Here is a 72,089-nt window from a genome sequence, read left to right on the forward strand (position 1 = left end):
TTCAGTCTATTCTCTTCTACATGCTGCAAGACGGAGGCTGCCAGAAGCGTCGCCTTCGAAAGGACTAGCTATCCCCCTCTTATTCCGGCATTCTGCAGTTCAGTCCACATATGATAGCCTTATTCCAGTTGTTACCGATGCATACATATGTAGTGTAGCTCCTTGCTTGCGAGCACTTTGGATGAGTACTCACGGTTGCTTTCTCCCTCTTTTCCCCCTATCCCTTCTACCTGGTTGTCGCAACCATATGTTGGAGCCCAGGAGCCAGACGCCACCTTCGACAACGACTCCTACTACACCGGAGGTGCCTACTACTACGTGCTGCCCGCTGACGACGACCAGGAATAGTTTAGGAGGATCCTAGGCAGGAGGCCTGCGCCTCTTTCGATCTGTATCCCAGTTTGTGTTAGCCTTCTTAAGGCAAACTTGTTTAACTTATGTCTGTACTCAGATATTGTTGCTTCCGCTGACTCATCTTTGATCGAGTTCTTGTATTCGAGCGTTTGAGGCCCCTGGCTTGTAATATAATGCTTGTATTATTTTAATTTGTGTCCCGAGTTGTGTTGTGATATCTTCCCGTGACTCCTTGATCTTGATCGTACACATTTGCGTGTATGATTAGTGTACGGTCAAATCGGGGGCGTCACAGGGACGCCAAGCTCGATGACCGCCACGGCGAACTGGAGACACTGGAGCGGTCGCTGCAGGCGGAGAGGGTTGAGCTGTATGCCAGGGCGAAGGTCCTGGCGGAGGATCGGGTGGCCTTCGCGAAGATGGAGAAGAGTGCTCGTGCCGTGCTGAAGACGCTTTACGAGAGCGGCTTGGAGGAGCCGCTGGCCGGCGCGGAGGATGGCCCCACCAAGCTGCTCCCCTTCCTGGTCCGTGCGCTTGAAGATGTCGTAGACGGCCTTGGCCCCATGGCCGAGGCCGAGGCGCATGCCCTGTCTTCGGCGGCGCTGACGCGTGTCCTCAGCCACGTCTACCTACGCGACCCCAATGTCGACCTCGACAGCCTGCTGGAGCCCGTGAGCGGTGACCTTGCCGCCGCTGCCGCCGAGGCCGTGAAAGGCCGAGCCAAAGCTTTGCTGGGGAGGTTCCGCGCCTTCAGCATCTTGCCCGGGTGCGGTGCCGCCAGCTCCGCGGCCCCAGGAGGCGGCGCCACTGGAGTGTGATCCCTTTGCGGCTTCTGTCCTGTTTTTATTCCTGCAGCATGCACCATGCCTCGCGGAGGCATTTAAACTTGTGTTTGGCATCGTAAAACAATCTATAGCTTGTAATATTTGCTTTGAATTTCCTGGAGTTTGCATTTTTCTCCCCTACTTGCTCGCGCTCTACGTCGGCTGGGCCCGGCCCCGCGCATACCTCACCCAGCGTTAGCCTTGACCGGAAACCAGGACGGGACTAAGGAGTGAGGGGCTACGTGGCAAGTTAGGCTCCTGAGTCGCGATGTTCAGGAGTCCCCCTTGACGCACAAGCAACAAGTAGGAAAGGGGGAAACGAGGAGTGGATTGATCGTTCTGCGTCGGTAGGGCCCGGCCCGCGCGTACCTCACCCAGCGTTAGCCCCGACCGGAAACCAGGACGGTACTAAGGAGTGAGGGGCTACGGGGCAAGTTAGGCTCCTGAGTCGCGATGCTCAGGAGTCCCCCTTGACATTCAAACGGGTTTCCATACCTTGGCTCCACTCGGGGAGGGGCGCGTGACGACCAGGTCCGGGGGACCTGGCTGGGTGGTGTGCGCTCGGGCGAGGTCCAGGCATAGCTCCCGTGTCCAGCCCCCTCGCGCGGCGCTCCCGAGGGGAGGCGTTGCGATGGTGCCAGGCACTGAGCTCTGGGCTCCCTGAGATTGGCACGGCTGGAGGCCACCCTTAGTTGTTTATCACCAGCGCGGAGCATAGCGCTTCCATATGTGTACGGGCATAGCCGCTCCTCGGATGTGTCGTGAGCCAGCGTGGAGCATGGTGCTTCCACTGGTATGGGGGAGGGGGCTCCCCTCCGGGAGGAGCCCCGGGGCGTGTACAGCCCCGCCCTGACACGTGGCCGGCACGGTAGGGCTAGGAGAGGTGTATCTGGGCACTCGTGAGCCAGCACGGGACTCATGAGGCCCTACCTCGAGGCGGGTTGCGCTTGGCTCTAGGCCTTTATCAATGGTGTGTTCTGCAGGGTGGTTAGAATGCAAATTCTCTACGTCCTCAGGTCCCGGCCCTCGAGCGAGCTCAGCCGCCGCTGGTATGACAGGTCGCGATGCCGTGGGTCAAGGCCAGGGGGTGAGGGCTGGAGAGCCAGTAGGAGTCCATGAGTCGCGATGCTCAGGTACCCCCCCCCATTTAACATGCAAGCGCTTTGCATGAAAGCGAAGAAGTCCGCGATAAGAAGCAGGTGATAATTGAGCGAGAAAGAGAAAATTCATTTTAAGTAGACGCAGGAAAAGCAAATGCTGTAGGGCCAGGCCCGAGCAGCTCGGGGATGATGCAGCCCGAGGGGCGCCCCGACAAGGTAAGCAAAGAGCATAAGCAAAACGGATACATGCCGTAGGGACGGACCCACGCAACCTGGGAATGATGCGGCCCTATGGGCGCTCCCAGCTAAAAACGGAACTTAGAAAGATGTCACCTGGTGCCGTTGAAGATGGAATGATGTTGAAGAAGTGGACGATGCGCGATGAAGACGTCGACCCTCACGAGCCCCCAGGCCCAGGAGCCTCGGGAGGCTCCGGGGGCACAGGTGGGTCTCCGAGAGCCATCTCCATCTCCGCCAGGACCGTACCATGCCTGACCTCCTGAGCCTCTAGAATGCTCCTCAGCAGGCGCCGATGAGCGGCGACCGCGTTCGGTAGGCCGAAAGGCATGCGAACGTAGCCGTGAGGTGGACCCTCGCAACGCCCCGCGCACGAAGGCCAGAGGCGCTCCTGAGACGCGGCTCGGTGGAGCCCCGGAACGTCGATGCAGACGCGCAGCCCACCATCCTTGTCTGGATGTGGGGCCATGGCGGGCAAGCGGCGGCTGCTGTGCATGACTCTCGACTCCTGTAGCTCCTGAGTGTTGCTTGCGATGAACTCCTGAGGGTCTGGTCTTCCTTGCATTGTACCTTCCTGAGAGAAACGTGCCTGGAAGCACCCCTCCAAGTGGTGCCCGACCGCCTCCCTCGCGACCTTGGCAAAGACGGTGGCTCTCCAAGAAAGAGCCCCCGAGCCCTGCCTGAGGAGGGCGCCGGGCGCTGCTACGTCTTGAGCTTGCGTTGGTTTTCCCCGAAGAGGAAGGGATGATGCAGTAGAGTAGCGTAAGTATTTCCCTTAGTTTTTGAGAACCAAGATATCAATCTACTAGGAGGCCACGCTCAAGTCCCTCGTACCTGCACAAAACGATAACTACTCGCAACCAACGCGATTAGGGGTTGTCAATCCCTTCACGGTCACTTACGAGAGTGAGATCTGATAGATATAATATTTTTGGTATTTTTGGTATAAAGATGCAAAGTAAAAAGTAAAGGAAAAGTAAAAAAGCAAAGCAAGATTAAAGTGATGGAGATTGATATGATGAGAATAGACCCGGGGGCCATAGGTTTCACTAGTGGCTTCTCCCAAGAGCATAAGTATTCTACGGTGGGTGAACAAATTACTGTTGAGCAATTGCCAGAATTGAGCATAGTTATGAGAATATCTAGGCATGATCATGTATATAGGCATCACGTCCGTGATAAGTAGACCGAAATGATTCTGCATCTACTACTATTACTCCACTCATCGACCGCTATCCAGGATGCATCTAGAGTATTAAGTTAAAAAAAGAGTAACGCCTTAAGCAAGATGACATGATGTAGAGAGATAAATTCATGCAATATGAAATAAACCCCATCTTGTTATCCTCGATGGCAACGATGCAATACATGCCTTGCTGCCCCTTCTGTCACTGGGAAAGGACACCGCAAGATCGAACCCAAAGCTAAGCACTTCTCCCATGGCAAGAACTACCAATCTAGTTGGCCAAACCAAACGGATAATTCGAAGAGACTTGCAAAGATAACCAATCATACATAAAAGAATTCAGAGAAGATTCAAATATTATTCATAGATAGACTTGATCATAAACCCACTATTCATCGGTCTCAACAAACACACCGCAAAAAGAAGATTACATCGAATAGATCTCCACAAGAGAGGGGGAGAACTTTGTATTGAGATTCAAAGGGAGAGAAGAAGCCATCTAGCTACTAACTATGGACCCGAAGGTCTGAGGTAAACTACTCACACTTCATCGGAGGGGATAGGATGATGTAGAAGCCCTCCGTGATGATGGCCCTCTTCCGGCAGAGCTCCGGAACAGGCCCCAAGATGGGATCTCGTGGATACAGAAAGTTGTGGCGGTGGAATTAGGTCTTTGGCTCCTGTTCTGATCGTTTGGGGGTACGTAGGTATATATAGGAGGAAGGAGTACGTCGGTGGAGCACCGAGGGGCCCACGAGGCAGGGGGCGCGCCCTAGGGGGGGCGCCCCCACCCTCGTGACCTCCTCTTTGACTCCTTGGAGTAGGGTCCAAGTCTCCTGGATCACGTTCGGTGAGAAAATCACGTTCTCGAAGATTTTATTACATTTGGACTCCGTTTGATATTCTCTTTCTCCGAAACACTAAAATAGGCAAAAAACAGCAATTCTGGGCTGGGCCTCCGGTTAATAGGTTAGTCCCAAAAATAATATAAAAGTGGAAAATAAAGCCTATTATAGTCCAAAACAGTAGATAATATAGCATGGAGCAATCAAAAATTATAGGTACGTTGGAGACGTATCAGGCATCCCCAAGCATAATTCCTGCTCGTCCTTGAGTAGGTAAATGATAAAAAGAGAATTTTTGATGCGGACTGCTACTTGGCATAATTTCAATGCAAATCTTCTTAATTGTGATATGAATATTCAGATTAGAAAGATTCAAGACAAAAGTTTATATTGACATAAAAATAATAATACTTCAAGCATATTAACAAAGCAATTATGTCTTCTCAAAATAACATGGCCAAAGAAAGTTATCCCTACAAAATCATATAGTCTGGCTATGCTCCATCTTCACCACACAAAGTATTTAAATCATGCACAACCCCGATGACAAGCCAAGCAATTGTTTCATACTCTAACTTTTTCAAAACTTTTTCAATCTTCACGCAATACATGAGCGTGAGCCATGGATATAGCACTATAGGTGGAATAGAATGGTGGTTGTGGAGAAGACAAAAAGGAGGGGAAGGTAGTCTCCCATCAACTAGGCGTATCAAAGGGCTATGGAGATGCTCATCAATAGATATCAATGTGAGTGAGTAGGGATTGCCATGCAACGGATGCACTTGAGCTATAAATGTATGAAAGCTCAAAATGAAACTAAGTGCGTGTGCATCCAACTTGCTTGCTCATGAAGACCTCGGGTAATTTAAGGAAGCCCATCGTTGGAATATACAAGCCAAGTTCTATAATGTAAAATTCTCACTAGTATATGAAATTGATAACATGAGAGACTCTCTACTACGAAGATCATGATGTAACTTTGAAGCACAAGTGTGGTAAAAGGATAGTAGCATTGCCCCTTTTTATTTATTTTCTTTTTTTTGGGCCTTTCTTCTTTTTTTATTTTTTTTATTTTTTATTGGGACAATGCTCTATTAAATGATGATCATCACAATTTTATTTATTTACAACTCAATGATTACAACTCGATTCTAAAACAAAGTATGACTCTATATGGATGCCTCCAGCGGTGTACTGGGATATGCAATGAATCAAGAGTGACAAGTATGAAAAAATTACGAATGGTGGCTTTGCCACAAATACTATGTCAACTACATGATCATGCTAAGCAATATGACAATGATGAATGTGTCATGATGAACTAGATGGTGGAAAGTTGCATGGCAATATATCTCGGAATGGCTATGGAAATGCCATAATAGGTAGGTATGGTGGCTGTTTTGAGGAAGGTATATGGTAGGTGTATGATACCGGCAAAAGGTGCGCGGTATTAGAGAGGCTAGAAAAGGTGGAAGGGTGAGAGGCGTATGATCCATGGACTCAACATAAGTCATAAAGAACTCATATACTTATTTCAAAAATCTAGAAGTTATCAAAGCAAAGTATTACGCACATGCTCCTAGGGGGATAGATTCGTAGGAAAAAGACCATCGCTCGTCCCTGACCGCCACTCATAAGGAAGACAATCAATAAATAAATCATGCTCCGACTTCATCACATAACGGTTCACCATACGTGCATGCTACGGGAATCACAATCTTTAACACAAGTATTCTTTAAATTCACAACTACTCAACTAGCATGACTTTAATATTATCACCTCCATATCTCAAAACGATTATCATGCTTCAATCTTTTCTTAGTATTCAACACACTCAAAAGAAAGTTTCACAAATCTTGAATACCAAGCTTATTATTATTAAGCAAATTACCATGCTATTAAGAGACTCTCAAAATAATTTAAGTGAAGCATGAGAGATCTATAGTTTCTGTAAAACAAATCCACCACCGTGCTCTAAAAGATCTAAGTGAAGCACATAGGGAAAAATTATAACGCTCAAAAGATATAAGTGAAGCACATAGAGCAAAACTACATAGCTCAAAAGATATAAGTGAAGCACATAGAGCAAAACTACTTACCTCAAAAGATATAAGTGAAGCACATAGAGCAAAACTACTTAGCTCAAAAGATATAAGTGAAGCACATAGAGTATTCTATCAAATTTTAATTCATGTATGGCTCTCTCAAAAGGTGTGTACAGCAAGGATGATTGTGGCATACTAAGACACAAAGACACAAAGAATACAAGACGCTCCAAGCAAAACACATATTATGTTGGTGAATAAAAATATAGCTCCAAGTAAATTACCGATGGAAGTGGACGAAAGAGGGGATGCCTCCCAGGCATCCCCAAGCTTTGACTTCTTGATTATCTTGGGGGTGCCATGGGCATACCCAAGCTTAGGCTCTTACCACTCCTTATTCCATAATCCATCAAAATAATTTACCCAAAACTTGAAAACTTCACAACACAAAACTCAAAATAGAAAACTCGTGAGCTCCGTTAGCGAAAGAAAACAAAAGACCACTTCAAGGTACTGTAATGAACTAAATCTTTATTTATATTGATGTTAAACCTACTGTATTCCAACTTCTCTATGGATTATAAAATATTTTACTAACCATAGATTCATCAAAATAAGCAAACAACACACGAAAAACAGAATCTGTCAAAAACAGAACAGTCTGTAGTAATCTGTAGCTAGCGCAAGATCTGGAACCCCAAAAATTCTAAAATAAATTTCTGGACGTGAGGAATTTATCTATTAATCATATCCAAAAAGAATTAACTAAATAACACTCTTGAAATAAAAATGACAGCAGTTCTCGTGAGCGCTAAAGTTTCTGTTTTTTACAGCAAGTTCAACAAGACTTTCCCCAAGTCTTCCCAACAGTTCTACATGGCACAAACACTAATTAAACACAAAAAACACAAACAAAACAGAGGCTAAATAATTTATTTATTACTAAGCAGGAGCAAAAATCAAGGAATAGAAATAAAATTGGGTTGCCTCCCAACAAGCGCTATCGTTTAACGCCCCTAGCTAGGCATAAAAGCGAGGATAGATCTAGGTATTGCCATCTTTGGTAGGCAATTCTTCGATGAGGCATCTATTTCCCTTAGGAATTTCTTTCTTTCTAGGGATTATTAAACTTTTAGGCACAAGATCGAAAAATTCATTTGAAGCAATTGGTTCCTTAATGATAGCAAAAAGATTGGGATGAATACTTATAGATTTAAGATCCGCAGTTTCCTTACTAGATGATTCACCCTTATTTTTAGGAACATACATAAGCTTGGAAATTTTAGTAGGAGGACTTGGAGTATTCTTTACGGAAGAAAAAGTGGTTCCCAAGTTTGTAATGATACCCTCAAGTTTATCAATTCTAGTAGAATCTAAGTTTATCTTCTCATTAACTATGGGTTCCTTTTCCTTAATTTTTTTCAAAGTCATTCCTACCTTAGATCCATATTGAGTAATTTGATTATGGATCTTTTTATCTATATTTTCAATTAATTCGATAGTAGCAACTTTATTTTCAATAATTTCAAGTCTTTGCATAACATGCTCCAAAGTTAACATGGTTCCATTAACCAAAAGAGGTGGTGAGCCAAATAAATCTAACATAGCATTATAAGAATCAAAAGTATGGCTACCCAAGAAGTTCCCTCCGGTAATGGTATCGAGGATATATCTATACCAAGGATTAACACCTACATAAAAATTGCGGAGAAGAACTAAGGTAGATTGCTTCTTGGTAGATCTATTTTGAGGATTGCAAATTCTATACCAAGCATCTTTTAGATTTTCTCCCTCCCTTTGTTTAAAATTTAGAACTTCACTCTCGGGAGACAACGGAGAAGATATGAGACTAGCCATGACGACAAGCAAACAAACTAGCACACGAGCAAACAAGAGGCAAGCGGAAAGGAGAGGAAGGATAGAGAGAGAGGGTGAATAAAATGGCAAGGGTGAAGTGGGGGGAGAGGAAAACGAGAGGCAAATGGCAAATAATGTAATGCGAGAGATAGGGATTGTGATGGGTACTTGGTATGTTGACTTTTTGTGTAGACTCCCTGGCAACGGCGCCAGAAATCCTTCTTGCTATGTCTTGAGCTTGCGTTGGTTTTCCCCGAAGAGGAAGGGATGATGCAGCAGAGTAGCGTAAGTATTTCCCTCATTTTTTGAGAACCAAGGTATCAATCCAGTAGGAGGCCACTCTCAAGTCCCTCGTACATGCACAAAATGATAGCTACTCGCGACCAACGCGATTAGGGGTTTTCAATCCCTTCACGGTCACTTACGAGAGAGAGATCTGATAGATATAATATTTTTGCTATTTTTGGTATAAAGATGCAAAGTAAAAAGTAAAGGCAAAGTAAAAAAGCAAAGCAAGATTAAAGTGATGGAGATTGATATGATGAGAATAGACCCGGGGGCCATAGGTTTCACTAGTGGCTTCTCTCAAGAGCATAAGTATTCTACGGTGAAATTACTGTTGAGCAATTGACAAAATTGAGCATAGTTATGAGAATATCTAGGCATGATCATGTATATAGGCATCACGTCTGTGACAAGTAGACCAAAACGATTCTGCATCTACTACTATTACTCCAATCATCGACCACTATCCAGCGTGCATCTAGAGTATTAAGTTAAAAACAGAGTAACGCCTTAAGCAAGATGACATGATGTAGAAAGATAAATTCATGCAATATGAAATAAACCCGATCTTGTTATCCTCGATGGCAACGATGCAATACATGCCTTGCTGCCCCTTCTGTCACTGGGAAAGGACACCGCAAGATCGAACCCAAAGCTAAGCACTTCTCCCATGGCAAGAACTACCAATCTAGTTGGCCAAACCAAACAGATAATTCGAAGAGACTTGCAAAGATAACCAATCATACATAAAAGAATTCAGAGAAGATTCAAATATTATTCATAGATAGACTTGATCATAAACCCACAATTCATCGGTCTCAACAAACACACCGCAAAAAGAAGATTACATCGAATAGATCTCCACAAGAGAGGGGGAGAACTTTGTATTGAGATTCAAAGAGAGAGAAGAAGCCATCTAGCTACTAACTATGGACCCGAAGGTCTGAGGTAAACTACTCACACTTCATCGGAGGGGCTAGGATGATGTAGAAGCCCTCCGTGATGATGGCCCTCTTCCGCGGAGCTCCGGAACAGGCCGCAAGATGGGATCTCGTGGATACAGAAAGTTGCGGCAGTGGAATTAGATTTTTGGCTCCTGTTCTGATCATTTGGGGGTACGTAGGTATATATAGGAGGAAGGAGTACGTCAGTGGAGCACCGAGGGGCCCACAAGGCAGGGGGAGCGCCCTGGGGGGCGCCCCCCCACCCTTGTGACCTCCTCTTTGACTCCTTGGAGTAGGGTCCAAGTCTCCTTGATCACGTTCGGTGAGAAAATCACGTTCCCGAAGATTTTATTCCGTTTGGACTCCGTTTGATATTCCGTTTCTCCGAAGCACTGAAATAGGCAAAAAACAGCAATTCTGGGTTGGGCCTTCGGTTAATAGGTTAGTCCCAAAAATAATATAAAAGTGGAAAATAAAGCACAATATAGTCCAAAACAGTAGATAATATAGCATGGAGCAATCAAAAATTATAGATATGTTGGAGACATATCAGGCGCGCCTTCCTATGCGAGAGAGGTTGGCGCTCCCTGATTCGGCGCAGATCCTGACCCAATACCTCCGGAGGTGCCTGCCTCCTGATGGCTTGGGCCAGGCGAAGCCTTCTTCTTCTTTGGGGTCGCCTCGGGAACTCTTCCGTTTCCGCGGTTCGGGTCTTCGATTGCTGCGGCTTGGAACTCCGCTCAAGTGAACACACTGCGTCCCTTTCTTCACAGGGTACGGTGATGACTCCACCGCTTCCTAGCATCTTGAGGACATTGTATCCATGGTGAGTCACTGCCATGAACATGGCCAGGGCTGGGTACCCGAGGATGGCGTTGTATGGCAGACAGATGTGGGCAACGTCGAAGTTGATGAGCTCGTTGCAGTAGTTGTTGCGCTGCCCGAAGGTGACTGGAAGGCGAACCTGACCTATTGGAACAGTGGAACCATCAGTGACCCCTAAGAAGGGCTTGGTTGGCTGAAGCTGATCGTATGGCACTTGGAGATTGTTGAACGTCTCGACGGATAGGACGTTGAGTCCTGCTCCGCCGTCAATGAGGGTCCTGGTGACCTGCACGTTGCTGATGACTGGGGAGCAAAGCATAGGGAGGACCCCGGCCGTTGCCGCGCACTTGAGCTGATCCGCTGAGCTGAACATGATAGCGCACGTGGACCACCTGAGAGGGCGCGTGGCCTCAAGCTTGGGGTGACTGCATTCACCTCACGAGCAAACTGCTTGAAGATGCGCTGTGAGGCTGGGTCCTGTGCGCCACCCAAGATGCAAGCGATTGTGCGCGGCTCCTGGAAGCCCCCAGCCCCCTCATCCTGATGTTGGTCTTCGTTCCTCCTCGGCGGCGGTGGCAGAGGAGGAAGGCTACGTTGCCGCACGGGTGATCCTCACAAGGCTGATCTCTCCAGCCTCCCTCGCGAGGCTGGTCCTGCCAGTGATCCTCGCGAGGTCGGTCACGCCACCCTTGCTGAGGGCCACGGTCCTCCCATCGTCCGCCACCTCTTCCTCCTCCTCGGCCATAGCCCCTATCGTTGCACTCGGGGCGTCGGCCGACACGTCCATCTCTCACGGCCCTGAGCTCTTGACATTCATTGGTGTTGTGGGTGTGGAGGTCGTGGTACACGCAGTACCGGCTGCCCTTGGATGACTCGGGTTGATCCCTGCCTCGCTTGGTGTCTGGCTCCACCGCAAGCACGGCAGCCTCCTTGCGCTTCACGTCCTTGGCCTTGGGCTTCTTCTCTTCTGGGTCGGCAGCAGGGAGTTCGAGGAGTGAAAGGCGCCATTCCTCAGCCCTGGCGCACTTGGTGGCCAAGTTGAACAGCTCCAGGGATGTGCACAGGTCTTCATGGATTGCTAGCTCCTCCTTCATCTTAACGTCGCGTACGCCATTGGAGAAGGCCGAGATGATGGCTTCTTCAGTCACCTTGGGGATCTTGGGGCGAGCATTGTTGAAGCACTGGATGTATTTCTGCAGGGTTTCCCCTTGCTGCTGCTTGATGCGGCGCAGATCGCTCACGGCCGGGGGCTGGTCGCGAGTGCCCTAGAAGTTGGCGATGAAGCGAGTGCGCATCTCGTCCCAGGAGGAGATTGCGCCAGGAGCCAGGTTCAGGAGCCAGGTGCGGGCCCCGTCCTTGAGCGCCATGGGAAACCAGTTCGCCATGACCCTTTCGTCTCCGTTGGCGGCTTTGATGCATAGCTCGTAGAGCTGCAGGAACTCCGCCGGGTCCGCTGTGCCATCGTAGCGAGGGGGCAGGTCAGGCTTGAACTTGCCTCGTCATGCGACGCCGCGTAGCTCGGGGGTGAGGGCACAGCAGCCTGCTGTGGCCACCGGTGCATTTTGCTGGTACTGGGCTTGCTCATGGGGATTACCGCGCGCCGCCGCTTGGAGCAGAGCGGGGTCTTGACGTGGAGGTGCAGGGACGCGATCTTGGCGCGCCGGCGCTGGGAGCGCGCGAGCACCTTCTTGGGGACGACGGATCTCTTGGCAGCTCCTTTCTTGCTACGCTGGCGCCAGACGCGGAGGGTCTCGCCCCAGGGCTGCGTGCCTTGGAGCCAGGGCGCCTCCTTGGAGAGGAGGTGGTGGAGGCACCTCTTGATCCTCGCCTCCTGCGCGGAATGGAGGGCGAGGCAGCGATAGGGACAGCAAGGGGGGCCCCCTGCGGCGCTGACGAGCTCGGTGATGCGGGCGAGCCAGTCTTCATAGAGTTCGTCGACGGGGCGGTAGTGCAAGAGTTCTCTTGCCAGGAGCAGCGCGGCATGCGCGTCCGTGGGGGCGCGACGGGCGTGGGACGACGAAGCTGCTAGAGTCAGCGATGGTGTGGCGGTGCGGCCCTCCCGCCGCACCGAAGGATGCTGGGAGGAGGCCTGCTGCTCGTTCCCCGCCGGGCCGGTGGCGGCAGGCGACGGGGAATGACGAGGACGTCCGCCGACGGGCGCCATCTGGGCGACGCGGTTGGCAAGAGCAGCCCGGCGCTTGGCGCGAGCCCGATGAGCGTCAGCCATGGACACGACGGAAGATCACATGCGAACGGCGGAAGAAAGATTCCGGTGCACGCCTACCTGGCGCGCCAAATGTCGGATTTCGGGTTCCGGCAGACCCTTGAGGTTCGAACACTGGGGTGCGCGCGGAGATCTCTCCCCTACCGATCTACGTCCAATCTTCTAGCGTGATCTAAGCTGGAAACAACGAACAACACAAGGGACACAAGGTTTATACTGGTTCGGGCCACCGTTGTGGTGTAATACCCTACTCTAGTGTGTGGTGTGGTAGATTGCCTCAGGGGATAATGATGAATAGTACAAGGGAAGAACAGCCTCGCGAGAGGTGTTCTTGAGCTGGTGCGATGAACTGCTAGGGTGAGTTCAGTCGCCTCTCTCTTTCTCTCTGCTAGGGTTCTACCAGATCTCTCGATGTCTCATCTCCCCTTTTTTCTACTCTGTGGTGGCTAGCTCTATTTATAGAGGCCCTGGGCCTTTCCCCAAATAATGAGCGGGAAGGGCGCCAACAATTGGCCATTTTGAAGGGGAACATATAGTACAAATTATCCTGACCAAAGGTGGTCTTCGGTTGCCAAAAGCACTGGTGATGACGCAATCTTGGGCTCCACGGTGACCTCCGTCCTGCCGCTCTGCTGGTCTTGGTCTCGTTGCACCGGAATGGCAACCTTTGCCTGATGCCTTGGCCTGTTCTTGCCCCCTTTGCACCAAAAGGGAAACAAGGACACTGCGCAGGCCGGCGCCCGCCTGGCACCCGCCTGGTCTCAATCATCATGGCTTGCGTCACGGGAACTTCGCGAGGTACCCCTGCCTTGTTCTCTCCGCCTCCTCGCGAGCCTGCCTGATGAGGCTGCCTCTGAGGAAGCTTCTTGTCATCCGCCCCACGAGGCTTGGCCCATCGTGAGGGTCTTGAGCTTGAGCTAATGAAGATGGGCCGTGCTGGGCCCCCACTTGAGCCACGTCGCAGGTCGCAGGCAGGAAAGTCTGGGGACCCCCGTTCCCAGAATGCCGACATATATATATATATATATTGTTCATTAGATCATCACAGAATATGTATATATAATATCATCACATATACGTGATGATACTTAACTACTAGGTACAATCCAGAAAATTGAAAACGATCAATAATAAAACTAATAGTCACTCCTGGGCTAGTTTCGGAAGCCCCTCGCCAGCAGCTCCCTGGTGCGCGGCGTCATCCCAGTGCTTTGGTAGTAATTTGACTCCTCCGCCTCGCAGTGCTTGACATACCGATCTGCCTCTTGCTGGCGAACGTGCGCGACCGATCTTGCCATTTCGTTGGGCGCCCATCGGAGCTCCTCGTCGGTGGCATGCTGGAGCTTATCGGCCCACCTCCACGCAGCGACGAGGCGCCCAATGCCTATGACCTTCCTCGCGAAGTACCCATCTTCATACACCTCCTCGGCACGACGATGCGCCTGCACCCAAAGCTCCGCCGCCTCCTTTTTCCAGGAGGCATCACGGGCTTCATAGGCCGCCTGGTACCTGGCTTCCTCCTCCGCCATCTCCTTCTTGAACGGCACTTGCCTGGCTTTCTCAGCCGGTGGTAGCGACTTCCACAGACAAAGATTGTACTGGCCCCAAAACCAATCCAGAGTTGGGAGGGGGGGGGGGTCTGGCGCAACCTCATCAGGCGGCGCGTAGGGGTCCTCGTTGCTGCTAATCGAGTGAGCGTCCTTGGGGGGCGGCGACTCCTCGTCGGCGCATGGGCAGATCGGCACTGCCATGGTAGAGATTTGAGAGGGAGACAGAGAGAGAGGGCGAGCGAGGGAAGGATATAGATGAGAGTGCATGGGGGACGACGTGAGCAAAGTAGTATTTATTGGCGGCCGGAATCTAGATCGACGGGGACAGTACACACACCGGTCGCAGGAATTTACGAGTACTGTAGTTTGGATTACACACAATTCCTGCAGCAAATCCGTGTGTGAACATAATAGCTGACGGTTTCCAATATAGAATAGTGTGTGATTAATGATCCCTGCCAATCACCTACCAAACCTCGAGCCGCGAGATAGAGTGCCAATCGTGTGGGGGACGGTTGTCCTGCCAGATCTTTACATTTTCTTTTTTGAACACCAGGTATTTACATCGTATGATGATTTTTTAACTCGCACACAAGTACACAAAAAAATGATTTTTCAAACCATTTTGGTTAGGCGTTGCATGTAGATGTACTTAAAATTTGAATTACGGTCATTAAATGGTTAGAAAAGCACTTAAATGTCTTTAAAAGGTCAAATGACCCCTAAAAATTTCCAAATTTTCACATGACAGTTGTATTAGTGCATGTTAAACATAGCAAAAAATTTGAAGGCCGTAAGAGGAAGCTATCTCTCGTCCGTCAACAAACATGCATTTTTCCCTCTCGGAACCACGAACCATCTAGTGAGTTGCTCCGGTTTGTGAGGGGTGTGTGTCCAAACTTTCGTCGAACAGGCCAATTTTTTACCACATCATCTTGGTACATTAAATCCAGCAAGGTTTCATGTTTTCTGATCATTTTTTAATTTTTTGGAATTAAAATGCCATGGCCTGCACTCCATGCATGTGCTCATGCCTTGCACCAATATGTTTGAAATTTCCTTATAATTTACTGCACATGGAATTAATTCGCACACAAGTACACAAAAATATGATTTTTGAGACCATTTTGGTTAGGTGTTGCATGTAGATGTAGTTCAAATTTGAATTATGGTCATTAAATGGTTAGAAAATCACTTAAATGTCTTTAGAAGGTCAAATGACCCCTGAAATTTACCAAATTTTCACATGACAATTGCACGTTACACGTAGGGAAAAATTTGAAGGCTGTAAGAGGAAGCTATCTCACGTTCGTCATCAAATATGCATTGTTCCCTCTCGGAACCACGAACCTTCTAGCGAGTTGCTTTGGTTTGTGAGGGGCGTGTCTCCAAACGTTCATCAAACATGCCAATTTCTTCACCACATCTCTTGGTGGCATGACATTACATCAACCAAGGTTTCATGTGTTTCTGATCATTTTTCTATTTTTTTGAATTAAAATGCCATGTCACTCCATGCATACGTATGCATGTGTCCGTGTCGTGAGACCAATATGTTTGAAAATTCTTTCTAGTTTAGTGCACATGGAATTAATTCGCACACAAGTACAAATATATGATTTTTCAAACCGTTTTGGTTAGGCGTTGCATGTAGATGTACTTCAAATTTGAATTGCGGTCATTAAATGGTTACAAAATCACGTAAATGTGTTTAAAAGGTCAAATGACCCCTAGAATTTTCCAAAATATCACATTACAGTTGTAGTAGTGCAAGTTAGACGTAGAAAAAATTTGAAGGCCGTAAGAGGAAGCTATCCCCCGTTCGTCATCAAACATGCATTGTTCCCTCTCGGAACCACGAACCTTCTAGCGAGTTGCCCCGGTTTTGTGAGGGGTGTGTGTCCAAACTTTCATCAAACATGCCAATTTCTTTACCACATCATCTTGGTGGATGACATTAAATCAAGCAAGGTTTCATGTTTTTCTAATCATTTTTCAATTTTTTGGAATTAAAATGCCATGGCATGCACTCCATGCATGTGCCCATGCCTTGACACCAATATGTTTGACAATTCCTTCTAATTTACTACACATGGAATTAACTCGCGCACAAGTACACAAAAATTTGATTTTTCAAACCGTTATGGTTAGGCGTTGCATGCAGATGTAGTTCAAATTTGAATTACAGTCATTAAATGGTTAGAAAATCACTTAAATGTCTTTAAAAGGTCAAATGACCCCTGAAATTTACCAAATTTTCACATGGCAGTTGTATTAGTGCATGTTAAACGTAGGAAAAAATTTGAAGGCCGTAAGAGGAAGCTATCTCCCATTCGTCATCAAACATGCATTGTTCCCTCTCGGAACCATGAACCTTCTAGCGAGTTGCTCCGGTTTGTGAGGGGTGTGTGTCCAAACGTTCGTCAAACATGCCAATTTCTCTACCACATCATCTTGGTGGCATGACATTACATCAACCAAGGTTTCATGTGTTTCTGACCATTTTTCTATTTTTTTGAATTAAAATGCCATGTCACTCCATGCATACGTATGCATGTGTCCATGTCGTGAGACCAATATGTTTGAAAATTCTTTATAATTTACTACACATGGAATTAACTCGCACACAAGTACATATATATGATTTTTCAAACCGTTTTGGTTAGGCGTTGCCTATAGATGTAGTTCAAATTTGAATTACGGTCATTAAATGGTTAGAAAATCACTTAAATGTCTTTAAAAGGTCAAATGCCCCCTAGAATTTTCCAAAATTTCACATTATAGTTGTAGTAGTGCATGTTAGACGTAGAAAAAATTTGAAGGCCGTAAGAGGAATCTATCTCCTGTTCGTCATCAAACATTCATTGTTCCCTCTTGGAACCACGAACCTTCTAGAGAGTTGCTCTGGTTTGTGAGGGGTGTGTGTCCAAACTTTCGTCAAACATGCTAATTTCTTTACCACATCATCTTGGTGGCATGACATTACATCAACCAACGTTTCTTGTGCTTCTGATTTTTTTTTTGGAATTAAAATGCCATGCCACTCCATGCATACGTATTCATGCATATGTGTCCATGTCATGATACAAATATGTTTGAAAAAAATTCCATCTAGTTTAGCTGCACATGGAATTAACTCGCACACAAGTACACAAATATGATTTTTCAAACTGTTTTGGTTAGGCGTTGCATGTAGATGTAGTTCAAATTTGAATACGGTCATTAAATGGCTAGAACATCACTTAAATATCTTTAAAAGGTCAAATGACCCCTAGAATTTTCAAAAATTTCACATTATAGTCATAGTAGTGCACGTTAAACGTAGAAAAATTTTGAAAGCCGTAAGAGGAAGCTATCTCCCATTCATCATCAAACATGCATTGTTCCTTCTCGGAACCACAAGCCTTCTAGTGAGTTGCTCCGGTTTGTGAGGGGTGTGTCCAAACTTTGGTCAAACATGCCAATTTTTTTACCACATCATCTTGGTGGCATGACATTACGTCAACCAAGGATTCATGTGTTTCTGATTTTTTTTATTTTTTGGAACTAAAATGCCATGTCACTCCATGCTTAATTGTGTCATAGCCATTAGACCAATATGTTTGAAAATTCCTTCCAATTTACTGCACATGGAATTAAATCGCACACAAGTACACGAAATATGAGTTTTCAAACCGTTATGGATAGCTGTTGCATGTACATGTAGTTCAAATTTCAATTACGGTCATTAAATTGCTAGAAAATCACTTAAAGCAAAAGAATCGTTTGCGATGCACACAATCGTTCAAAGTGAATGGTACAGTGGCACCGCGCGCAAAGTTTCCCTCCACATTTCCAAAATTTTGGCCTACCGCCAAAATATCTACCCTGCCCCCCTTCCCTGTTCCCCACCCCCTTTTCTCCCCGACCACAAATCACATTTCCCCTGTTTCCTCCTTCCTTCCTTCCTCGCTAAGCTATAGCCTCTTCCTCGCTCTCGCCGTCTCGCATCCTACCACCGGGGTCGCCATGGTCTTCTTCAAAGACATCTCCAGTGGTTCCTCCTCTGGTGACTACTCCTTCACCACCCGGGTATGCCTCTCTTCTCTCTCTCGGGCTATGACTTGGAATGAAGGATTTTTACCCGGAGGTCGATTTGAGTCGTCTCTTCCTCTTGTAGCTCCCTAAGACCATCAGTGGCAACGAATGGAGCAGGGTGGCTGAAGATCTATCTACTCATTGTCACCATCAATCTCCATGTGTGAAGCTAGTTTCGTTTGATTCTATGGACAGTGGGAGGAAGTTTCTGGCATGTGCAGAGAAGGTTAGACCCTATTTCGTTGTTACAAATCATTTTTTAGATGTGATTCAGACACTGTCACGGTCCCAACCCATTCATACCACACCTTCAACCAAACGCATCCTAAGACAGTGTCATAGTTTGTACCTAGTATCCTAAATTGTTGCCATCTCAACAGCGCTATCATTAGAAAATTATTTGGCACCGCTTCAGCAGTTTGTGCAGCCAACTTTGGTCCATACATCCTAGCAGCCAAGCAGTAAAATACTAAATCTTTATGGCACGAAGGAACTGGGCATCGGAGCAACTATGTGCTCCGGAGTTCGGGTCCCTGATTTTTTCGCTGGACCGGCTCGCCAGTGTAGGGCTCCGGTGCAAGATGTAGGAACAGTTGTCTTCACCCCAGTTTTCGCATACATAGTGGACGGCCTTAGTGCTATTAGTTCTATGTTACTAAATTTGTGCATGTACACACCTGTTAGTATCAATTTGTTGTCTTCCAAACATTGTCGCTATGCTGTTGCAGTTATATTTACCTTCCTCATAAAATTTTCATTTTGTTATTTATTGTACATGAGTAAGAACTTGTAGCGTCGTTGTAGTTAATTATAGCTTCTGATATTCCAGAATTTGGTTGTTGTCTCAGTACCAATTATTTCATTTGCACATTGATCTTTTTGAGAAGATATGTCATAATTAACATGTTTCTTTAGTTTTTCAAAATAAGCATTGGTGATTTTCTATGTTGCTATAAACCCATTTCCCCTACAATTGTTACTGCTCTAGTTTTAAATATTATAGAATGAATGGAAGTGTTCTTACTTGGAGTGGGTTGATCAAGAGTGGCCACAGTCTTTGAAGATGTACCTAACGAAGCTCTGGAGTATGTATGAGGAAGAGAACACATGTAGGCTAAAGAGAAAGTCTTGTCAATGTTGAAGCATATTTTAAGATGCGGGATAAAAAGTTGAAGGTGGAGAATGAGCTCAGATTTTTTTAAATCAGACTTTGCTAAGATGGTGTTGGCCAAGGAGGAGGCACTTTCCCAGTTGGCCCGTGCAAAACGGGTTCTTAAAGAACTAAAAGCAGAGGTGGATAAGACGAGCCTGGATGATCTTGATCAGGGAAATGAATATATTGTTCTTATGAAGTTTAACTAGCTATATGTTGTATTGTGCTATTTTCATGTAGCTACCGTATTGTGATGTTATAATATATTTATGTGCCTGATATGAAATTGGCAAACAACTATTCGATGTGAAATGTGAATTTGCTTAATACTGTAATTATTAATTGTAAACTAATAAACCTACTAAATGTGTCATGGACCTTTGCAAACGGTTCTACCAGTAAAAGTGCTTGCAATGGATAGCCAATGCCACACGGTTTTCTGCATCAAATCGTGTGTGATATAGTTGATAAAAGCAAACAGTTAACCAAGGAAGACCGTGTGTGATAGTTACACCTTTCAGACACAAGCCTACACATAAAACTATGTGGGATGTACATCTGAAAGGAAACGTTTTCCCTGGATTGACTGTGTGGGATGTACAAAATGATGTAGGGTAGAGACCCTAATCGCCCGATCTTTCATGAAAGGAGCGGATCCCGGGGAAAACACGAAGAACACGAGGATGAACGGAAGGAAAACATAAGAGGAAATCACTAAAACGACACGAATAAGTCACACATGGGCTAGATCCTCGAGTACATAGAACAATACCTGAATCCACGGACAACTAGGGACAATACACGGTAACCGGTTCTTCTCCGTGAGGAGGTCTTGAATCCACAAGGGAATCTTCCCTTAGAAAGGGGTCTTGAATCCAAGGTGGATCTTCTCCGAAGAGGGGCCGCGGTCTCTCACGTGGAGTAGATCCGATATGGATGAGCAATGCTCTATCTCTCAACTGAGCTAAACCAATGCTAACCCTAGCTAGGATGAATGGGGGGTCTATTTATAGTCTAAGTGCAAATGGGGGCGAAGTGAAGGGGTACATGGGACTTGGGCCCGAACACTGTGCGCAGACAGGTACCGGACATCCACTGGGGACCGGTCGCCCGATGTCTGAGGAGCTGCCAGATGTTCGGTGTCCTCCGGTCGTCCGCTGGTTCCGCTCTGTGATGGGGGTGCCGGACGTCCGGAGGCTCCGGACTTTCGCTGACTTTGGCTCGGGTGCGTTCGCACAGGTCGTCCGGTCGGGGCCGGACGTCCGCTCATTGGCCTCGGGTGCGGGGGCACCGCTCGTCTGGTCTGGACCGGACGTCCGCTGGCTGGAGCTCGGCTGACGCTTCAGGCGCCGGACATACGGTCCCGGCCGGTCGTCCGGTGGCTGGGAATTTTCCTGCAGCCCTTCTTCTTCTTCGTCTTCTCGTCCATCTTCCTCTTCTTCTTGTCCTTGCTCCTTAGCTTCTCCATTGTACCTGAGCATTCACAAGGTATCCATATGAGGTAGTAGCCATGCTTCATGTGCATCGAAGTGGAATTGTGAGAGGAGAGATGTCACCTCGGTTGCAAGGGCTCTTGCACGTGATCGAGTCATGGGCCCGGTAGGCACTTGATGAGACGATGGTAGGTCCATGGGGATGACCTTGGGATGCTCCGCATCATCTCCCCTCCCTTGGGGAAGATCCGTCCTCGGATCAAAATCTTCATCACCATGGAAGGGAGAGAGATCTTTGATGTTGAAGATGTCGCTCATGTTGTACTTGTCGCGCGGGAAGTCGATCTTGTAAGCATTTTCGTTGTAGCATGCAAGCACCTTGAAGTGTCCATCCGCTCGTGGTCGAAGCTTGGATTTGCGTTCTTGTGGGAAGCGGTCCTTGCGAAGGCGCAGCCACACTCGATCACCAATGTTGAAGACCATAGGTTGCTTGTTGAAGTTGAGCTTGGTCGCAAGGCGTTGAACTTGGCGCTCGATGGTGTTTCCTGTATCTTCATGCATCTTCTTGAGATGTGTCACACGCGCACTTGCGTCCAAATTGATGCGCTCTTGGAGTGGTAGAGGAAGAATGTCCAATGGTGACAATGGGTTGAATCCGTAAACGACCTCGAAAGGCGACTTGCCGGTTGTTGAGTGTCTTGCGCGGTTGTAGGCGAACTCGGCGATAGGTAGGCACTCCTCCCACTCCTTGATGTTCTTCTTGATGAGTACTCGAAGTAGAGCGGAGAGTGTGCGGTTTGTCACCTCCGTTTGGCCGTCGGTTTGAGGATGGTACGCCGTGGAGAAGAGTAGCTTGATGCCGAGCTTGGCGCATAGGGTCTTCCAAAAGTAGCTATGGAACTTGATGTCGCGGTCCGAGACAATTGTCTTTCGCACACCATGTAGACGCAATATTCCCTACAAAAGAGATTAGCAACATGTGAAGCATCGTCTATCTTGTGACAAGGAATAAAATGTGCCATTTTTGAGAAACGGTCCACAACTACAAATATGGAATCTTTCCCATTGCGAGTTCTAGGAAAACCAAGTACAAAGTCCATGCTAATGTCTTCCCAAGGTTGGTATGGAATCGGTAGAGGCACATAGAGGCCATGAGATTGAGCTTTGGACTTAGCTTTGCGGCATGTCGAACATCGGTTGGTGAAGCGATTGACGTCCCGAAACATCTTTGGCCAAAAGTAGCTCTTCGAGAGCATGGCGAATGTCTTATCGCATCCAAAGTGTCCCATTAATCCTCCTCCATGCGATTCCTACAAAAGCAATAAACGAAGGGACGACTTGGGGATGCAAAGTTTGTTAGCTCTCATAAGGTAGCCGTCTTTGATGTAATAGCGTTCCCACGATGTATGCGACAAACACTTGGCATAAGGAGTGGCAAAAGTTTCATCATGCGCATACAATTCTTTGATATGCTCGAAGCCAATGACATCTAACTCAAGTTGCGTGACTAGCATGCATATGCGGGAAAGAGCATCCGCTACGATGTTTTCTTTACCCTTGATGTACTTGATGACATAGGGAAAAGACTCAATGAATTCACTCCATTTAGCATGACGCTTGTTCAACTTAGTTTGACCCTTGAGATACTTGAGAGTCTCATGATCGGTATGAATGATAAACTCATGGGGACGAAGGTAATGTTCCCATTCATGTAAAACGCGGACTAAAGCATATAGCTCTTTGTCATAGATGGGATAGTTGAGTTGCGCTCCGGAAAGTTTCTCACTAAAGTAAGCTATGGGGAGCTTCTCTTGCGTTAACACACCTCCTATGCCATTACCGCTAGCATCGCAATGAATCTCAAAAGGCTTTTCGAAGTGTGGTAAAGCAAGCACATAAGCATGAGTAAGCAAATTCTTAATCTCATTGAATGCGGTATCTTGGGATGGTCCCCAAATAAACGGCGCATTCTTCTTGCTCAAAGCATGCAAAGGCGAAGCAATGGTGCTAAAATCCTTCACAAAGCGACGATAGAAACCCGCAAGACCAAGAAAACTATGCACTTGATGCAAGTTGGTTGGTTGCGGCCAAGTCGTAATAGCATTGATCTTGGACTGATCTACATGAACACCCTTAGAAGAGACCACAAAACCCAAGAAAACGAGCTTATCAACACCAAAAAGGCATTTCTCCATATTAGCATAGAGACGCTCTTTCCTAAGAGTTTGCAAAATGGTGCGGACATGGGTGACATGCTCTTGGATAGATTTGCTAAACACAAGAATGTCATTGAAGTAAACCACAACAAATATACCAATGTAAGGGCGAAAGACATGATTCATAAGGCGCATAAAAGTGCCCGATGCTTTCAAGAGACCCATAGGCATGACTAACCACTCATACAAACCAAACTTGGTTTTGAATGCGGTTTTCCATTCATCACCCTCTTGTATGCGGATTTGATAGTAACCACTCATAAGATCAATTTTGGAAAATATAGTGGCACCACTAAGCTCATCTAGCATATCATCTAGTCGTTGAATGGGATACCTATAATGAACGGTGATAGCATTGATAGGTCTACAATCGGAGCACATGCGAAAACTACCATCACGTTTTGGCACAAAAATGACCGGTACGACACAAGGGCTCAAACTTTCACGCACATGCCCATGGTCTATGAGATGCTTTACTTGCCTTTGAATTTCTTTGGTTTCATCGGGGTTGACGCGGTAGGGAGCTTTGTTCGGAAGCAGTGCTCCAGGGATGAGGTCGATGCGGTGCTCAATGCCTCGTAGTGGAGGTAGTCCTGGAGGTAGCTCATCGGGGAAAACATCTTGAAATTCCTGCAAAAGAGAAGACAACACTAGAGGAAGAGTGTGAGAAGTGTTAGTTTGTGGTGCATTGTCCTTCCACACGAGGACGTAGTGTAAGACACTAGATGGGTTCTCACACACTTCTCTCATCTCATGTTTGGTGGCAAATAGAACGAGGTTCTTGTTTTCGCTCATCGTGGAGGCACTCAATATGGGCTTGTGGCGCTCACTCTCTTTTTGGTGGCTCACTCTCTCACCATTCTCTCCACGATGGGTGGCTTGCTTATCGGCAATCACTTGGCTTGGAGACATAGGTCGTAACACAAATTCCTTTCCTTGCATCTTGAAGCTATAGTGGTTTGTACGCCCATTGTGGACGACTCCTCTATCGAATTGCCATGGCCGTCCAAGGAGAAGATGGGAAACGGTCATTGGGATGACGTCGCACTCCAAGGTGTCTTCGTAGGCGCCGATTTTGAAGGAGACTTGTACTCAGTGCTCGACTTGGATAGTGCCGGAGCCACTAAGCCATTGCACTTTGTATGGATGTGGATGCTTCGTCTTGGGCAATTGGAGCTTGGAGCAAAGTTCTTCACTTGGGAGATTGTGACAACTCCCTCCATCGATGATGAACTTGACGGATCGTCCATTGATGCCGGCCTTGGTGTGGAATATGGTTCATCTTTGGTCTTCTTCTTGGTGATGTTGGAGAGTCAAGACTTTGGAGACAACAAGTGCGGGACTTGAGTGTTCATCACAAAAGACTTGTTCTTCTTCGTTGTTCACTTGGCGGTGCATGGCGACTTGCTCAAGGGCTTCCATTTCTCCTTCGCTCAAGATCATGGTGCGCTTGTTGGTGCACTCATAGGACTTGTGGCCTCGGCCTCCGCAAGTGAAACACTTGAGGGAACTCGTCTTGACGGTTTCATCGGTAGGGGTTGATGATGATGAAGCTCTAGGCTTGAAGTTGCTTGTAGTAGGCGAAGCTTTCTTGGAAGTCGACTTGTCGATGTTGGAAGTAGACGGTCTTGTAGTCGGTGTTGGAGTCGTTGAAGCTTGGTTATTGGAGAAACCGTAGGACTTGGATGAGAACTTGGCATACGTGAAGTCATCTTGCACTTGGCGTTCCGCTTTGGTAGCTTGGTGCACGAGCTCGATGAGATTTGAGTATGGTTGGAAGTCAGCGATCTTCTTGATCGGATGATTGAGTCCATTCAAGAAATGTCCCATAGTTTTCTCATCATCTTCCGTCACATTGGCTCTTATCATTGCAATCTCCATCTCCTTGTAGTATTCCTCAACGCTCTTGGTTCCTTGCTTGAGTTGTTGGAGTTTCTTGAAGAGGTCGCGGTTGTAGTAGGTAGGCACGAAGCATGCTCTCATGACATCCTTCATTTGTGCCCAAGTAGTGATGGGTGGATCACCTCTTGCCTCGCGGCGTTCAATGACTTGTTCCCACCAAATGAGGACATACTCTTGGAACTCAAGGGATGCCATCGCGATCTTCTTCTCTTCTTCATAATTGTGCAAACGGAAGATCTTGTCAACTTTCAATGCCCATGAAAGGTATTCTTCAGGATCGTTGCTTCCGTTGAACTTGGGCATGGTGAACTTGAGCTTGCCGTAGCGTTGCTCTTCATTGTGTTGGGGTCGGGGATGATGACGCCCATGTTGTAGATGATTGTCCAACTCGTGGTGCTCTTGACGTGGAGGGTTGTCAACCTCGTGTTGCTCTTGTCGCGGAGGATTCCCATTGTCTTCATCCTCTTGATGAACTTGATGGTCTTGGCGAGCTTGTGGAGGAACGCGTCGAGCTGGAGGGGGAACTAAACGATGCATGCGAGCTTGAAATCGTCGTTCATGAAGTTCGTCGCGAAGTGCTTCCTCTTCTTCATGGGCTTGTCGGCCTCAGTCGGCAACGGCTCGACTCGCATCACGTAGAGCTTGTTGCGCCTCAAGTGCTTGAGCGTCACGTAGTTGTTGTTCTTGACGTTGAGCCTCGACATCTTGTGCATTTTGGTGTAGATGCACGCGTTCTTCCTCTTCATGTTGGTGTTGTTGTTGTCGTTCTCAAGCTAGCGCAAAGGCTTCTTCGTCTTGACTTCGTCGGCGCTCTTGAGAGTCGGTGTCCCGAAGCGGATTGAGGTTTGCTTGACGGTCGGTGCGCGCGGCTCGACGAAGAGTGTTCGATGTTGGTGTACTTGAGTCGGAATGGCGACTTGAACGGCTCCTTCTTGAAGTGGAAGAAGAGCGGTTCAGCAACAAAGCGCGAATCTCGTCCATCCTTGCGTCATTCTCTTGCTTGTGATCGTCGAGCTTGTGGTCGAAGTAGTCCTTTGTACGTTGCTCGGAAAGTCGCAAGTCGGCGGCAAGGTTGTCGATGCGTTCACTCATAGCTTGTTGCTCTTGATGCAAAGCACGTTGTGCACCAAAGAGGTGACTCTTGGTGACGAAGGAGTTCATGTCGTCGTCTTGCTCCATGAAGAGTGGGTTGGTAGAATTATTTGGCCTATCCATCATTCCAAGACAAGTGTGAGTGGTAGAAAGAGAAGAACGAATACCAAATGTACCTTGACCGAAGTTGAAAGTGAATCGATGATCACTCCAATGTAGGACAAGGAAATATCCCAATTGGTACGAATTCTCGTCGGTTTCTCACACCTACACAATTAATAGCTTATGGTGGAGCTTGGTTAGGATGGTGGCACAATTTTTATTGTCAATGTAAGCAAGATTCAATAATGTTGGAGAAGATTCGCAAGATGCAATGTAACAAGTAGACCAAGCATATACGGTACACGGAAACACACGCGCAAAAAGATAAGTGGGGTTGGGCAACCAAGGATGAGCCAAAATGTGGTATCCACAAAAATGCTCTTGTTGCACAACACTAGAGAGACGCTAGCATGATTGCACGATAGGCGGATACAAGAACTTGTGCACAACCTACTTAGCAAAAATGCAACGACTTCTATCCCAAATATGTTTTATGCAAGGTGTTGCTATGATATTATCCAAGATGATCGAGTATGACAATCTTAATGTTGTATGATGCTATGGTTCTTGCTTAAAAGCTCTTTGCTTATCTTTCCTCTTTGCTTAAAAGCTTGGTTGGCTCTTTGATGTTTGAGCTCTTTTCTCATGCAATGCTTGACGAACCAAGATAGCAAGTGAGTATGCGATGACAATTTTGTGACACAAGAGATGATACCAATATATGCAACAATGATGTATGTATGTATGCTATGGGAAGTAGGATCACTAAAGTGCACAAGTCTCGTTGCCGGCAATACTCAATGGCTAGTCTCGATGGGTAAGCAACGCAAAGGAGTAAGGCGATGATGGCTATCAATGTAATGGCAAGAGTGATATGCCCAATACCAAGATGAGGTTACCGGTCTTGCTTCTGGTATGGTGTCAAAATGGTGGCACGAATACCAAGTCATAGTCGAGGTGGTTGTTGTTGATGACGAGTCCGTGGCGAAGATGAGCAGCGGTGATGTCGATGCCGAACCATACCTAGATAGCCGAAACACAAAAGGATACGGTACCGCAACTCAAATTCTCAAAACCAAAGGCGACCAAAATCATCAGAGTAGGTAGCGGTTAAGTGGTGGTGTGGGTTGGGATATTGGAACGGTTTGCGGAAGTTGGAGGTGGTGTAGCGGACGGCCGGAAGTGGACGGATGTCCGGTCGCCGGTCGTCCGGTAATGGTCGGACGTCCGGTGCTTCCTGGGTCACCGGTCGTCCGGTGAAGTGACGGACGTCCAGTGGTCGGGGTCAACGCGAAATTTCAGATCCGGGAGGTGATTTTGGGGGTTTTGTGAGGGATTACGAGGTGGAAATGGTGGGGGAAGGCGATATCCACTTGCAACTAAACAAATTCACGGATCAAATCCAACAAAACATCATCAAAACTCACAAAACACAAGAAAAATTTTTGGGGCTATTTTTGTGGGGATTTTTGGATTAGGACGAAAAACAACAAAATCAAGCTAGAAAACGAAGAGGGGGGCTCCGAAACCATGATCAACCTTGATCATGATACCAAGATGATGTAGGGTAGAGACCCTAATCGCCCGATCTTTCACGAAAGGAGCGGATCCCGTGGAAAACACGAAGAACACGACGATGAACGGAAGGAAAACACAAGAGGAAATCACTAAACCGACACGAATAAGTCACACATGGGCTAGATCCTCGAGTACATAGAACGATACATGAATCCACGGACAACTAGGGACGATACACGGTAACCGGTTCTTCTCCGTGAGGTCTTGAATCCACAAGGGGATCTTCCCTTAGAAAGGGGTCTTGAATCCAAGGTGGATCTTCTCCGAAGAGGGGCCGCGGTCTCTCACGTGGAGTAGATCCGATATGGATGAGCAATGCTCTATCTCTCAAATGAGCTAAACGAATGCTAACCCTAGCTAGGGTGAATGGGGGGGGGTCTATTTATAGTCTAAGTGCAAATGGGGGCGAGGTGAAGGGGTACATGGGCCTTGGGCCCGAACACTATGCACAGACAGGTACCGGACGTCCGCTGGGGACCGGTCGTCTAGTGTCTCAGGAGCTGTCGGACGTCCGGTGTCCTCCGGTCGTCCGCTAGTTCCGCTCTGTGATGGGGGTGCCGGACGTCCGGAGGCTCCGGACTTCCGCTGACTTTGGCTCGGGTGCGGTCTGGACCGGACGTCCGCTGGCTGGAGCTCGGCTGACGCTTCAGGCGCCGGACGTCCGGTCCCAGCCGGTCGTCCAGTGGCTGGGAATTTTCCTGCAGCCCTTCTTCTTCTCCGTCTTCTCGTCCATCTTGCTCTTCTTCTTGTCCTTGCTCCTTAGCTTCTCCATTGTACCTGAGTGTGCACAAGGTATCCATATGAGGTAGTAGCCATGCTTCATGTGCATCGAAGTGGAATTGTGAGAGGAGAGATGTTACCTCGGTTTCAAGGGCTCTTACACGTGATCGATTCATGGGCCCGGTAGGCACTTGATGAGACGATGGTAGGTCCATGGGGATGACCTTGGGATGCTCCGCATCACATAAGAACGGAAACATATTCCTTGGATTGACTGTGTGTGATATACATACGAACGGAAATGTTTTTCTGGGATTCACCGTGTGTGGTGTACATACCTACGGAAATGATTTTCTCGGATTACCGTGTGGGATGTACATACCTACGGAAATGATTTTCTCAGATTAACGTGTGGGATGTACATACCTATGGAAATGATTGGGTTTCGATGCCTTGCCTGATCGCACACGGCCCCAGCCTGGGTCCCGGGAGGGCCTATCCTCGACGATTTCTCGGTCGTGTGGGAAGGACACCTATCGCACACACTCACTTGGCGATGGTTCCAAATGCCATCGTGGAAAGGGGTTAAAAACCGTTTGTTTAGGACAGATGCACACTCGTGTCTTCTCGACCTTCTTGGAGACACGAGACAAGTCTTCGGACTGCACACTGGCTTCAGGAGGTGCAGTGGACAATGGCTTCATACACGAAGCTTTTGGTGAGGCAGGGGCTTTGAAGCCTTTGATTTCTTCTTCTTCTGCAGCTTTTGTGGAGCTGCTGCTTCTTCAGAGTCTGCCTGATCAGCAGAGTGTTCCACCGTAGCCCCCTGTACAGCTATGTGAGTGAGAAGGCCATCGAGGTTGTAGAAGGGGCCGATGACATTTGGATTGGCATCATGGGTGCCATCAGCCCTTGGAGCAGATGGACCAGGGTTGAAGTTGAGTCCCAGGTCCTTCTTGTTCTTGACAGCAGACTCCTTGGCAAATTGATAATTCCGCTTGAACAGATTGTCTTCACGACACTATAACAAGGATGATGGGTCGGCATTCTCTGACTGTGGCCCTCGGAACATGCAAGGGTAGAAGCCTTGAGCAATGGCTTCAGACTTGGACTTGGGCTGCAGATTTCTGTATAGAATATTCCCCAGGGGCCCTTGATGGCGTTCTATTCAGCATATTCAGCAGTCACAAATCTGTACAAGAACCATTGCTCTGCCCAATATCTTCGAATCCATTGGATTCGGGTCTTGCATTGGTCATAGCTCTCCTAAGGATCTAACTTGTATAGCTCAAACAGATCTGGAGGCAAATCCTTAGCTGTATTTCCACGGCATTGCATGCCGCCCTTTCTAGCTGATTTCTCTGTTGCCATTGTATTAGGATTGAAAGGCATCAAGACAGTGAATGGCTTCCTCTTGCTGGTCAGACAGGAACTGGCTTCAGGTTAGTGAATATGACACTGTAAGAACTCTTCAAATGAATGCAGATTATGAGAACCAAGGGATTCTCCCCCGGACATGTACCTGTGACAACATTAGAGATGCGAGGGAAGGGGAAGAGGTCATATGCATTCTCAGAAGATTTTGAAGATAAATCAGTTTTGAAGGCATTGACCTCATAGCGCGAAGACATTCACTTATTTCAAGAGAGTCGGTTCCAGATTTGTACGAATCCATGAATAAGTACAAGTGAGGAATCTAACTAGTTATGAAGCATAAGTGAATATACTTGGCATGATATGAGATGCAGATAAGGATGGATCCATATTTGGAAGTGAAGAAACCACTTATGGTTGAAGTGGATGGATCTAACGGATCTAGAACAGAGTAAAAAGTGAGATTTAATTACCGCTTGACGAACTACTAGACGAGGTGGAGAGAGAGGCCGAACAGTTCAATCTCTCATGCCCTAACTTGGCGGCAGAAGACACCAACAGCGACAGCGCAGAGGATGAGGTCCGCGAGCGACGTGAGGATGGCGTCGAAGAAGTCACGGCAGCTAAGCGTTTCGTCTCCGGTGTTGACACGAGCTAGCAGAGGCGCTAGGGTTTGTGCGAGTTGGAGAGGTGGAAGAAGAGATAATGACCGCGACGAGTTGTGTATTTATAAGGACAAGGACGGCACAGCGCAATTATGCAGGTGCCCCTGGCGGTTCACATCTGAGGTACACGTGGCATGCATGCAACTTATAGAAAGTTGTTCCATGTGCCCACGCACGCCTGGATTGTCGGGTGGTTGTTCTGGCTTCTCCGGTTTTCAGGCAAAAAGGATATGGCATTAAAAACACATTTAAATGTTTGTCACTTAGTGTTCTGCTGACAAAGACTCAGAGAAGACAAGCGACATGTTTCACTAGGATGCATATGATTTGGATAGATAGAATTTGAGGTAGAAGCACAAAAGAGGTTAGGGTCCGATCACATTCACTTAGATTAATAAAAATTCAATCATGAAGACATAGCTATAAGTGAATGATGTAGAGGACAGAACACGAATATATATATATATATATATATATATATCGGGCCAACTCAACATTGCGAAAATAAACCTGAAGTCAAATCAGTGTTGAAGATAAACTAAATGCGAAGACTATGCAATTATGACGGCACAAGTAACACTTTTGAAAGATTGTGGTGGTGGCGTCACCCATCGTATATGAAGTATTAGACTCAGACACGACGCACAATTATCGTGGAGCTCCGAAGTCAAATTCCGCATTAATGTATTCACACTTAGAGTGTATGTCTTCATTGGTTGAAGATATACGTTACTTTGTGTGTTGCACATCTAAGTCATCAACATGCATAAGCGTTAGGATGTGTGTCCAGTTACAGGACATTTGAGTATTGTAAGATATTTAGCTCACACCGCAACTTGCAAAACCTTTTATCATCCAAGGGCTTTGTGAAGATATCTGCCAATTGCTCTTCAGTGTTGATGTGAATGATATTAATATCTTCCTTCACGACATGATCTCTGAGAAAATGGTGACGGATCTGAATGTGCTTTGTCTTCGAATGCTGAACTAGGTTATTGGCAATCTTGATGGCGCTTTGATTGTTGCAGTAGGGTGGCACATGCTTCAGGTGGATGTCATAGTCCTTGAGTGTTTGCTTCATCCACAGAACCTGAGCGCAGCAAGATCCAGCCGCAATGTATTCAGATTCAGGAGTGGAGAGAGATGCACAGTTCTGCTTCTTTGAAGACCAACAGACAAGAGATCGTCCAAGAAAATGACATGTGCCTGATGTGTACTTGCGATCAACCTTGTCACCAGCATAATCAGCATCTAAGAATCCAACTAGATCAAATTCTGAGCCCTTTGGATACCATAAGCCTAGTGTTGGGGTGTAAGCCAAATATCAAAGAATTCGCTTCACAACTAAGTGATGCGAGTCCTTTGGTGCCGCTTGGAATCGGGCACACATGCAAACGCTAAGCATTTTATCTGGCCTAGATGCACACAAATAGAGTAAAGAACCAATCATGGAGCAGTATACCTTTTGATCGAACTCTTTACCATTGTCGTTGGGACCCAAATGACTTTTGGTTGGCATTGGCGTCGTGTATCCTTTGCAGTCTTGCATTCCAAACTTCTTCAGGCAATCTTTGAGGTACTTTTCTTGTGATATGAAGATGCCATTGCTTTGCTGACGGATTTGAAGACCTAGGAAGAATTTCAGCTCACCCATCATGGACATCTGATATTGCTCTTGCATCATGTGTCCAAACTCATCACTATATCTCTTGTTAGTGCAGCCGAAGATAATGTCATCCACATAGATTTGACATACAAAGAATTCTCCATCATATGGCTTCCTGAAGAGTATGGGACCCAGGGAAGCACGTTTGAAGCCTTTGCTCTTCAAGAAGTCTTTGAGTGTGTCATCCAAGCACGAGGGGCTTGTTTGAGGACATATAGTGCCTTGTTGAGCTTGTATACCATATCAGGACATTTTGGATCTTCAAAGCTAGGTGGTTGTGCAACATACACTTCTTCAATCTTGCCATTGAGAAAAGCACTCTTCACATCCATTTGGTACAGGAGGATGTTGTGATGGTTGGCATAGGCTAGCAATATGCGAATGTGTCGGATGAGGGGTTCTGGCTAACCCTTAAGGTTCGAACACTGGGGTGCGCGCGAAGTCTTTCCCTCCTACCGATCTACGCTCTAGCTCGCTAAGATCTTGCGGACGAACTCGACGAACTCGCAACACAGAAAGACACAGGGTTTATACTGGTTCGGGCCACCGTTGTGGTGTAATACCCTACTCCAGTGTGGTGGTGGTGGATTGCCTCTTGGGTTGATGATGAATAGTACAAGGGAAGAACAGCCTCCTGAGGTTGAGGTGTTCTTGTACGTATGGACTTGTGTGTATCTCCGGGTCTTTTCCCCCTTGCTATGGTGGCTAGTCCTATTTATAGAGGCCCTGGTCCTCTTCCCAAATATCGAGCGGGAAGGGAGCCAACAATGGTGGGCTAATTTGAAGGGGGACAACTAGTACAAGCTATCCTGACAAAAGGTAGTATGCGCCTGTGAAAGGCTCTGGGGTGACGCCGTCATGGGCTCCACAATGACCTTCGCCTTGCAGTCCATGGTCTTGGGCTTGTTGCACCGAAATGGAAACCTTTGCCCAAGGCCTCGGTACCCCGTGGCTGCGCTTGCCCCCTTTGCACTAAAGAGGAAACAAGGACGCTGCACGCGCTGGCGTCCGCCTGGCGCCCTCCCGGTGTCGATCGTCATGGCTCACCTCACGAGAGCCTCGCGAGGTTTGCCCCGCCTTGATATCTCCGATCCTCGTGAGCCTTCCTGGCTAGGCCACTCCAGAGGAGGTCTTGCGTCGTCCGCCTCGTGAGGCTTGGCCCCTCGTGAGGGTTTGGATGCTTGTTGATGAAGATGGGCCGTACGGCCTGCTGGCTCCGCCATGCCGCGGGCCGCAGGCAGGCAAGTCTGGGGACCCCCGTTCCCAGAACGCCGATAGTAGCCCCCGGGCCCAAGGTGCACTCGGGCTTGGCTTTGTGGCGAAGCCAAGGGTCAAGTTCGGAGCACCGCGAGCCCCCAAAAGCCTGCGACCTTGGTTGACGCATGGCGGTTGATTAGACGTGGGCGTCTCCACTTCCCCATGCTGCCTTTGAATCCGCCTGGCTATGCGGCCCCTGCGGCCTACACAGTTATTCTTCCGTCGCCACGCCTGGCTCTTCCAATCTCCCTGCTTCCCCGACGCCCTGCTCCGCCTTCCCAATCCGACCAGTGTTCCGCCCGCTTCACCGCGATGGCGCCGAAACAAGCCGACAAGGGGAAGAAACCTCTGTCCTCACCAACTGCGCCTCCATCCTCGAGTCGGCGCTCAACCGGCCTCGGGTGCTCAACAACAAGGCCATGGGCAAGGTGCGCCCCATGCTCGCCTCTAGCTTCAACGAGTGGGGAGAGACGCCGGCCTGGCCTGCGTCTCGCTCCAGCATGGCTCGGGCAGTCACCGAGGTCCCGATCTTCATTGACGCCCTCTAGGCTGGCCTACTTCCTCCCTTCTCCGCCTTCTTCAATGCGGTGCTCGACACTATCAGATCCACATGCTCCATCTTGACCCTCAATCCGTGACCCTTCTTGCCGTCTTTGCCTTTGTGTGTGAGGCCATGGTGGGCATCACCCCCTCCGTGGCGCTCCTCCGCCACTTCTTCTCGCTGCATCTCATCGGTGCCCGGCAGAGCTCAGGGTGTGTGGGCTTCCAGGCCGTGGCTGCGACGGCAGGCATGGGGATCGACTTCGAGATCCCTTCATCCGGGAGCGAGTTCTGCATGCGATGGGTGTTTGTTGATGCCGACATGCTCAACCCTCTGCTCCAAGCTCCGGTGTGGTCACCAGAGGCTCGCGAGCCCTTGCCTCGCCCCCGTCAGGGCCAGGCTGCGGTGGTTGCAGGACATTGGTGTGACTGCGCCCATGGTGGTGAGGGAGTACGTCAAGCATCGAGTTGCCACGCTTCAGTGCCATTCTCGCCCAATGTGGGTGTGACGCCCCCGATTTGACCGTACACTAATCATACACACAAACGTGTACGATCAAGATCAGGGACTCACGGGAAGATATCACAACACAACTCTACAAATAAAATAAATCATACAAGCATCATATTACAAGTCAGGGGCCTCGAGGGCTCGAATACAAGAGCTCGATCATAGACGAGTCAGCGGAAGCAACAATATCTGAGTACAGACATAAGTTAAACAAGTTTGCCTTAAGAAGGCTAGCACAAACTAGGATACAGATCGAAAGAGGCGCAAGCCTCCTGCCTGGGATCCTCCTAAACTACTCCTGGTTGTCGTCAGCGGGCTGCACGTAGTAGTAGGCACCTCCAGAGTAGTAGGAGTCGTCGTCGACGGTGGCGTCTGGCTCCTGGGCTCCATCGTCTGGTCGCAGCAATCGGGTATAGAAAGGGAGAAAAGAGGGAGCAAAGCAACCGTGAGTACTCATCCAAAGAACTCCCAAGCAAGGAGCTACACTACATATGTATGCATTGGTATCAAATGGAAAAGGCTATCATATGTGGACTGAACTGCAGAATGCTGGAAATAAGAGGGGGATAGCTAGTCCTATCAAAGACTATGCTTCTGGTAACCTCCATTTGCAGCAGAAGAAGAGAGTAGATGGTAAGTTCACCAAGTAGCATCGCATAGCATAATCCTAACCGATGATCCCCCCTTCGTCGCCCTGTGAGAGAGCGATCACCAGTTGTATCTGGCACTTGGAAGGGTGTGTTTCATTAAGTATCCGGTTCTAGTTGTCATAAGGTCAAGGTAAAACTCCGGGTCGTCCTTTTATCGAGGGACACGACTATTCAAATAGATCAACTTCCCTGCAGGGGTGCACCACATTTCCCAACACGCTCGATCCCCTTTGTCCAGACACACTTTCTTGGGTCATGCCCGGCCTCGGGAGATCAACACGTCGCAGCCCTACCTAGGCACAACATAGAGGTCAGCACACCGGTCTAAATCCTGTGGCGCAGGGGTCTGGGCCCATCGCCCATTGCACACCAGCATGTTGCGAGGGCGGCCGGAGAGCATACCTAGCAACCTCCATTACAAAGGAAGTTGCATTACACGGTCCAACCCGGCGCACGCCACTCAGTCGCTGACGTCACGAAGGTTTCGGCTGATACCATGACGTCGAGTGCCCATAATTGTCCCCGCGTAGATGGTTAGTGCATATAGGCCAGTGGCCAGACTCAGATCAAATACCAAAATCTCGTTAAGCATGTTAAGTATCTATGAACGCCGACCAGGGCCAGGCCCACCTCTCTCCTAGGTGGTGTCAACCTGCCATGTCGCTCCGCCACAAAGTAGCAGTCGAGGGCCGTCGGGAACCCAGGCCCACCTCTACCGGGATGGAGCCACCTGCCCCTTCAGCCCCCATCTCCGAACAGTATCATAAGTAATGTAACAGTATAAAGTATATAGCATATGCCCATGATCACCTCCCGAAGTGATCACGGCCCAGTAGTATAGCATGGCAGACGGACAAGAGTGTAGGGCCACTGATGATAATCTAGCATCCTATACTAAGCATTTAGGATTGCAGGTAAGGTATCAATAGTTGTAGCAACAATGGCAGGCTATGCATGAGAATAGGATTAACGGAAAGCAGTAACATGCTACACTACTCTAATGCAAGCAGTGTAGAGGAGAGTAGGCGATATCTGGTGATCAAGGGAGGCTTGCCTGGTTGCTCTGGCAAGAAGGAGGGGTCATCAACACCGTAGTCGTACTGGGGGTCTCTGGCAGTCTCGGGGTCTACCGGAAAGAAGTAACGGAGGGGGAACACAATAAATAACAGAGCAATCAATGTAACAAAAAGCAAGATGCGGCATTACGTTGTGCTAGGGGTGACCTGACGCGGTATGAGGTGACACCGGTGAAGGGGGGAAACATCCGGGAAAGTGTTCCCGGCGTTTGGCATTTTCAGACAGATGAAATGGAGGGGGAAGGTTGCATGTTTGCTATGCTAGGAACGTGTGGCAGACGAACATAGTGTGTATCCGGATTCGCCTCATCGTTCTGAGCAACTTTCATATATAAATTATTTTCATTCGAGTTACGGATTATTTTATATGATTTTTCAAAGTTTTAATCATTTTTTAAAATTATTGGATTTAATTTAATTCGAATTTCATTTAAATAATAAATGCTATGGGTACACATAAGTGTACCCAAAGAGGTGCTCATGAGGCTGACAGGTGGGGCCAGTTGACTGGGTCAACTGCCCAGTCAGCAGAGGCTGACAATGCGGTCCAGGGGCTGAGTCAGCAGTCCAGTTAGCGGTCAACATATTGACTGTTGACTGGTCAAACTTGACTGGTCAAACTGCAGGTGGGGCCCACTCATGAGTGACACAAGTTATTGTAATTTGTTCAATGGACTAATTAAGTGAATAGGGTCCATTAGTCATGCGGTCAAGACGCTAGCCTAACCACTAATCAATCCCTAACTAAAATGGGTCGGCCTCATCAGGCATAGCGCCAGCTACGGCTCACTGGTGCTTGGGCACACATGTACGCACAGGCGCTCGGCGCCATGGACACGGCCAACTGCAGGCACAAGGGGAGCGCATCAAGGGCGGCCGGGAACAGCGATAGGCATGGCGCGCAGGTCACGGCCAGCAAGCACGGACCACAGTGGGCAGCGACGTGCACACGCAGTAGCAGCGACATCAACAAGGAGCAGCAGCAGCAGGCAACAGCGGTGGGCGGCTACGACAGCGGGCGTCAGCAGCAGCGTTTAAGCCACGAAGCAGCAGCGCACCTAGCAAGCAGCAGGAGCGTGGCGGCGGACGGCTAAGGCGCGCCCGGCGCGGGGGCACACACGTACGCGGAAACTTGAGCATGGCCATGCATGAGGACGGCCGAGCTTGGGGACAACGGCAAACGGTGACGAACGGAAGGAAAAAAGGGGGTCTGCAGAGGAGCTCACTGCGAGCTCGATGGCGCAGTCGAGAAGGCCGGAGGTGGACCGGAGGAGACAAATCCAACGACGAACGGCGGCGGCCGTGGCGGGGAAGACGACCAGATGGCGAGGTTGTGGAGGGCTCCAGCTCAAACCGGAGGTTGTAGGCGATGCAGAATAGGCCGGTGGAGCTCTAGAGCATATCCTCGCGGGTCGGGGACAGCTCCGGCCATGGGAACGGTGGAAGCGCGGCCATGGACGCGCTCGAGGCAGCGTGGGAACAAGGGGAGCGGCGTGAGGGAGCGAAAGAATGGGACGAGCAGGCAGCTACGGTTTCGAGAGGATGGCGGGGGTGGTCTTATCCACTGGGGGAGTCACGGGATGGCAGACACGCAACCCCCGGGGCGGCCATGGTGGCTTGATGTGTGCCATGGCCATTCCCCCTGTTTACTGTACGTGAAGAAGATGTAAACAAGAAGTGGGCTGGGTTTCCTAATGCAATAAAGCCTTTTACTTTCGCGTTCCATTCACAGCGGCTATCCCAACCGCTCGCGAGCGCGTGTGGATCCACACCAACCGGACCCGCAGCCCATGTGGCAATTCTATCCGACCCCACCTCGCATCTTTTCCTAAACCAATACGCCAGGAATACAGAGACCATTCCTACCATACGTATTCAGATACGAGCGGCGGCCCATACCTGTGCTATGGAAACGACCCCACCCTGTGGGAGGAGCAAACCATTCAAAATTTGAACAGCTCCCAGTTCCTGACTAGAGCTTCAAGATTTCGGAGAGAATTCTGCAAAAGATCTCCCGTCCGGCGATGGATACGCCGCCGCCACGGATGGTCCTCGCGCCTGGATCATTCACCCAAATACTTCTAAGGTATGCTCAAACCCATTGGCAATCCATTCAAATCTTTGTTCCTCAATGATTCATCTCACATGCCCTTCGGCGGACAGCTTCTCCTCCATCCCTTCCCAAGATCCAAATCTCTGTTGGACCCAGCAAGAAGAACAAGAGTATGTGGGAGAGACAGACTGGACGGAGGGCGGAAACCATTGCGGGGGCGGCATCGACACCGAGGATCAATTTCAGTCCTCTCCCACCATACCAGATCCAACTTCCCCCATCTATGAGGCCGACGGCGAGGTGAATTGTGAGAACGACGATGCCAAGCTCCGCTCGCCAACGCCAGAGCTCGATGGATACACTTGGTCAGGAGATGAATGCTTGGAGTCGCCGCTGTCAGAGCAAACCAACAAGCCAAACCTGGTTCAGTCAGACCAATCTCGTCCTGACCAATGTCCATGGAAGAGAAGGTAACCACATCTGCCGCTTAGGTCTCCATGTTCTTTTCCTTTGCATCCTGTTGAATGCTTTGTGGTTACCGATTACAAGGAGTTGCATACTACACTAACTTATCAGCAATTACAGTCAACATGGTGGTTTTTTCAGTGAAAGAAACTGTGTCTATATGCAACTCCAATCACTGCAATATTTACATTGCAGTAGAGGAAGCTGGGACTGAATCTATTTTTTGGACTTTGGATTCTAATCTGGGTTACATACTGAACTTTTTGGTCTGAACCATTTGTAGCTTGTGTGCATATCTCGTTAATCATATAACATTGAGCAGCCATAAAGTTCAGAACTCCATGAACTGGTAACTGCTGTATGTGCAGTATGGTTAGTTTTACATGCGAGGAATTATGGGTTGTGACAGCTTTTTATGGTCATCTAGGACTCCAAATAGCTCTGCAAAAATCATATTGAAACTTACTCTTTCATGAAAATGCAGATAAGATTCACCACATAACTCATTCTTTCCCTGAGAAGCATACTTTCATTTCTGTCAGGATACGTCGTGGGAAAATACCAGATCAGCGGCAGCCTAAACAGGGAAGGGTCTGTGTTCTCGAAAAAGCAATGCGTGAATTTGTTCAAAGGAAGTCTGGACAAGTTGTCGCCCCTGAGATTGGAAGAGAGTTCGACTCATTTGCGGAGGCATTTGAATTTTATAATCTTTATTCTTGGGAGATTGGGTTTGGCATCAGATATGGTCAATCTAGGAAAAATGCAAAGAAGAGCAGAACCGTTCAGGACATCGTTTGCGGCTGTGCGGTGAGTATAGACAGCATCAAGTGATTCTTTGGATGACATGCTTCTTAGACACTAAAAATACTAATGTTGCGCTACCGTTATAATTTCAGGGAAGGCCAAAGAGAGAAAACACAAAGTCAGTAGCCAGCAACTGCCAAGCCTTGATCAGGCTACACCGCACAGCCGACAATGGATGGTATATACATGATTTTAGATCTGAACACAACCACCATTTGTCCTCATTGTGTGGCGAGAAACTACATTGGCCATCACACAGGAACATTGACACACACACAAAAGATATTGTCAAGCACTTGAGGAGCAACAACATTGGGATAACCAAGGTTTTTTGTGTCATCGCAAGCTTCTTTGCATCAATGGAGAGTGTACCATTCAACAAGAGAGCTCTCACGTACATGTGCAAGAGGATGAACCAAGAAACTGCAGATGATGACATAAGGAAAACAGTTCAGCTCTTCTATGAACTTAAGAAGAATGACCCAATGTTTGCTGACAGTGTTCTTGTCGACGGCGACAGCAAGATTCCGGCTCTTATGTGGACAAATGGAAGGAGTAGATACCAATACAAAATGTTTGGCGATGCAATCACATTTGACACAACATATCGTACAAACCAGTACGATATGCCATTCGGACTATTTGTTGGGGTCAACCATCATTTCCAGAGCATAATATTAGGAGGCGTTATGATGAGGAACGAGAAGCAAAAATCATTCGAGTGGGTATTCAAGGAATTTGTGTCATTAATGGGAGGTAAAGCATCGGTAACTATCCTAACAGTAAATAATTGGAGCCTCCTAATGCATTTCAAAACATGTAATTTATCTTGTACCTTCATTATCACGTACTGACCATAAAATTCCTATCAGACCAATGCCGTGCCATGGAGTTGGCTATTGCTAAAGTATTGCCTGGAACGAAGCACCGGTGGTGCAAATGGCATGTGCTGCGTCGTGCAAAGGAATCCCTTGGCTCTGTATACACACAGAAAAAAGATTTCAGGGATGAACTACGCAAGATATTGGAATATATGCTCACTGTAGAAGAGTTCGAAGCAGCTTGGGCAAAGTTGATTCAAAAGTATGGTCTTTAGGAACACCCAATGTTGACACAGATATACGAGCTCCGACAGAAATGGGCAAAGCCATATTTTGCAGGTGTATTCTGCACGAGGATGACAAGCACCCAACGGTCAGAGAGCGCTAACCACATGTTGAAGAACTTTGTACCTGCTGGTGCCTCAATGCACAGGTTTGTTAGGAACTACCAGAAACTTCAGTTCGACCATGATTCAGAAGAAAATTTTGCTGAGAAGAAAAGCCACTTGGTGTGTTTAATGGCCTTAACTGTACTAAATACTAAGTACTTAGCTTACTTTTTCTAACTGTTGGGACAAACAATTCTGACTATAATTTTCGTTGTTCTTAATATAGGTGAGCACAGTGCTCAAGACCGGTTTGCCTATGGAGAGGCATGCTGCGAAGGTTTACACACCTGCACTATTCAAATAGTTCCAAGAAGCATGCTTCAAATCTGCATCCTACTACATCGAGAACACTCTGGTCATAAACGATACATATTGTGTCACACACCTTTTTGCAGAGCGGAGAGAGAGCTGGTCAAAAACATCTTACAATGTCAAAGTGCATCAACCTGAGAATATCTTCAAATGTGAGTGTGGAATGTATGATCATATGGGTTTGCTCTGCTGCCATGCGATCCGGGTAAAATGTTTTCCTTAAAAGTTTATGTTAGAATTTGAAGACCATTACTGAATCTGTTTAAAACGTGCTAACTAATGTTTCAGGTAATGGCACACTTGAAATTCACGAAGATACCATAAGAGCACATCATGAGGAGGTGGACTAAAAATGCATGTGAAGATTTACCTGAGCACTTGAAAATATATAAGGGACACAGCCCTATCCTGGAATCAACTACCTTCAGGCATACAACAGTTTACACAACAGCTCTTGATATTGTAAGGATGGGTGACAGCAACCCTGAGGCCTTCGACCTTGCAATGGTAAGGCTGTCAGCTGCAAAGGATGATCTCAAAGAAAAAGCAACTGAGAAAGATAGCAAAGGACTAGAGGATATACTAGGTAAAGAAAACATTGATATCAACGGGGTTGATGCAGGTGATATTAATCTCAAATCATTAATGAGGATAGAATCTCGCAAGAGAGATCGTGGGCGACCTACCAACGCAAGATCTAGGCCAGGCTATGAAGTGAGCAATCCAAGAACCAAGTTTTGTAAAACTTGCAGGGGAAAGGGACACAACTCTGGGAAGTGCCCAACAAATGACGGATCAAACAAGAAGCAGAGGAAAGAACCAAAGTGCGGGAAGTGTGGCGTACTTGGACACATCAGGAAACAATGCAACAGAACATTTGAATCGTGGTTTAGATGAGTAGCTTAACAAATCAAAGCACTTCGGACATAAACTCAATGTCTTGATGTGTATTGGAAATATAACGATGATCCTTGAATTCCATATCTTTTTAAACAGACTGCTTGTCAGTGTGACAACGTGTTATGTGACAGATGTTTCATTATTATGTTTGGAAATCTGATTAAGATCATGGAACAAACAGAGCTGAAACTAAATGATTGTGCAAAATACAAGTTCTTCCGTTCTGTTCTATGATCGAAAACAACATGAATTGCTACTACTGCTGCTACAATCTATTAAACAATGTTCACACTAGGTGTAGATGAGATATAACACAATGACTCATGGTCATGCACACACTTTCTACAAGATATGTCTTCTGAATCCATCAAAAAACTATTTTAAGGTATAGGCGCTTATGACCTCCCTCTTTATGCCTTGTAATAATGACTCCTCTGGAATTACAACCTCGCCACACACACCAAGAAATCCGATGACCTCACCAAGCCGCCCGCCAACTAGCCGGGAGCAGTCTAGCAGACCCTAGGGGGTGCACCGCATGCTCGCGCTATAGAATCCATCGACATCTTCTTTCGCATTCCCATCTTTAGGAGCAATCGATACACTGATCTTCGATGGATTAAATTATTTTGTGGATTGGATTTCACTTGCCCGTCTATGTTTTCCCTTGCGTGTGCTTGGTATAAGTGTTCTATAAATGTTTCACTGTATTATTATGTATTCTCTTTTAGTTTTTTTATATGTATAGAAGTGGAATAGAATAACCTTCTTGATGGGTAATGATCATACGCCTGTAATGCACTTTTTTTCACTTAAATGAATTTTGTAATTCATAGATATTGCAATACTTTATATTAAAAATAAGACAACCAATTTACTTGCTAATTTCAATCCGACTATACAAATCGTAAATTCTTATTGTTCAAGTCAAAATTTCAAGTCTCTTAGTTCACGCTTTCTCGCAAATGGGTTAAAATAGATTATTATTTTCTATCATATTAGAGCTTTCCTCTTTTTTACATGTCAATGAATATTCTAATGGGAATGGAATTTCTTAGTATTTTTTTATGGAAAAAAATCATAGTATTGAAAGAGAATAGGTCGCAATTCAGATTGCAAATTACATAAAGCCCATCAAGTTCCAAAACCTTTGAAGCACCAATATCAAATAGAGCCATACGAACATCCTTGGCAAAATAAGGGGCTAGTAGAGCATTGTTCCTTTCGTCAGAAACCCTCCTACAAACAAGGGATACGACATCCTAATTTTGATTCTAAAACTCCTTAGTGTATCTCTCTATCCCGGTATCCTCGCGACTAACACCTTAGTCACTATACCTGCCACACGATGTTGGATACCGTAATATTGAGTGGGCCCAGAGTGTATCTCTCCATTGCCGAAGGGTCAAATCTCAGCCTTGACATATTGTGTACCGCATAATATTTCCATTCCACCTCCACCGAGGTAGCTATCTAATCCGAGTGGGAGCCGGAGCTAAAAGGCCATCCACTCGCGTCGATCAAGTTTCTTCTCTTTCTCTACTGGCTACACGGCTGCAAGCCATGTCATCCCCGTTTCGGACATAGTCTTAGCGAGTAGCGAGGCCTTGCCGGGGCCGCCACTTCCAATTTACACCTAATCCCTCCCATTCATATTATGTGTTGCTCAAACAGATATATTAGATGTATTTTAGTGCTAGACATATTCATTTGAGCAACTAATAATACTAGTAAAACGCCCGTGCGTTGCCACGGGATTTTGGAAAAATTTAAGATGCTACTCACGGAGCTAAAATAACCAAGAATAAAGCCGTCTCAACTAACTCACATCTTTTTCTTGACAATCAGCTAACACACATCATACTATCATACTATCGAAACCTTCCCCATCATCGGCTATCAGTTGGCCATTCACAAGATGGCGGTGGGCGCGGGCGCTAGACTTGGTCATCTACGACGTTGCGGCAGCCGAAGATCGAGTTGGACGTGGGGGTGTAAGGAGGGAAACAAGCACGCAAGGAGCAGCGGCATTGCGACGGGAAGTCGTGCCACGACCTTTACCTTTTCCCGGGCAACAGCCAGAGGCCACCATGCTCCTCGGCTCTCCCTCCTCTCTTCCATGCCTGGCAACAAGATGGGCGAGATAGAGAGGAGGCAACCAAGATGTTTTTCTATATGGCGACCAAGATGCTTTTGTTTACTCGTGCCACGGATTCCTTATAGCCCCACCCTCGAGCGAAAAATTATCTCTTCTTTCCAAATTTATCTTCTTTTGCTTCTTGGTTTTTCATTATTCTCGTCAAATAAGAATTGCCTTGCTATATAACCTCGTCAAACTAATAGCATACACTTTTATGGATCCACTAATATGAGTTCATCATTATTTCGTTACTAAAAAGGATGGAACTCTAAAATGTTAAACAGCATGCTACACCAAATAATGTGAACTGATTGTATAATCAAACAATTTAATCCAAAATTATAAGACCTTAGGCATTTAATTACAAAACCAATGTGTTTGTGTTGAATGTTATGTTTGATCACTTTTGCAACCAAGTTCTTCTTGATATATGTACACCAATTTTAAAGCAAATGTAGAGCAGCAGAAACAACCATTTCTCCCTTTTTCCTTCTTCTAGAAATCCAGTAATAGACTAATGATATAGACTACTCTGTTTTCTTTAGATGTAGGGTCCTCCTTGATTATGATGTAGGGTCTCGTTGGGCCATCAAAGCCCCTCCGTCGTCACTCCCTCCCCCATAACTACATCCTCCTCCTTGAGTCACCGCGCCAACCCAATCCTGCGTCAGTCTGAGCGCCCGACAGTTCCCGAGCGTTACTCACCCGGCCTCATGATGCGCGACTCCGTCACCAGCATGCCCTTGCACCACCTCATGCATGCCTCCTTCACCGACCAACAGCGGCCACGGATGAGGTCAACAGGCACTAAGCCCTTGACCACTGCTGCGTGTGCTGCTCTCCCTGCAACAGTGTATCAATTTTCAAAATGGTGTATCAATTAGCTCCGGTGTTCTACTTATGGCTGAAAAAATTGTCTTTGATTTTTTATTTTGACCCGATTGAAATTAAGTGGTTGCAACGAAAAAGGAAATTGAATTAGATTACTTCACTATCATACTATTAGTTCTTCTCCAAAAAAATCGTTGACAACAACAACTAATGGTAATGGATACATTTCCACTTCAAACATGTCTTTACTTGCCCGAGGTTGATGTAGAGGTCCTTGACGTCGCTCTTGAGCTCCTGGTTGCCATTCTCGAGGTCAAAGAACACCTACAGAGATATTAACCACCACAACTATTTCATATCTTGACAAACCAAAATGAAAGAGCAATCCTATATATAGGGAAAAACACATGAATGGCACAAAACCGGCGATGATTCCTTGTTATAGAAACTAATATGCGCACTCATTTTCTATTTGGATCATATTTTGTTGAACAAATCATTGCTTCAGTTCAGTACCAGTGCCACATCGATGTGTTTCACCTGATCTGTAGTACTACAAGGTCTATCTTTGTGCAAAAAACTATAACGATGCTACGAACTTGTCGCTCTGCACCGGCTCAAAGGGCAACACGTTCCTGTCGAGGTCTGGTCCCCGGCCAACCATTGCATGTGGAGCTGTCGCAGCTCCCAGCCGACGCCTTCCAGGTGGAGCGTTGGGGACTCCCAGCCGTAGCCGGCCGCTTGATTTAGATGAGTTGATCCTGGTCCAACGCCGCTCCGACCTCCTCTTTGATGGGCTCCATGCCCTTATTGATGTGCCCATGCCAGTCTAAGGAGGCTGGGAGCTCAGCTATTGCCTGAATTACATGCCTGCTCAAAAATTTAAAAACAGCTTGGCTAAAATCTCATATCACTTTCAGAATAAAACTTGATGAAACAGAGTTATGATAACAAAACCATGTGATGAACCAGGATTTTTGGTAAATAAAATCAAAAGTACATGTTTTACTCCAACAAGCTATACTACTACTATGTTGGCGCACTTAATTTGGAGCACACATAGAGCTTAATGGACTCGTTATCCGTGAATTCTTCCGCACTTAGAGGTCGACCTGAAGTGAAAATATCATGTTCCATAATATTCAAAGGAACTTTTACAAATGCATGTGGCGCATTTAAGGTCATGCGAAATCAATCTCCTGATAGAGGCACTTTATCCATCTACCTTCTGCGCTTTATATGTCAAATATATAGAATTTTCTCGAGTACTTCGCTAATGCATTTGATGCACTTAATTATATGACACGCAGTGCTTATTCACGTTTCGCATTTTATATACGGCTTAGCAAATGAAAATTTTCACTTAGGGTAGGAGAAGTTATTCATGGCCGCTACGCACTTCATATGTCATACATAGAGAACTTTTTCGTGCGTACACAGGATCTTGAGTACTACGCTAATGCATGTGGTGCACTTAATTAAATGATACGAAGTGCTTATTCACCTTTTTGTCATTTCGGATTGAAACATTGTCAATGAACGTTGTGCACTTGAGATGCCAACCCGAAAGAACTTTACTGCCCTTCATACCATTTTTTGTAGTACTGTTCACGAAGAGGGAGGCGCACCTAATGTATAATTCACTAAGAACTTCTCAACGTCGGTTGGGACGACAATAGAATTTTAAGGTTTCAAAAAGCACTTAGAAAAGAACCTCAACATTTATGTTTGAAACATCATTCACGGACGTTCCGCGCCCGAGTTGCCGAACATACAAAACTTTAACAACGTCCATATGAATCTTAGTACTTTACTAGGAGGAATGACGCACTTAAGTTAGACGACACGTAGTGCTTAATGTAAACTTACTAGTGCATGACTTCGCACTTAGAGGTCGACCAGGGAGGACTTACCAAATAACCTCATCATTTATGTTGCACTCGAGTTGCAAAACAGAAATAACTTTAACAACATCCATACGAATCTCAGTACTTTACTATAAAGAATGGCGCACTTAATTTGAAGCACACGTAGGGCTTAATAAGTTGTCTGTGCATTCTTCCACACTTAGAGGTCGACCAGAACTGAAAATATCGTATTCCATAATATTCCAAGGAACTTTTACAATTGCGTGTTGCGCATTTGACGTCATGCAAAATCCATCGCCTGATAGAGAAACTTTATCCATCTAGCTTTCACACTTTATATGTCAAACCTATAGAACTATCCCGAGCGTACATAACTTCTTGCATACTTTGCTAATGCATGTGGTGCACCATAATATTCCAAGGAACTTTTACAAATGCGTGTGGCGCATTTGAGGTCATGTGAACTCCATCGCCTGAGAGAGACACTGTATACATCTACCTTCCGCACTTTATATGTCAAAAATATAGAAATTTTCGCGAGCGTACGAAACTTCTTGAGTACTTCGAGGTCATGTGAACTCCATCGCCTGAAAGAGACACTTTATACATCTACATTCCACACTTTATATGCCAAACATATAAAAAAATTCACGAACGTACGTGACTTCTTGAGTACTTCACTAATGCATGTGGTGCACTTAATTATATGACACACATCGCTTATTCACTTTTCACAATTTATAAAGGGCTTAGCAAATGAATTTTCCACTTAGGGTAGGAGAAGTTATTGATGCATGCTCTGCACTTCATATGTTATACACAGAGAACTTTTTCGAGCGTACACAAGTTCTTGACTACTCCGCCAAGGCATGTGGTGCACTTAATTATATGACACAAAGTGCTTATTCACCTCTTTGTTAGTTCGGATTGAAACGTTGTCAATAAACGTTGTGCACTTTTGATGCCAACCGAAAAGAACTTTACCACCATTCATACCATGTTTTAGTACTTTCCACGAAGAGGGAGGCACACTTAATGTATAGACCGCTAATAACTTATCAACTTTGGTTAGGACGACACTTGAACTTTTAGGTTTCAAAAAAAGACTTAGCAAAGAACCTCATAATTTATGTTTGAAACATAATTCATGCACGTTCGCACCCGAAATGAAAATACCGTAATTCATAATATTACAAGGAACCTTCACTAATGCGTATGGCGCATTTGAGGTCATGTGAAATCCATGGCCTGAGAGATACACTTTATCCATCTGCCTTCCGCACTTTATATGTCAAACATAAAGAACTTTCTCGAGCGTACACAACTTATTGAGTACTTCGCTGATGCATGTGGTGCACTTATTTGTATGACACGCACTGCTTACTCATGTTCCATACTTTATAAAGGGCTTAGTGAATGAATTTTCCACTTATGGTAGGAGAAGTTATTCATGCACGTTGTCCACTTCATATGTCATACATAGAGAAGTTTTTCGAGCGTACACATTTTCTTGAGTACTACGCTAAGGCATGTGGTGCACTTAATTATATGACATAAGGTGTTGAATCAATTTTTTGTCGTTTAGGATTGAAACATTGTCAATGAACGTTCTGCACTTGAGATGCCAATCAGAAAGAACTTTACTGCCCTTCCTATGATGGTTTTAGTAACTTTCAAAGAGGGGAGGCGCACTTAATGTTTAAGTCACTAAGAACTTCTCAACTACGGTTAGGACGACAATACAATCTTTAGGTTTCAAAAAGGACTTAGCAAAGAACATCATCATTTATGTTTGAAACATCATTCACGCACGTTCCACACCCGAGTTGCCAAACATAAAGGAATTTAACAATGTCCATATGAATCTTAGTACTTTAATAGAAGGAATGTCGCACTTAAATTAGATGATATGTAGGGCTTACTGTAAAACCTATTCATACATAATTTCGCACTTATACGTCGACCAGGAAGGACTATCCAAAGAACCTCACCATTTATGATTGAAACATCATTCATATGAATCTCAGTACTTTACCAGAAAGAATGGCGCACTTAATTTGGAGCACACGTTGGGCATAGTTAACTGAAAAGTTATATGTGCATTCTTCCGCACTTAGAGGTCGACCAGAAATGAAAACACCGTACTGCATAATATTCCAAGGAACTTTTACAACTGCGTGTGGCGCATTTGAGGTCATGTGAACTCCATCGCCTGAGAGAGACACTTTATACATCTACCTTCCGCACTTTATATGTCAAAAATATAGAAATTTTCGCGACCGTACGAAACTTCTTGAGTACTTCGAGGTCATGTGAACTCCATTGCCTGAAAGAGACACTTTATACATCTACCTTCCGCACTTTATATGTCAAACATATAGAAATTTTCATGAATGTATGCGACTTCTTGAGTACTTCGCTAATGCATGTGGTGCACTTAATTATATGACACACATCGCTTATTCACACTCCACACTTTATAAAGGGCTTAGCAAATGAATTTTCCACTTAGGGTAGGAGAAGTTATTCATGCACGCTCTGCACTTCATATGTTATGCACAGAGAACTTTTTCGAGCGTACACAAGTTCTTGACTACTCCGCCAAGGCTTGTGGTGCACTTAATTATATGACACGAAGTGCTTATTCACCTCTTTGTTAGTTCGGATTGAAACATTGTCAATAAACGTTGTGCACTTTTGATGCCAACCGGAAAGAACTTTACCACCATTCATACCATGTTTTAGTTTTTTCCACGAAGAGGGAGGCACACTTAATGTATAGACCGCTAATAACTTCTCAATTTTGGTTAGGACAACACTTGAACTTTTTGGTTTCAAAAAAAGACTTAGCAAAGAACATCATCATTTATGTTTGAAACATAATTCACGCACGTTCGCACCCGAGTTGCCGAAGAGAAAGAACTTTAGCAACGTCCATACAAATCTTATGACTTTACTGGAAGGAATGGCGCACATAAGTTAGATGACAAGTAGGGCTTAATGTAAAACTTATTCGTGCATATGTCACACTTAGAGGTCGACCAGAAAGGAGGTATCAAAGGACCTCATCATCTATGTTTGAAACGTCATTCATGCATGTTTCGCAATTGATTTGCTGAACAGAAAGAACTTTAACAACATCTATATGAATCTCTGAACTTTACTAGAAGGAATGGCGCACTTAATGTGGAACACACGTAATGCTTAGTGGAAAAGTTATCTGTGCATTCTTCCACAATTAGAGTTCCACCATAAATGAAAATACCGTATTGCATAATATTACAAGGAACTTACACTCATGCGTGTGAAATCAATCGCCTGAGAGATACAATCGCCTGAGAGATACACTTTATCCATCTGCCTCCCGCACTTTATATGTCAAACATATAGAACTATCTCGAGCGTACACAACTTATTGAGTACTTCGCTGATGCATGTGGTGCACTTAATTATATGACACGCACTGCTTATTCACATTCAACACTTTATAAAGGGCTTAGCGAATGAATTTTCCACTTAGGGTAGGAGAAGTTATTCATGCATGCTGCGCACTTCATATGTCATAGATGGAGAACTTTTTCGAGCATACACATTTTCTTAAGTACTCCGCTAAGGCATGCGGTGCACTTAATTACATGACATGAAGTGCTGAATCAATTTTTTGTCATTTTGGATTGAAACGTTGTCAATGAATGTTCTGCACTTGAGATGCCAACCGGAAAGAACTTTACCGCCCGTCCTACCTTTCTTAGTACTTTTCACGAAGAGGGAGGCACACTTAATGTATAAGTCACTAAAAATTTCTCAACTATGGTTAGGACGACACTAGAATCTTTAGGTTTCAAAAAGGTCTTAGCAAAGAACCTCATCATTTATGTTTGAAACATCATTCACGCACGTTCCACACCCGAGTTGCCAAACAGAAAGGAATTTAACAATGTCCATATGAATCTTAGTATTTTAATAGAAGGAATGTCGCACTTAAGTTAGACGACATGTGGGGCTTAATGAAAATCTTATTCATGCATAATTTCGCACTTATATGTCGACCAGGAAGGACTAACCAAAGAGCGTCGCCATTTATGTCTGAAACGTCATTTATATGAATCTCAATACTTTACCAGAAAGAATGGCGCACTTAACTTGGAGCACACGTAGGGCTTAATTAATAGAAAGTTATCTTTGAATTCTTCCGCACTTAGAGATCGACCAGAAATGAAAACACCGTTTTCCACAATATTCCATGGAACTTTTACAAATGCGTGTGGCGCATTTGAGGTCATGTGAACTCCATCGCCTGATAGAGACACTTTATCCATCTACCTTCCGCACTTTATATGTCAAACATATAGAAATTTTCGTGAGCGTACAAAGCTTCTTGAGTACTTCGAGGTCATGTGAACTCCGTCGCCTGAGTGAGATACTTTATACATCTACCTTCCGCACTTTATATGTCAAACATATAGACCTTTTCACGAACGTACGCGACTTCTTGAATACTTCGCTAATGCATGTGGTGCACTTAATTATATGACGCACAGTGCTTATTCATATTCCGCACTTTATAAAGGCTTTAGCAAATGAAATTTCCACTTAGGGTAGGAGAGGTTATTCATGCATGCTCTGCACTTCATTAGTACTCCACCAAGGCATGTGGTGCACTTAATAATATGACACGAAGTGCTTATTCACCTCTTTGTCAGTTCGGATTGAAACGTTCTCAATGAACGTTGCGCACTTGTGATGAAAACCGGAAAGAACTTTACCGCCATTCATACCATTATGTAGTACTTTCTACGAAGAGGGAGGCGCACTTAATGTGTAAGCCACTAAGAACTTCTCAACTTCGGTTAGGACGACACTTGAATATTTATGTTTCAGAAAGGACTTAACAAAAAACATCATCATTTATGTTTGAAACAAGATAACCTTGTAGAGGCTCGCTAGGGACACAGTATTTGTTTATGTGTTCACACATATATTCAAATTTCTGGTCAATACAATCCTGGAATTAATATTAATCCCTTATGATGATTAAGGAATTACAATAATATCAACTTTATTATTCCCTCTAGGGCATTTTTCCATCAAGAACAAGAGATGAAAACACAAGAGAAACACTCAATAACAAGTTCAATCAAACATCCACTAGACTAACAAACACACAAGATCCACAAGATACGTGAACAATCAAATGGAAAGATACAAGGTAGAGTTCTTCCCAAATCCCATAGGAGATGAGGTCTTGATGATTCAATTGGGCAATGCTTCTCCACAAGTGGAGGTCTTGTACTCCAATGGAGTCTTCTCTTTCTCAAGATGAATCCCACAAAGGGAGATACATGATCTAAGCTCAAATGTTTAGATCTATTATTGGCTATTGCTGAATGGGGAGGAGTATTTATACATCCACGGGACTAACGGTTAAGGAGTGGAGAATTGGGATTACATGGGAAAATCCAAACAGCTCCATAGAGGCAGCCCTTGTGAACCGGGTAACCTAAGCATGTGTGGTCGCGGTATCAAGTGCACTGACGAATTCGGCCATGTGCATGGGCTTGTACCGTGGCTTCTTGCGGACTACCATCGGTGCTTCTTGAACCTCGCCTTCTTCTTGACAGTTCATTCTTCGCTTCCAAGCATACCTCTTGGATTGTGGAGTTGTTCTCTTCATCTTGGACTCATACTCGATCAATCTGTAGCTACGCTCACACATATGTAAGCGCATAAGTAGTATGCCATCGTCGAAGGGTACAAGTGAACACGTGTAAAGTATATGATTCACCGTAATTTTGCAAGTTCAGCGATCCATTGTTGGTCTTGTGGAAGAATCACTGAGATATAATATACGCTTTGATGAGGTGATCAAAGCATATTGTTCTATACATAAAGCATATTGTTCTATTACATACTTATGGTGAAGTTTGTACCTATGTTAAAATTGGGTGGTATCACTACAACAATTCCTGAAGTATATGTGGATGACATACTTGTTTATCAGGACTGAATTATAATTTTCTGCAAAGCATAAAGAGTTGTTCTAACGGACCTTTTTGAATGAAAGACCTCGGTAGATCTACTTATGTATTGGGATATATCAAGACGCCTGATAATTCTTTCACAGAGCACATATATTGACATGATTTTGAACGAGCTCAAAATGAACGCTGCTTGAGACCTCGGTAGTTCTTGCCTGAGTTCTAAGGTGTGAAATTGAGTAAGACTCAAAGACCAACCACAACATAAAAATAGAGAGATAGTGAAAGTGATTCCCTCTGCCACATCCATATGTTCTACTCCCTCCGTCCGGAAACACTGGTAGGAGGAATGGATGTATCTAGATGTATTTTAGTTCTAGATACATTCATTTTTATGCATTTCTCTGACAAGTATTACCGGACAGAGGGAGTATAAAACATGACATGCTGTGTACCAGACCAGAGTGTGCCTTGCCACGTGTCTAGCAAGGGGATACAAGAGTGCTCCAGGGGTGGATAACTGGAGATCTCTCAACAAATTATGCTAAAAGAAAAAACGAGATGTTTCTCTGCTATGCAGGTGATAAATAGTTCGTCTTAAAGGGTTAAGTCGATGACAGCTTTGTCACCAATAAATATCGCTTTGGGTCTCAGTATGGAAACGTAATAAATGTAGGGGCAATTAGCTAAAGTAGCCTTATCCAGAGCATTGTAAACATAGATTCTTGCAAAGTACAAATGGGACTAGATGTCTCAGACCCGTTGAATAAAACCATATTTCACAAGCAAAACATGATCACACCTTAGAAATATTTAGGTGGGCGATGTGAATTAGATTTTTTACTCTAGTAAACTCTTTTGGGTATTGGTCATATGTTGATGGGAACTACGGGAATTAATATTTCCTTATTATATTCCTTATTATTATATTAATTAGATTTGAAAGTGGGAGATAGCTGGAAATATTCCCTAGAGGCGGTAATAAAATTGTTATTATTATATTTCCTTAATCATGATGAAAGGTTTTTTATTCATGCTAGAATCGTATTGACCGAAATCTTGAACACATGTTTGGATACATAACCAAATCCCGTGTACATAGTGAGCTTCTAACTGACTAGCTAGTTGATAAAAGATGGTTGATGTTTTACTAACAATAGACATGAGTTGTCATTTGATAACGAGGTCAGGTCATTCATATGATAAGGAGGATGATCTGATGATGAAGACTCACCCGTTAGCATAGCGTTAGATCGTTTAGTTTATTGCTACTTCATTCTTAATGTCATATACATGTTTCTTTGACCATGAGATCATGCAACTCCTGGATACCGGAGGAATACCTTGTGTGCTAACAAACGTCACAACCTAACTTGGTGACTATTGAGATGCTCTACATGTATCTCCGAATGTGTCTGCTGGGTTTGCATTTGTCGAGTCTGGATTTTGTCACTCCGTGTGAAGAAGAGGTATCACTGTGCCATCTCCGTAATACACCAGAAGAAGGAGCTTGCAAGCAAAGTGACTAACGGTTTAATTACAAGATGATGTATTATAGAACGAGTAAAGAGACTTGCCGGTGACGAGTTTGAACTAGGTATGAAGATACCGACGATCGAATCTCGAGCAATTAAGATAGCAATGGAAATTACGTATGTTGTCATCCATGTTCGGCTACTTGTTATTGAACTGATAGGCGTATCGGTAATGTCTACGTAGCATTCAAACCCGTATGGGGCCGCACGATTAACATTTGTTCAAGATATAGTCTTATATGAGTTATCTATGTTGGTGAACAAATTTTGTTCGGAGTTCTGGATGACATCACGGTCATTATGAGGAACTACGGAATATTCAGGAGGTAAAGATTAATATAGCTGATAATAGTGTTTGATATCAAAGGTGTTTAAGATGTCTCCCTAAGTGTTTGGGCACGAGAACACTTTATTTGGGTCAAGTGGTCAATCCCCTCGGTCGGTGGCGTCTGGGTCCAGACAACGGGAACCATGGCGTCTGGTCCCGCAGTAAGAGAATGAATCTTTCCTTTCGTGTAAAAGCCACTTTGATGAGGCTTTTACTCCAAGCCCCGGCACCACCAGGGCTGAACTTATAAATATAGGGGCAGGAATAGCACATAAGACACATCAATATTAACCAAGGAATCCCGTGCCATCTAGTATATCACCCGTCTAGTTTCTGTATTGCTGCGGGACGAATCTACTAATTTCCCAGTGAAGAAGGAGAGGACGTCAGGACGTCATTGAGATGAACGTTTGTAGCACACAGAGGTGTCGTGTGTTCAGAATTTTATAGGGAAGGATCGTGATAATGTATGACTACATGAACCGCGTTGATAAACGCTTTTACTTAGCGGTCTTCAAGGGTGTGAAAATGCTCACCAACTCTCCATGGATAGATCTTGCCTGTGAGTAGGATTTTTTTTTGTTTTACATGCAACGTTTCCCAACACTTGATAGATCATCCATAGCAAATTGTGCACTTTGTTAAAAGGCATGTGGTGCAATTAATTAATTCGACACGAAGGGCTTGTCGACTTTATTTCAACCTTTTCTGCTGGAAAAGTTGTTAATGCAGGTTTCTCACTTGAGAAGTCGACCTGAAAGTACTTTATAGGGCTCAATAACAATGTCAGTACTTTGCTAAACTGCGAGGCGCGATTAATGTATACGAAACGAGCCCTTCATGGCTATTGGGTGCGGATGCCCTTAAAAAAACATCATTAATTTTCTAAAACCATATAAAGCGGTGTGTGGACATAAGGTACACTGCGCGAAGGACCTATTGCATTTTTATTAATGAAAGGCCCAAAATTCAGACCTCGATTGGGAATCACCCTAACATCATTAAAATCGATTCAATAACTCTAGGAAAATTGCCCTGGAGTGTGAGGAATGATATGAAACTAATGGAGTGTGGCACACTTGAGGTATAGGTTTCAAAATGTCTTAGGAAATATTCTAAACGCTTAGAATACAAAAAGTTATTCATGCACGTTGCGCACTTCATAGGACGAATGGAAAGGACTTTAAGATCATCCATAACTATCTTAGTACTTTGTTAAAAAGTGTACCACACTTCATCGCTTAGGATAGAAAAACTTATTCATGCGTGTTCCGCCCCTGAGAGGTCGAAACTAATGAACTTCACAATCATTCACAAAGAATCCTAGTGCTTTGATAAAACGCATGGCACACTTAATTTATATATCGCTGAATTGGCTTGAGCGGTTTATGTGGGATAACTGTACCGCATTGCTAGGCCCTTAAAATTTAGTGTTTAAATGTTTAGCGGAATCAGAAATAAATTCAATAAGTAGTTCGGGACTTCAGCAATTGATATATTATGTCAAGCTCGAAAAAAACATTGGACTGGCATACTCCACAAGTCTTTCTGTTCTATATCGTTATATCTTCACACCGAAAATATTTCAACAGAAATAAATATCATAAGTGGATCAACATAATAGTCAGTTTTTTCCTATTCAAAGTTCGGAACAAATGCTCAATACATTTAAATACGTGGTGCAACAAAATGAGCTTGAAAATGATTCTTCTCGCTAAATGGATTATGTATAGGAAAGCAAAGACTAAAAATACATTGGGATTACTAAGTCGAATAGTATTCGGAGATTACAAACCAGGAACATAATAAGATATTACATTGGACAATACTGAAAGATAAATTTGAATAGGAAGATACACAGGTGTCACGCCCATTGCCATGTTTATCTCTATGGTGCATCATGATTAGGCATATTAACCACTGGTGGCCAATGCTCTGTAAGAGAAACAATAGACCTTAGAGCGCCATCTTCATCAAGGAACTGCACCTCATGTACGTTGCCGCTTGAGTTCTCCAAAATGAAAATTGCATGATGAAAGCTGAATTTCAGGAAGACAAAGGACGAATCTATGCTAGATGACCTGATTTGCATAGAATGAATGCCATCGTCTAAATCAACTCCAAGGAATAATTGATGCCACATGGGATGCTGACAGCGGCTTCCAAAGGATGATGCAAGGTTTATCTCTGACATAGGAAACCATGCTGTTTCTTCATGCTCTCGTGATGATAATCTCCATGTGCGAAGTGATAGATTGTCACTGTGAACAAATGATATGATACCTGAACTGCTCCTAGAGATGTGGTAATCAAAGCAGGAAGTGACACTTACAGGGAACTGGACAGTGGAGAAGACAAAAGTATCTATGTTGAAGCAAACCACAAATCCTACCACATACATCATGTATAGATTGGAACCAACTAGGAGACAGTATGGATCCCAATGGAACAATGGTCCATCATTACCAGGAGGAGTTCGAAGCGGTGGGGAAAAAAAGCGTGACCATTCGTTGTTTTTTAGGATGCAAACATGGACATATAGGTCAGCAACTGAACTGAAACTCAAACCAGAATAAGAACAGACGAAAGGGCCTGCTGCTTGCTTAACGAAGAACGAAAAATTAGGCCTGCTGTCAATGAGAATGACACCAAATTGACCATATAAATTAGGGGTGTGCTGATGTTGGAATAGGGGGACTCTAGGCATTCTAGGGGCTAAGAATGACCGAGAAAATGGAGGATTTGGACAGACAGAGAAGAACCCCCCGTCGAGACCTCTGACCAAGACGAGCAACTCACCTGCTTCAGATGCAAGGATGTTCTCCATGGCAAAGGTTGCCACGTCGACCCTAGCAAGCAGAGCAGCTTGTCCTGGATCAGGAGGGGAAGCAACGACATCCACAATACGTACGTGCAGCTCGAAGAGGCGCTCGAATGCAGCAATGAATCCGAGGACGGCTGGAGCATTGCGGCGAGCATACTCCATGATGAACTGCTGGGACGTACAGATCTCAAACCATCTAGGACTCACTATAGAACTACGAACAAGGGATCTAGTGCATCCTAGCCTGATGAAAATCTCACTCAAAATATTGTTATCTAAGCGAGATGAAAAATCTATCAGGTCAATGTCCATCGTGGATAGAGAACGACAGATGTTAGTTTGGGGAAGAAGGGTGGTATGGGGTGTAAGGGTGGCACACTGGCACCTATCCAGCAGGTGCGCCAGGAAAAAGGTGTTGATATGGCACACCAGATAATAAAGTGTTGATGTGGGACACCACATATAATAAAATAACCAAGAGAATTGGGAAAGGGAAACCACATAATAAAATAACTGAGAGAATTGCTAAAGTGATGAAATAAATATTACAATCATGATAGGTCTAACTGAAAATCCACAGATTTGCTTAACCATAAATGTCTGACACTCAAGTACATTATTTAGCTCTAATAATTAACACAGGGATAATCGACCAATTCAGATGGAGGACTTGAAGTGGTTGTCATCAACAGTTGTGTATATCATTCCAATGTAGATTTGCTCCGTAATGACTTGCCTGGTTAATTATGCCAAGTTGTAATCGGAAAATGTGTCAACTATAAGTTGAATAAGGAAATAGGATAAATGAATTTAATGATGTGATGTCTTACATTATCTCGTCCTGGCTGATGTCCAGTGCACTATGGATTAACTTCAAGCTAACGCCATGCTGAATATCGCTGTGTTAGGGCAAATGTGAGAAAAAAATGGAGTTATCCTTTGGATGGATCATGGAACTTTATGTTTTAACTGTTGGTCGTGCATGGCACGGGGACCTATATGTTATTTGTGAGATTTGTGGATATACATGTTTAATGGTCAAAGGAACTTAGTTCAGGATATTGCATTTAGCTTTCGTAATAATCAAAGAACTTTATGTACCAGCCATACAGTACTTACCGGTAAGCTGGGTCTCGCAGGATGGCAAATATCTTGTCCTTTGTTGACGAATGCAAGGGCACCTCCGACGGGGTAATTGACGGCCCCTTTGGGAAAACAGTTGATGCTGTGGAGTCAGGTTCCATTCTTGCCTATGAGAGGTAATGTATGTGAGAAAGAATGTATGTATCATTTAGGTACATTTTACAAAAAACACGAAGAATTACCTTGTGGGTGTTTCTCTTACGAATGTCTAATGTGGTGTGTATGGTATACAAGTAGTGGTGCGTGGCGTCATTGTACTTTTTGATTAACCTGCAATATTTTTAAAATGTATGGCTATGTGTAAAAAAGAATGTTATATGTGAAAAATTTATGACACAGAAAAAAGATGCGGTTTAAAATAACCTGATCTTGAAAGCTTTAATCTGAAGGAATCTGTCATGCATGGCAGGTTTGCCAAATAGTTGAACATAGTCGGCATTGCTGCAAATAAGATGCAACGATTGAAACAGTGGGCTTGTTGACCAACTAGTTGAAAAACTAGGACTGCAAATTATTATTTTTATCTTAATACATAAATCAGACCTTGATGACCAAGAAAGTTTAAAGTCGGAAGTTGTTTCTGGCCTGACAGAAGAACAAAAAAATGGAGCAAAAGGTTAAATGCATTGTTTCTGAAGTTCTTTGGATACAAGGAGTTTACTGACGATGAAATTAGTACCAGAAAGATATGTTCATTAACCCTGTGGCATCATGTAGATCGAAGGACCAGTGATTCATTCGAACAGTAGAGTGTGAAATAGTTCCTATCGGGATCACCTATCAAATGAAGACATATATTAAGAACAACTAGTGGATGGTTTTGAAAATCTAAATGATTTTATATATAGACTCACTAATGACACGGTGTCTCCGTCAACTACGATAGGGTAACGCTCTATGTCCTCCAGGAATCCATCATACAACTACTTAATTGTCATAGGCCTGAGAGTGGATGGATGAGCCTGTACATTTAATATGGTTTAACAAAATATCAATGATTTCTACAATGCCCGTTTGAAAGCAAAGGCCAGTGGCAATACTCACGGGGATGACGGTAGTGGCAGTTGAGCGTGCGGGGGAAACCATCATGGCTTCGCCGGTGAACAGAGCATCCATCTCGTCGGCATTGTGATCCATGACGTTGGTGTGTAGGAGAACGAGGTAGGGATGGTTGAGTTATATACAGCTTTGAGGTACTAGCGTATAGAGAGTTCAAGCAGGGCAGCAGTTTAAGTTGATTTGACATGTAGGTGGGAGCTGGGCAGGAGGGATCCAAGGGAGGCATTATCTGAATGATAATGCAGTTTTTTTGACTTGTTTCTCAGTGGGATACACGGTTAAGGAAAATAGTTTTTTTCCAGTGTTGATATGAAAATGGGGCAAACTGACTCTGAGATACCAATGACGAGTTTAAGGTTATCCCAATGGAGAATTGTTGATTAACCAATTCATGTGAAGAGGGAGTGTATGCCGTGGAGTAGATGAGGAGGGAAAGTGGGCGCATTAAAATAATAGAAAACATGCATCAATTAGAGAGGAGTGGTACAACGCCATGTCGCCCATGCCCTACTATCCAGAGTGTTGCACAGCTCACGGGTGAGTCAAAATGACCAGTCGACCATGCACTCCTCTCAAACAACGATGCAGTAGAGATAAGGTCGATTTGACCTCACAACTTTACTGTTCGACCGGCGCGCCGTATGGGCACGACCCGGACACTGCCCCCTTCAGTAGCGCCGAAAGCATGCATACTATGGTTGGTTGTAGACAGCTGCATACAATAAATTCAAGGTCTATACATACGAGTGGAATGGAACATGAATCGGCACAACACTTCTTCCGCAAGAACAAAGCACTTCTTCTGCAAGAACATGTCGACTGGAAATCCGATACTTCGATGTGCATGCGGCATGCCATGCGCCAGGAAAGCTGGATCTGTGGTGGCGAGGTAGGACAAGTTCTACTTCAGCTGCGTGAACTATGGGGTAAGAATATATAGATAAGACAAAATGTAGCAGATTCCGTTCAGTACCTGCACTGGCTAAAGATTCTTTTGCTCTTGTTTCTTGATTTTTATGTACAGGTTCAGAGGAAAGCGTGCGAGGTCTACGTGTGGGAGGATGTACTGGAGGAATACGTGCAGAAGAGAATCCAAGCTGAATGAGTGAAGCTGCAGGAGGTGACAGAAGACCGAGACGAGTTCATCGAGGAAATGGCTGATAGGAACAGGGAGATCAGGAACCTCAGGACGATGAACAAGGTGCTACAACTTGCACTCGCGTCCACCGCGCCAGTGGCAGCCATGATCGCAATCGGGGCTGCTTGGGTTGGGAAATGAATAGTTGGTTCGGATTAAGTGGGAACAAATGGGTTAGCAAACCAGGAAAGTACCTTCCTTTAGTTATATTTGCAACCTTATCATTAGTGTGAGTCTTAGGAGCGGCATCATCCGTCTTCTTAAGAAGTGCTTCAATGCTAGTAGTGTCAAGTAAGCAGTAGATTTAAATGTCGGGCTTTTAGTTAAGTGGATGGTGTTGAACTATCAAGAATTTGTATTCCCTGCATTCTACATTTCCTGGTCACCCACCAAGTTATTTTTGTACCCGTCATGCATGTTTTCATTTTGCACAAGTGTAGCCACGCCCTAGGAATCTATGGATGACGAAAAAGGAACACATTTCATGAAGGTGCAATTTTTTTGTACCAATGAACTTAATATTCATGTGCCGAAGAACCTAATAAGATCAAAGAAGTTCGGGGAAGCTGGCAATGAACCAAGGAGTATGCCTTTTACATATGCACTTAATATTCAACAATTAATGTACCTGAATGCCATCAACACAGAACCTTTCGTTTGTGTGTGCCAACTGTTGTAGTATACAGTCTTGTTTGGATGTTCTATCTGAACACCAAACAACTGTACATTTCATTCTGGCTGTATTTGACCGTTAGAAACAAGGTGGTTTAATACTGTACAACTATACCAAAATATGAACCTTAATGGATCCACGTTTCATATGGCATTTAGTGGATTAGATAATTAATACAATTGGAAAAAAGATAATAACCCAATGTTTTGAGCTCAGCAGATTGAGTACAGTTGCTTCATAAACTATTAATAAAATGTAGCATGCTTTCTGCAGGAGGGTGAAATAGTCATTTGTAACTGAATCTACTGTGGCTCAGATTTAAAGGGCTTTTTGGAAGCCAAGGGCGGGTAGCTGTGTGTCATGTACAAAAAGATTCCAAACACTTGTCTAGACACCTAGAACCTAACACTTGTTGAAGGGAAGAGCTGTGAGAGGGTAGAGTCCATTGTCATACATTCATTCGCATTTGGTGCTCCTCTCTCATTCTCCCCAAGGCTGAAGAACTAGGATCTCCTTCCCACCCTGGATGAAGAACTAGGAGCTCCTTCAAAACAAGGATGAAGGACTAGGAGCTCCTTCCCCAAAAAGATGAAGAACTAGGAGCTCCTTCTCCCCAAGGATGAAGAACTAGGAGCTCCTCACTGGTTCTACTGGAAAAAAGGTACCACATGTTTGTTGTTCGAGTTGGGCAGTGTTTGTTGATTTCCTCCCTGATGATTGGATCTTTAACAACATATTTATCATTTTAGTAGTTTGGTTTCTGTGGCATTTCCAAACGCAAGTAGTTTTTCTTGTTCTTGATTGTTTGCAATTGTTTGGGATGGGATATTTAGGGTAAGATTAGAGATACCTGATACATCTTTATGGAAGTTGTGAATACCTGATGCACGGCATGGAGGTTTTTTTAACTCTAACCTGAGATACCTGATGCATGTCATGGATGTTATATACCTGATGTTGAAGAGAACTCCCATTAGATTCTGTGATAATAATAGTGGTAGCAAAGTGTTACAATTCATAAGTGTTAATGGTTTGCATCAGCAAATAGTAAAACGATACATATATAAAGAAAATATGCATGGTGGGGGTCAACATATCAGTAGTAAGCTTTTGGAAAATGATCTAAAAATAGGGAGCTTTAGTGTCCATTTTTTATATCTGCACACAAATGAATTCTTAGCTGGAACTTAACATAAAAAAGCTATTTTGTCTAGAAGAAATGTGAAAAACATGAGAATGACTGCTTAACAAGAGAGGACATGTTAACAGAATACAATATCCGTGGACTTAATTTTGTGTCGATCTGCATTCTATAGTATGGCTTGTATATTCAGTATTTATACACAGTGGGATTAAAGATTTTTTAGAGGTCCGTCGGCTGTAAGGATAACTTAGAAGGATTGGTAATGGTTTAGATTAGAAAATCATTCTTACTATGTTGACTGTATTGTTGTGAGTGTAAAATTGGGGGAAATATTATGATGTCTGTAGAGATTGACAAACTGATAATTATTTCTAGGTTCATACAATAATGATGACCATCTTTTTTTAATCGTGATATATATTATATATGTCGCCTGACTTTGTTTCTAAATACATCGCAGAAAATGGTGTCTGGTTCGTCCTCATCTGATTACAAGCAATCCGATGAGGAATCATCAGAAGGGTTCGATGTGTATCCTACACAACACATCGGTACACCAGAAGAGTTAGAGTCAGATGGCGCTAGAAAGGGCAAGAAGAAGGCATCACAAAACCCAATAAATTCAAGGAGCAGCATAAAAAAGATGAAGGCCTTGATTGATGGGCTGTCTGAAGAAAAAAAGGCTCTGGTACGTGAGATGGGGTTCGAAGGACTATTGGAATTACCAGCAATAATAAAGGCAAACAGGCAACAATCCATGTGGCTTATGAGCAAAGTTGGCGAGAAGGCATCTGCTATCATAATTGATGCTAGGAGAGACTTACCTTTCGACGACGGAGACGTCGGCAAGGTACTGGGGGTGCCATCAGTAGGATCTCCTGTTAACAAGAATGCACCGCCGCACGTGGCAGGTACTGTACGTGAGATCTTAGGAATCGGCAATGGAGAAAAAAAGATCACACCCATAGTTAACATAGTGAAGATTCGGTATGGCAGAGCTATGACAAAGGCTGAAGCAGACAAGTTCAAGGTTGCCTTCGCAATTTGCGCGATTACTTTCCTCCTGGTACCTTCGCTGAAGCACAACTATTTCATGACAGATTATTGGAATGCCTTGCGCATACCTGATATGATTCAAATGTTCAATTGGGGATGGTACATTAGAGAAGAGATCCTTTCTTCTGCTGGTAGGGTGAAGTCTAAACTGCTAGGTGGGAAACTGAAGTCAAATCTCACTGGATGCACGTTCTTCTTGCAGGTTTGAGCGAATGTCATTGCTTCGGATTCAACTTGTGATGAAACAATTAATCACAAATTTGTTTCATGTCACAGGTTTTCTATCTTGACAACCTCGAACGAGAAGATAAGAACCTGCCCCACGATGTGTTCCCTAGGTGCAAGGAATACTCACAGAAGACTATCTCTGATGTTATTGATGAAGACACGACAACTGGGAAAGATGCAGAGATTGTAGTGTATGGACACCTACTGGTAAGTTAAGATACAAAACAATTATAGTAAAATAATCTTGTGATGGAAAGGATATTGTTTTTCAGTTAGTAGGACATGTGTGGTATACCTATTGATTGAGCTGTTACAAATGGCCGAGTTGCTAGCATATCTAACTATGAGATGACTTGATGCTTATGTCATATTCGTACTAGCATGGTTCCCATTTGCTTTTACTCTGTCTGGTATGTTTATATGGATAAGTCACCTTTGCCTATTGCTTTGCAATGATGAAACCTTTCTGGATAAATATTTACAGCCAAGGCATTCGGGGACAGTATGCTACAGCCATAATACCATGGCAACAGCAGCTCAGAAAACAACTGATGGATACGGGATTGGGTGCAGCACAGAGGGAATTGGGGGTGATAAAGTGTTCACAGATGTAAGTTTTGATATAGGTCAAATATATTGATGAGTAAGTAATATATGGAACATAAACTGACATCATTTATTGGGAAAACTTCGATAAAATTCAGTTTGCAGGTATTATTATCAACAAGGTCGAGCAGTACTCCAACAAGGGCAAGACAGCTGTAAATGAGGCATCAAGGAAGGGAGCCAGATTAAACAAGAGACATGCAGAAGGATGGGATGAGATTGTCAATGATACTAACGGGTTAATACTCTCAAAAACTGAGAAGATAATTGCAGACATCAACCAGATAACTGATGCAATGAGGGCACGAAAGCAGAGGCCCAATTATTCAACCCAAGCAGGTATTGTAATTCGCAAGAAATAGAATTATGTTTGTTCTTAGAATAAAAACTATCAACTGTCTAACCCGTTTGTTGTGTAATTTCTCAGATGTTCAAGGGGTTCAAGGGGATGCAGAGAATGCACTAAGCATAGAGTTGGCAGAGGGAGCTTCCGCTAACGTGGAACCATTGGCAAAGAGCAAATTAGGTGTGAAAAGAAAGAAGGTTGTTACATCAAGGAGGCACACACCGAAGAGGGCAAGGATAGAGAGCTCTTAAGAATCTGAAGGTGCTCAAGAAGAAGCAAACAAAGCAATAGATGATCTGATTGAAGCAGCAGATGAATACAGTAGGTTGCACAGTGGGATTGTTGGCAATGCGACAGGGCTGTTGGACAATACTACAGGGAACAACTTGGAGATGTCAGTGGTGTGTGGGGCGGCAAGAAATGAAGTTATATGCTCTCCAAAAATAGCAACAGGAACTGATGAAGCTGCAGAGAACCAAAATGATGGTGTTGAAAATAATCAATTGTCAATAGTTCCTTCAGGACAGGATGAGGACTTAGGTGGATATTTATCAATAGATCCTCCAGAGATGCATGGGAAGTTCAAAGTTGTAATGTCAGGTCTTAGGAAGACGGACTTGATGAATGCTTTTACAGCCGTTTCAACGTCCAACGGTATGGTTTAAAATCAGTATGATGGATCATCCTTTGTGACTGAAAAAATAATGAATCGGGGAAGCTAATTCATTATTTACTAACTTGTTTCAGACGTGGCGGTAGCTTCCGCAAACAGCACGCCTGGTTCTGCAGCAACCAAGATGCAAACTCCTGAAGGTAACCGTGATTCTTTTACCAGCTGGGGTTAAATGTTAATAGATACAGCTAATACAGTTAGGTCATGACCTGCGTGCTAACCTTGCCGTGTTCGCCATGCAGATTCAGGAATGCAGATTGTTGCCACTCCAGCACCAAACCAAGTGTTTGCAGGTACATCTTCAAGGACTTCTCCAGTTAGCCTCAACCGCCAGATGTCTGCTGTCGAGCTTGACATTAGGGAGGAGATAGAGGAGGCGGCTATCAACCTCAACGTCACTATGTCACAGGGATCATTTAGCACACAGCCTCAGCCAAAGAGGGTGGTGAGGCCTGGGAAATATGCAAGGTCTCCCTTTGTAATGGGTTATGACCCTCCTACTAGAGCTCCAGCAAATGTAGTCCAGATATACAAGCTATTCTATAGGGAGAACGCGAACAAGCTAAAAGAGTAAGCTCTCAGCAGGAAAAAACCATAGTTCGAGTTCGTTTTTCATCCTTACCATTGGTAAAGCCTAGTTTGTTGACCGCAATATGTTCTATTTCAACTGTGCAGCATGTGGATTATCAGCACCAACCCAAAATACATGGACATCAGTGGGAAGCGGCTCCGTGAGATGCTACGCGATGGTGGTGAGGTGGATAGTGTGCTGATGACATTGGTGATGAGAAGGTACCAATAGATGGATGCGGTCTTTGCTGCTGCAAAAGGGGAAGGATATTGGCGACATTGGCTGGAGCCAGATTTTATGGTGAGGAACTTCAGTTGAAATCATTGATCAATACAAAAATTCCATGCTTCAGCTAAGTGTTACTCATAAATTCGAAACATGTGGAACCATGTTAGCAGAGGAGACAACATTTCAAAGCTGAGGTACATCAAGGACATGTTTGTGGGGCCGCATATCACTTACGAGGTTCACAAGTGCACCGAGGTGACCTTTTAAAAAGACAAAAGTGATTTAAAAGATTTGATAAATAATGTTTCTTTAATAAACTCCAGTGCCTTTTTTCCAATTAACAGGTTGTGTTGCTAGTTAAGTTCGACTTCAAATGGTCTACATACATATGGGACTTTCCAAGGGCGAAGATTTTTGTCCTCGACCCAACAATGAACAATGGTGACGAGTCTGATAAGGTAATTCAGCTCAGGCACAGGAAGGTTGCAGACGAGCTTCACAAGGCTATAGAGATATGCATAAAGTCATTCTTCTCTGGATGGGAGCCAGACATGAGGTCGTGGAATACATGCTTCCCAAGGGGCCTGGCAATAGGGATATGCAGAAAGTAATGATTTGTTGTGTGACTAATGCTTACTTTATGTAATCATGTCTATTCATAAGCATAGTTACTGACATTCTGAATTTGACATGATTTTCAGGGAAGACACGGGCATATATGCTACTCACTTTGGAAGGAATTGGATGGGAACTAAACTGAAAAGGGACATGAACCTGGTAAGGAATTTCCAACGATGAAGATGCTTGCAGAACAAGTGGGTTAGCATGTTGATTTGCGACCTATAACTAATTTTTTAACAAACGCAGGGTGACGGTGTCATGCATGCTAGGATGAACATGCTTGTGGACTTGCTTGGTTCTGAAGGTAACATTGGTCATCTGCCTGTGAGGTACAAGGATTGCCTTATTAGCAAGAACGACAAGATCAAGGATTGACTTGTTCGCAAGAAGGACAATATGAACAAGTTATTTTGCCGGGAGTGGATGGACTACTTGAATTGAATGTTTGTTTAGCCTCGGAAGAGAATTCATAGAACTTCCCAAACTATTCGGTCTTTTAAACTATGATGTGATCAGAATTAATTTGCTTTCACTTGGTAAACGTGTTAATTTATTAAATTTGCAAGCTATTCTCAGTTAATTGTTTCGCATACGGACCAATGTGGCATCATTCAAAATACCACATAACAGCAGGGGTGATTAGTAGTTCAGAAGGCAGAAATAAATTGTAGATATGGCGGAGTCTATAAAGGTGGAACCCATATATAATTATCAGTGTGACACACTAGCCTAGTTGTCCTTGGACCCTAGAGTCCTCACTGTCTGGCCCAGACTGATCACCAACGGTAGCCGCTATCAGTTCAGTGTCTTCTACTGCGTGCCTTGCCGCCTCCATGAATGATCAAAACTTCACGAGGGTTTCGGCTTTCTAGTATTTTGGCAATAGTGACATAGCGGTCCGTATAGTATATTTATGTTTTTACTCGTCTGTGGAGTAAAGCAACAACTTGCAAGTCTCCAACCAGTTTATCAAGCTGACTAGTCGGTGTAGAGCCCTACAGTCATGAGATCACTGACCCTACGTAAAAATTCATCAAATCCACCAACAAAGCCAAACAGGAAATGAACCTAAGCGATTTTAAATTTGTAAATTTGGAAGCAGTGTACTAGGTATTTTTACAGAAAATTGTAGGTGTTGCAGCAGCCAAACCATGCCAGATAGCTGGCACCGCCCCTGGTCATTAGCACGAATGGAATAAGTTCACGATTTGATTAATCACTTTTTCTGGGAAATAGGCAACTAACTTGAATATGTTGATACAACATTGTTAAAGTACTGGGAATGCGTTTGATTGATGGTTTTATAAAGGGAAGAGAGGAGTACCTTCTTAATCATGAGGTTTAGAGTGAATATGGCCCTGAGGTCGAATCCTTTGTTTTGCCACGGATATTTGCATGATCCAAATGAAGCATAGGTATAATGTGACCAAACTTCATAATTGGAAACAGTACACTATATGTTGGCAGTGGTCTTCAGCTAACCTGGTTGGGAAAGAGAATGAACCGTTTCCCCCTCAGTACATATGCGACTTTGGAAAACATCCTCGATTAAACAGAAAAATATGCATTGCATAAGCACCATCATAGTCGAAATATTAAAAAAAGGATAACTCTGGTGATTTGTTTGAAAATGGGTACTGATGACAGGAAGCAACAAACTGTATACTTATCACAGCGTAAAAATTGAAGAAATGCCTATGGAACTTTATATGTATCATCTGAAGAACTTAACAAACTTCTTGCTTTTTCGCAAGAGTACTTTTGCAGCTCTAATATGCAACACTTTCAATGGAAAAAAATTCTTGCACGCGGCCAATAGAAACAAAACCGAACATGAGTGATCTTGCCAAGGGAGGTAATAATAAAATATTTAGGGATAAATAACAACTTAATTCGGGCTCTGAAAACTAGAACTCAGTTGGCACATACAGAATAAAACATACTGGTGTAACTTAATGGTCATACAATGTGGCGAAACATCCTAATTCAGCACATACATGATCACCAACAAACTACACTAGTGTGCAGAAAGCACATAAGCGAGCACTGAAGCAAGGTAACAGCTGAAGAAATAAATGCCACACACATCTTAGTGTGAAATTCCAACCTCCCTGACATCTTAATCTCAGTGTCGAGTATTGTGGTCTTCAACTTGTTGACCACCTGCTGGTTCTCAATCTCCATATTGCTCCTCTCAGTCCACAACTCTAAGTATGCTTGCTCCATTTCCTTTTTCTTTGTCTGCAACCTTGCTGCTCTTCCAGAGTCCAGGAGAGCCTGATCCTAGAGTTGTATTAATGAACGGCTAAGTACAGGACCCCATGCTTCATCTATCCACATGAACCAGGAGCACCTATCAGGTCCCTGCATACAGATAAAATTGGGATGATATAGAAGAAATTTGAATGTCTGCAAACTGAAATGCAAAAAATTAGATAATTGAATCAGATACTAAATGCTCACCGAGAGAGGGCACCCAAGGAACCTCCTGCCTGTGGCCGTGTAGACGAAAGCCACTTTTCTTGCTGGACGCATTTCGTGATGGCACCTATGTGGAGAGGAAGTATCTATGCCGAAGAACTATGGATCCGGAATCTCTTCTGGAGGTACATCGGCCATAGGTTGGACGGGCTGCAGATCAGAAGATGAAAAGAGGTTAAGAAGAAGCGGATCTGACCAAAAGAAAAAGGGGGACTGGGAAAAGAGAGGGGAGCAAACATAACCGGAAGAGATTCGCCTGATTCAACACTGCCATGGCTTAGATCCGTGGATATGACTGAGCTCCCTCCTTCTCCTGTGTAGCCATTCCTAGGCGCCATTGACGCTGAGAAAGAACAGCTCGTGGTCAATGCTCTGTTTTGCTAGAGACAAATGAGGAAGAAGGGGGTACTGTGGTGGTGGGGGCAGGGAAGGGGGGCTCGTTACTGTGGAATACGGTGGGAGTGGAGGGGTGATAAATTGAGATACAGATGAATACGAGAGCGGTCATCGGTCCCACTCTGTCCTGGCCGACATGCAACGCGAATCCACATGCTAGCGCTAGCAGACTGGATTGCCGCTGTGAATGGAACGTGAAGGACAAAAACCGCATCCTTCCTAATGGGCTTAAGTGCATATGAGATTTTCTCCGTTTTCTTTTATTATGTTTAACATCTGACTCAGTTTTACATTCATTTGAAATAGCAAACAATTTTTTTTGTTTGAGTTGAAACTTGGCACATAAATACTAGTTAATATCCTCGAAGTGCACAAAAAAGTTTTAGGGCAATAGAAACTATTTAATAATTTTAAAAATTGAAGTGGTCAATTAATTTGCTATTGGTACTATATTAATTAGGTTAGGGGCCTTTTAATAATTCAAAAGTTGTTGGTTGTTATATGACAATTACTTAATGAATATTTGTAACATCTTGAACATTTTAGTTTTATCGTTTCAAGAAATAATAAGTTGACTTGCAATTCAAATTTGAATTATTGTTTGATTTTTATTAGGTGGAAAATTGGCTTAATAAAACATGCTGACATGGCACATTAGGGTGAGGTTACTGTAGCATGATTCCTGGGGTGTTACAAATCTCCTCCACTACAAGAAATCTCATCCCGAGATTTAAGAGGTGGAGTAAGGGGGTAGTTTTGGTTACAAAATTCTAACGTGTCTTCTCGGTCTTGGTTACTCTTCTCGAAGAGGTCGATCCATTATATTGATGTCTTCATTTCTTTGCCTTAATGCCTCATGATGAAGTTGTCGTCCTTTCTGCAAGATTGCCATTGTACTTTCCGAAAAGATAAGGGGGAAAGCTCGGGAAGGACGGAGCTCAATGCATGTTAGGTATGTACCTGGGGGCTATCTCGGCGAACGAGGCACAGAGGCATCTCTCAAGTTGAAATTCAAGAAAGTCACCAAGAGTAAATTAAGAAGGTTCAATAAGAAGTTTCAAGTGGATAGGCAATCATTCGATGCCTGTTACAGGGCGTGGAAGGGTTCAAAGCAACATGAATAAGTATTGTGTTTGATACCAAAATTGATGGTCTCTCGGAAGGTGGCTCGTGAATTACATACGAGGCCACGTGCAATGAACAACCTTGGGAATGGGGGGTGTACAGGAGAGTCAGGTTACGATCCTCGGACATGTGGGTTATGGGCCCACCATGTGGGTTAAAAGTAGGAAGGGCGGTGACATCTTGCACGATCATGTAAGCAAGGCATGTCAGAGGATAGTCTGTCGGTTATGTCGTCAACAACATCGGTACCAAGGGCGAGGGACGAAGAGAACCATTTTCCTACTTGTTGAACGAGGCGGACCATTAGGCAAAGTTCTCGTCCATCGGTGGATACCGGAATGTCATCAACAATAGTAACAGGTTCTTACTGACAGAGTTGTACACCGAGGTGCTTACAAAAGCAGTGACTTATTACTTCTTAGATCATATAAACCTCAAGAAGGTTAAACAAAACGATGGAAAGGAAAATGTGATTATCAGATTAAATAGAACAATGGAAAGGAAAATGTGTTTAAACACATATTCAAGGGTATATCCTTTCGAATGACAAGCAAAGCATGATATCCATGACAGGATATAAGGTAGAAAACTCTTTAGGTAGGGGAGAGAAATTTCAAGACATTACCCATACAATGGTGTTTGGATAATTGAGAAAGAATCATATAGCATTGGGTTTCAAATGTTCTTGTTAAAAAAATCGGAGTACCACAGGCATGCTTCGAGATATCATTGACATGGTCTTCAAGCAAAGGTTGGACTTGGATATACAAAGGATTCATCAGGAACAACTTATAGAATAAGTCTTACAATTTCCTCATGGAAGAATGGTTAACCTTGCTAAAATGGAAACTATAACAATAGGTCCTCCAGCCAAGTGTACTAGGATGACATCACCTTACCGGGCCATGTAAGGACCAATCTTATGACTCTTGGAAAAATGTTCTAACCATCATATTTGACCGAGATTCAGATATGATTGGTGTCACGGTACCTCAGACTTAGGATGCCTGAGAAGAAAAGGTGCGGCACAATTTGACGAGATGACACTGTAAGATTCTCGAGAA

At 44.7% G+C, this 72,089-nt stretch overlaps 3 protein-coding genes and 1 pseudogene across 3 annotated transcripts; 2 read left to right on the forward strand and 2 right to left on the reverse strand.

Annotated features, from left to right (window-relative positions):
• Positions 1–38,313: 38,313 nt before the first annotated feature.
• Positions 38,314–42,030, forward strand: LOC147959846 (protein FAR1-RELATED SEQUENCE 5-like; annotated as a pseudogene).
• Positions 42,031–56,601: 14,571 nt separating this feature from the next.
• Positions 56,602–57,999, reverse strand: LOC147959847 (uncharacterized). Its single transcript, XM_087536218.1, has 2 exons — positions 56,795–57,999; positions 56,602–56,752 (listed from the first exon to the last, which is right to left on the reverse strand). The coding sequence occupies exons 1-2, from the start codon at positions 57,997–57,999 to the stop codon at positions 56,602–56,604; spliced, it is 1,356 nt and encodes a 451-aa protein (XP_087392344.1).
• A 195-nt stretch (positions 58,000–58,194) lies between these two features.
• On the reverse strand, positions 58,195–59,084 carry LOC147959848 (replication protein A 32 kDa subunit B-like). Its single transcript, XM_087535650.1, has 5 exons — positions 59,044–59,084; positions 58,863–58,950; positions 58,657–58,787; positions 58,368–58,436; positions 58,195–58,273 (listed from the first exon to the last, which is right to left on the reverse strand). The coding sequence occupies exons 1-5, from the start codon at positions 59,082–59,084 to the stop codon at positions 58,195–58,197; spliced, it is 408 nt and encodes a 135-aa protein (XP_087391776.1).
• Positions 59,085–66,552: 7,468 nt separating this feature from the next.
• Positions 66,553–67,398, forward strand: LOC147959849 (uncharacterized). The gene is made up of 4 exons (XM_087534577.1): positions 66,553–66,657; positions 66,747–67,009; positions 67,104–67,179; positions 67,270–67,398. The coding sequence occupies exons 1-4, from the start codon at positions 66,553–66,555 to the stop codon at positions 67,396–67,398; spliced, it is 573 nt and encodes a 190-aa protein (XP_087390703.1).
• Positions 67,399–72,089: the final 4,691 nt, after the last annotated feature.

The sequence above is a fragment of the Triticum urartu genome, chromosome 7A (genome assembly GCF_056163025.1).
Source record: "Triticum urartu cultivar PI428250 chromosome 7A, HENAU_Tu73, whole genome shotgun sequence".
Taxonomy (NCBI): domain Eukaryota; kingdom Viridiplantae; phylum Streptophyta; class Magnoliopsida; order Poales; family Poaceae; genus Triticum; species Triticum urartu.

Coding starts and splice junctions, on each gene's coding strand:
- LOC147959847 (XM_087536218.1), bottom strand. CDS start 57,999: ATGTGGTGTCCCACATCAACACTTTATTATCTGGTGTGCCATATCAAC. Junction 56,753..56,794: donor ATTCATTCTATGCAAATCAG/GTCATCTAGCAT, acceptor CCTGAAATTCAG/CTTTCATCATGCAATTTTCA.
- LOC147959848 (XM_087535650.1), bottom strand. CDS start 59,084: ATGCATGACAGATTCCTTCAGATTAAAGCTTTCAAGATCAG. Junction 58,437..58,656: donor CTGCGAGACCCAGCTTACCG/GTAAGTACTGTA, acceptor GCCCTAACACAG/CGATATTCAGCATGGCGTTA. Junction 58,274..58,367: donor ATCAGCCAGGACGAGATAAT/GTAAGACATCAC, acceptor ATAATTAACCAG/GCAAGTCATTACGGAGCAAA.
- LOC147959849 (XM_087534577.1), top strand. CDS start 66,553: ATGTGGAACCATGTTAGCAGAGGAGACAACATTTCAAAGCTGAGGTAC. Junction 66,658..66,746: donor AGGTTCACAAGTGCACCGAG/GTGACCTTTTAA, acceptor TCCAATTAACAG/GTTGTGTTGCTAGTTAAGTT. Junction 67,010..67,103: donor GCAATAGGGATATGCAGAAA/GTAATGATTTGT, acceptor CATGATTTTCAG/GGAAGACACGGGCATATATG.